At 37.5% G+C, this 62,189-nt stretch overlaps 1 protein-coding gene across 1 annotated transcript; it reads left to right on the forward strand.

Moving 5' to 3' along the window:
* The first annotated feature begins 3,558 nt into the window (after positions 1 to 3,558).
* LOC136883145 (ADP-dependent glucokinase) lies at positions 3,559 to 48,688 on the forward strand. Its single transcript, XM_067155328.2, has 8 exons — positions 3,559 to 3,890; positions 11,455 to 11,645; positions 16,276 to 16,372; positions 27,077 to 27,213; positions 29,796 to 29,959; positions 36,675 to 36,781; positions 39,488 to 39,665; positions 47,044 to 48,688. Exons 1-8 carry the CDS (start codon positions 3,559 to 3,561, stop codon positions 47,278 to 47,280), a joined length of 1,443 nt encoding a protein of 480 aa, XP_067011429.1. The 3' UTR covers positions 47,281 to 48,688.
* Positions 48,689 to 62,189: the final 13,501 nt, after the last annotated feature.

The following is a 62,189-nucleotide window of genomic DNA, read 5'->3' on the forward strand; positions in this document are numbered from 1 at the left end:
CAGAGGCTCTCGCCCCATCAAGCTACGGAATTAAAACATTCTAGATTGGCCGATGCGGCAAAGGCGTGCTCGGTTCACACGGAAGGACGTGGGATCGATACGCCGCCAGGAAGTCGAAAAATGTAAGAAATAGATTTCCACTTGCAGAGGTACACATGTCCCTGGGGTTCACTGAGCCTATACCAAAACTGGGTACCAGATTAATTCCTGGGGCAAAAGTGGTCGGGCATAGTACTAACCACTCTCAGGGCCCTCATGGCCTGCACGGAAATCACTTTGCGTTTGTTTGTTTGTTAGTAGTTCGAAATACAGTATACACATACTCTCTTACTCCCTCTCAAATATCAACCAAAAATCAACTCTTTTTTGTGAACCAATCAGAAGCTTCTCTAGTTACATAGTAGATAAAATTCCTTACTCAAATATCTGCTGGATAGTCCACCTCTGTAGTGTAGTGGTTAGTGTGATTAGCTGCCACCCCCTGCCCCGGAGGCCCGGGTTCGATTCCAGACTCGCAACGTAAAGTCAATAACATTATTGATTCCCGACTCTGCCACGAAATTTGAAAAGTGGTACGAGGACTGGAACGGGGTCCACTCAGCTTCTGGAGGTCAACTGAGTAGAGGGGTGTTCGATTCCCACCTCAGCCATTCACGAACTAGTTTTCCGTGGTTTTCCACTTATCCTCCAGGCAAATGCCGGGATGGTATCTAACTTAACGCCACGTCCGCTTCCTTCCCTCTTCCTCGTCTATACCTTCCAATACCCCACTGCCCTGACAAAACCCCTGTTCAGCATAGCAGGTGAGGCCACCTGGGCGAGGTACCGGTACTTCTTCCCAGTTCAATTATCAAAGATCTGCATTTAGGGCTGTCGCCCAGATGGCAGATTCACTATCAATTGTTGGCCTCATATTTACATTTTATTTACAATTGTTTACCTAGCTTTTTCTTAACTATTTTCTACAAACTTGGAAATGTATCGATTATTTCCCTTTAATTTATTCCAATACTTTACTCCTCGTCCTATAAATGAATATTTGCCCCGACACAAAGTCTCACGATCCAGGATACTACCCGTGAGGCGGTAGAGGTGCGATTCCTCGCTGAGTCCGAGGGAAAAAAACAACCGTGAACGGTAAAGGGATTAAGAAAGAAAGAAAGAAAGAAAGCTTATGTGGCATTGGCTTAATCTGATAAATCTGGAAATGCAGTAGGTATGGCATTGAACTTGTGAATGAAATCTTATCAGTAAAGAAATGTTACTACTGTATGTGTTTACGTTCCCACGGTACTCAAGGTCTTCGAGAGGCTGTGGTGGTGGAATTTTGCTCTGAACCCGAGGTCATTAACTTGCAAGTAACTCTATAGGTACGTCTCTCGAAACGCTCTTTGAAACGTGATAGTCTTTGAAACCTTTAGCGGATGACGAAAATGCCTCATTAATCACGCTATCCAGTCGATTTGCAAAATAATTTCAAAATATGGCGGTGAATTCCTATGAAATGTCAAAATATTGGCCTTGTACGCTTTAATATGGCACTGCCGTTCGTTTTGGTGGTTTTCAATCACATAACCTTTTAGACTTCACTCCTCTGTACAAGTATGGCTATACTATTTAGATATCAGCCTTGGTTGAGACGGGTAGTCACTGGTCTGGATGCCAGTGGTACCCACCGTTCGAGAGTTATACCTAACTACTCTAACTTTTAAATATATTTTCAGAGGTGTATAAGATACAAAGTGCTCAAGAAAAGTTCTGCATATCGTCGTTGCCGGGACAAAACCTCCTATGTGATAATATTTTTGGAGATATAGTGACCCGCAGCACATACAGTATGAAGAGCGAGAATGCCTTGACAATGTTCACACAATATTGCACCTTAGATGACAGAACCTTACCGGCCAATGTTCTAAGCAAGAATATTTCACATAGGAGGTTTTGTCCCGGCAACGACGATATTATGAAATCACACAGCCTAAGTCACGGTACCGTACCTCAAACGTGCTTACAGCATGCACTGTAGGCTAATGTCTAAACCCAGATCATGTTAGATATTTCTCCGAACCGAGCAAGTATCTTTGCGGTTTGGGTCACGTATTTATCAGCTTGCATTCGGGAGATAGTGGGTTCGAACCCCACTGTCGGCAGCCCTAAATATGTTTTTCCATGGTTTCCTATTTTCATACCTGACAAATGCCGGTGCTGAACTTTAAATAAGGCCATGGCCGCCTTCTTCCCACTCCTAATCCTTTCCCATCCCAACGTCGCAATAAGACCTATCTGCGTCAGTGCAACGTAAAGCTAATTATGCGTTAATTTCCATTGTTGAAAGGATGGTTGCTTGATTGAACCTTCATCTAAAAACAATAATCACCAATAAGCAATGCATTGTTGAAGTTTGTTGGTTATGAAATGATTTTCATTATCTTTGTGAAATGAAAGTTGAGAAAAGCAGGTCATTATGTTGTATCAAATGACTTCTAAATCGAAGACGATGAAAAGTTACTATTGTACACTCAACCGCACAAAACTTGACCGGCAAAGAAATACGGTATTCAATTTCATACATTCTCGAAACGCGAGCCTATTCGTAAACTGTGAATAGCCAGTGGCCGAAGGGTTGGTAGTTGGAATCGTATCACCTGCACGATATGTTCTTCTATTTCAAACAAGAGGATTTTGAAAGGTCATCTACGGCGTCGAATGTTTGTGCTGTTGAGTGTACATCCAAAGGCAAGTGATTAAAAGTTCAGACTTTGTCGCACTGGGTACCGATAAAATGCATTGGCGAAAAGTTCAATGACACCTTGATAACCTTCATACTAAACATTAAACGAGTTTTATTGCTAAATTGTAACAAACTCACAAACTGCCATTTAGAATGTTCCGAAAAATGCTGGAAGTTATCGGAGCTTGGATAGTACTGTAGCTTACACCCCCAAAACAACAGGAAACGTCCCTATTAAGGTACACTACGGTACCGTATGTCCTTCGATCGTTTAAAGTTATGCCTGTTTATGTTATTATTGAGGTGTACCAGATTACGCATAGTTTCAGAACAATTTTAGAATGTAGGGTACCGGTACCTACCGGTAACTCATAAATGATCGACCCTAGGGCATCCATTCATGGTGACATTTTGTGTTGTACACGCCCCGATTTTTTCCCACATTTTTGGGAAAATTCTCTATACATAAAATTAGTCTACATAATTCATCCCACCTCTATTCTTTCCTTACTTCAAACTCTGTCGGAACTCATGTGACTTATTTATGCAGACTCATATTCCAAGATGTAGGCCAAAGATTGAGGTTAGGTTGTGCCGCACGGTGGATTTTCTGGAAGCCAACTGAATAAAGCTACGCCATATGATACTGCAGAAGTTCAGGCAATTCAAACGGTAACCACAGACGTATTCTACGAATTATGCCGCAGACGGTACTCGTACGGGCATGCGGAAGTTGTAGAGTTTCCGTGGTTTATTTTTAGAAGGCCATCAGCTGAGTGTCATTTGCGGCCTTGAGCGTTTCATTTGTCTCCAGTTCATTTTTAAACATGGCCTCCGGTGCATTTCGAGTAGGCACTGCCGTATCTTTTATTGCTGTTTTTGTCGCTATTTATTACAGGAATTTTTCAAATGATGTGTTAAAAGTCAGACTGAATTCGGTTCTACAAGGTTTGGTTGAGGTAGAAAGACAACATTCCGTCAGAACGAAAGCGAAAGTAGCTATTGGTTATGGTGCATGTCAAGACCTCTTCGTTGACGGCAAGGACTTGTTGATGTATGATGTGGCAGCTATGTATCCAGAACATTTTAGTGATATAAGTACAACTGAAGAATTGTTAAAAACTTATGCATATTTCTTTAGACACGGGGCAGCAGCAGAGTAAGTACCGGTGATTTGGACACTAGTCCATTGTGTTTCATACTATTAATGTTCAGGTGAAATTGACCTTCAGCGCTAATTATTGCGCTCTAATTCTTACATTAAATAATATTTTGACAACAGTACCTTCTAAAAACAATATTTCGTTTGGACGAGACTCATCGTGGACAGTTATACGAATCTGCTATAGCAGTATAACTTAAGGGTCATGCTGGAACAGCAGTATAACCGAATCTGATACTTGTGAAGCAAGAACAGAATAGGGCCTATCCTAGACAGGCAACCGTATAACACTGCAGATCAAAAGAAATAATTTTAATTTTTATAAGCTGTAAATTCTCATGGTGATTATTTCTGAATTAATAACATTTCTTTAATATTTACCCTTTTTATATAGGGTAGTCTATATCTGAATAAATTATGGAATATTATTAGGGTTAAATTTAATCCAGTGAAGTAATTTAGAAAGAAAGAAGAAACTGGCATTGTGACATAGGTATTTTAATTTAAATGCACCCTGTTCGATAGTTCCACAAGTAAGGAATTATACTTGCAGATAGCTATGGTATTAACCCATTATTATTCATGTGATGATTTTGCATTCTGCAATAAATGTGTACTGTATACTTTATTTCAACAAGTGCATCAGTATACTAAGCAGTTTATGACCACAAGGATCCTGAATTCCAAATAATAATGTTATAGATGATTTACAGTGGTGATAAAAATACAGCAAATGGTAATCAGCAAAAAAGGAAACCTAGAAAGACTGACAGACATGCAGCATGCCACCTTAACATTCTAAAATGTTAATTCAGTAGGAAAACAGACCTATAAAGTAGGCTATATGAGAAATTAACTAAACATCATAACAGAATCATAAAAAGTACAGGTGATAATGCAGGATGCTTAAAGAGCCCTTGATTATACTGATTAGGATGTCTTCCATAATGCAATGCCTATTTCTCTATTCTTTAAAAATTTTCCAAATAGTCTATATGAGGTGTTACTGCCTCTGATCTCATCACAGGTTTTGTTGACATTGAATTTCATTTTCATTAGCCTATTTGTTTCTTTGTTGACACCAAATTTTGTCACCAACAAATTCCTGGCATTAATCCCTTGGTAATTATTTTAACTATTATGGTTAAAGAAATGAATGTATGATTAACCACTTGCAGCTGTTAATGTATATGATTCTTTTAAGAGAATTAAAAAAAGAATATAGGTTATTTTAATCCAATAAGGGGTACAGCACCCCAGCCTCTCACCGATGGGTCCTGTCACTCCCAGTCACTCCATGTGAGATTTGTGCTGGACAGAGCAGAGGCGGGACAGGTTTTCCTTTGGATACTCCAGTTTTCCCTGTCGTCTCCAATGACACATTCCAGTTTCATTTCATCTATCAGTTATTAATCACTGCCCCAGAGGAGTGCAATAGGCTTCAGCAGCCGGCACAATTCATATCCTTGCCACTAGATGGGGGCTTCATTCATTCCATTCCTGACCCATTCGAATGACTGAAAACATACTGAGGATTTTTCGAAGGGTACAGTATGCTTGATCAGTCTAGATAACCAAGGATAGGTCTATAACTTATTAGTCATCTTGCAATAAGTCTTTGTATTTAAATTAGATCTCCCTTCCTATGATATCATAGGCATTGTAATAGGGAACAGTACTGAAGGCTTTCAGTGAGTTTTTATTTAGTACAACAGTGGACTGACCAATACACAAATTTATTGATACGAGTATGTGTATGCTGTATAATATCCAATCCTAAGCTTTAAACCAGAAAAAGTTGGCAAGGCCTATTGTAATAGAAACATCAAACCTTAGACCTAACCATAAATATCAAGAAAACCAAAATTATGGTAATCAGCAGGTGAAAGAATCGTGTAAAATCCAATATCAAACATCAGAACCGAACATCAGAACATTTCAGCAGGCTAATGGTATTCGTTAAGGTCTTTCCATCAACTTGGATGGAGCCGTTGCTTGTGATGGTTGCCATGTATTCGGTTTTCTTTTCGTTCAGTATAAGACCGTATTGAGAGAGACACCTGTTCCAGTCTTCATCTTGACGCTGCAATCATCTTCTGTTGGTATCAGCAAGGGTGACATCATCTGCATATAAGAGAGTCCAAGGGACACTCCTTTGCAGGTGCCATGTGATTGTGTCCGTGACGAGGACAAAGAGCAATGGCGACAGTATGGAGCTTTGGTATATACAGACTTTCACTGGGAAGCTCTCCGAGGTGCCGACAGCACTATCATTTGCTCCACAATACACTTCTGAAAACCATATGATGTTAAAATTCTGAGAAATAAAGAAGAGATAGGTCGAGAGAGGAATTCATAAAAAAAAAATAAAGGAATATAATACCTACTACCAAATGGAGACATTTGCACTGAATAGATCAGGATGTATCAGCATGTGTTTTCAATTGATTGATTTGATAAAAGATTAGTAAAATTTACTCTTAAAGTTTGTTAATGGACACCCATTTGTGTTAAATAGGGTTTCTGTTTTTTTTTTTTTTTTTTTTTTTTCTTCATAAACTATAAGCAGAAAACTTTACGTAAAGTTTTTTTAAATATCAAAAGTAATCCTCCATTTATTTTCCTTTGTAACATCCATAACTTTCTGCTTGAGTTTAATGGAGAAATAATTGAGATTGTGCACAATACGAAGATGCATTTTGATATGAATACAATAATATAATAATAGGGCTGCCTCTATGGATCAGTGGTAGAATGTCAGCCTCCAGATCCCAAGAGAGCAGGTTCAAACCCAACAGAGGTATTTTTTTTTAAAGGGCAGGAAATGTCCATTCAATACACCGTGTCTTACGATGTTGGCATGTAAAAGATCTCTGGCGACACATTTGCCCAATAATAATTAAAAACTCATCCATGGATGCCCAAGAGAGATACAGTGTACTCAACCCTCTAGTAGGCCTAGAGTGAAACGGAACTTCGGAATTGACGAGCAGAGAGCCAGATAATGTCAAATTAGAATGTCTGCACATGGTAGCTGAGGCCATACAATTATTATTATTATTATTATTATTATTATTATTATTATAGAATAATCAAAAATTAAACTGCACTAATTTGTATGGGATTGTAGAGTAAATATTCCACTAATTGACCATGAAAGAGATATAGGTTACAGTAGAAATTTTATCTTCACTAGAATTTCCATATTAATTTTTTTTTTTTTAGATCAGATTAAGCCATGTTTATTGTAAGCACTTAAGGCATACCACCATCACCACCCTTATAAGGAGGAATACAAGATCATTTTAATGGACTAATAGTTGGGAAGTGGTGGGATATCATAAGCAATGCTCGAGTCAGCTGTAATCGTTATTAACAGTATTCTCAGAATGTGGTGTGAGTGTATTTTCATGAAACAAAATGCCTCAATGTTGTTGTTGAAAGTTTTGAAGATATATAAACAGTACTCAAAACTTGAACAAAAAAGTAGTAACCTAGTTTCAATGTCTTCATTTCCTGTTATTTTGATACTTGTCCATTCAAACAGCTTTATCTCAGAAATGACTGTAACAGAACAGACATATACGGACGTTTTTGGCTGAATGTTATCGTTTTCCAGAGTCTCTGTATGAAAATCTGCTGAGAGAGTTTTTTCAGATACGGAATGTGCACATAAATCGTTTGATACTGAAAGGGGACTTCTAACAGTTTCTAAATTTTACAGGAGAAGGTAAAAAATTGTCTATATTATGAAAAATATCAATCTAGTCTGTTTTACACTTCTGCCAGTGCATGATGCTTGTACTAATGCACACTTCAGTGCACAAAAATACGAAAATCAATTCATAGATTATGAAAAAAATACTTTTGTTATTATTGCAGAAGTCCCCTTGATACATCAAATGGAGTGAACTTTTGGAACTTTCAATGCCAACTTTCACATAAAACCCAGAAATAATTACAAAATGTATTGTTATTGCTTTTGAAAGGTATAAATCTAATTCTCAATGTGAACACAGAAGCAATAATGACAAACATAGGCTAATAGTAATATGAAAATACAGTACAATATTAATACAAGAATCACTCAACACAGAAAGCAATTCCAATAACAACAGTTCATTGTAATGAAATAATGCGAAAACAATACCGTACAATTATGCACATCTATATAGAGCAGATGTCTCCATTTAACATTACATGGAGATTTCACAAGACGCGAAACCACCTATGCCTATAAAAGGCCAGGTGGAAGGCAGCTCGGGGTCAGTTGGTCGGGAGAGAAGTAAGCAACTAAACCTCCGGTAACAGCTTCTTGGGTACGTCACCCCTGTTACCCCAGTCGGTCATCGGAGTATGCCGCAGACCCATTTGGACGCGACATATCGACAGCAACGACTCACTCCTCGTCGGAAAGTCAACAAAGCAACCAGCATCACACTAGTCCAGCACCAGTCCAGATCAACACAGAGTACCACGTCAACTGACACTGTCACAGCTATTCTTCAAGAAATAGATCCCCACCAGGAAATGTCTCAGGAGAACATTGCAACTCTGACTGCCGCTATCCAAGCAATGTCAGAGCGTTTCAAAGGCATGGAGGCACGTGTCCATGACTTTTTAGACGAGGAGCACCAGGACGACGACGGCGGCACGGACGACCAGGACCCTCAACACCAGCCCGACGTCATCCCCTGGAGGCAGCTAGCACCGGCGACCTACGACAAAGGTCTCCCAACACCGCCCGACGCCAAAGTCTACCAGATCGCGGCCGCGTTAAAGGATCAACTTCATCTAATCCCGACCGGTCGCGATCACCACGACGCAGCAACCCCCCTGTGGGCCATCTCCGCGTGGCCACGCCTGGACCCTTCTCAGAAGAAATACTTCTTCAACCAACCTCTTATACTTGGCTCTCGCCCAGGGGTGGGACGTGGCCGTTCAGGTAGACCGGGCCACCGGTGATCAGGTCGCCGTGCTTCCAGAAGGCTTCACGTATACACCAGCTCTCCGCCAGCCCGCGGTCACCCGCGGGGCCACCACTTCTCGACCAGGACGCGGACGTCGCGGGGCGGCAAGCAAATCAGCAACCAAGGCGTAACGCTGCAGCTGGCTGCAGGGCAACGACGATCCTGTGCTATTCCTGTGCTTCAACGGTCCCTGACGGGCCTTCCTGAGACCATGTGACTTGTCTTCAAATCATTTCTATGTATCTTCGTTTGTAAAGAAGGGTCATCATTTCTTTGTCAATATGTTTCTTGTATCTTGTGAATTAACACACTTTGTAACAGGCAGTTTGCCTGATGGTTACGCAATGTATTTATATTTATATAATTTTTAAATAAACAGCAATGAGGGGTTTACTGTTTGGTGACCTCTCGCTGCCTCTCTCGCGGCTAACGCCTGTGCTGTCTTCTCGTACACGCGAAACCACCTATGCCTATAAAAGGCCAGGTGGAAGGCAGCTCGGGGTCAGTTGGTCGGGAGAGAGGTAAGCAACTATCCTTGGCGTGGACTGCAGAAGTCTCCTTTCAACACCAAACAGTGGCCCTACCTATCATCTGTAGTGTCGCATCAAAACCAAACATTTACCGGGCGAGTTGGCCGTGCGGTTAGAGGCGCACAGCTATGGGCTTGCATCCGGGATATAGTGGGTTCGAACCCCACTGTCGGCAGCCCTGAAGACGGTTTTCCGTGGTTTCCCATTTTCACACCAGGCAAATGCTGGGGCTGTACCTTAAGGCCACGGCCGCTTCTTTCCCATTCCTAGGCCTTTCCTGTCCCATCATCGCCATAAGACCTATCTGTGTCAGTGCAACGTAAAGCAAATAGAAAACAAATTTGTAAAATCTGCCAAAGTCCCCTTTCAATATCAAGCTGTTCACATATGTAAGCTGACATTTGAAGGATACTGCACGAAACCACACTCTTCACAGCCCTGGAGGATGGTTTTCTGTGCTGTCCCATTGTTATACCAGGCAAGTAGCAAAGTTGTACCTTCACAGTCCTAGTCCATTCCTACTGCAGCATTGCTTAAATCTCATCTCTAGAGGCACCTGTTATGGTGAAACATTTCTGCCAAATTTTACATTTTTTTTTTTTTTTTAAAGAAATTATATCAGTACATTTTTATTTTATTTTGTCTATAATTTCATTTTCAGTAATAAAAGCTAAGTGAACAGATAGTTGATATCATAGTTGCCATAAACATAATATTTTACATATGTACAGGAGACATGAGAGATATGCCTCTGCTGAAAACACATGTTACATAGCAGGAATGTTTGGAAATATTTTATCTTGCCACTTTAACAAGCAGCGCCTGGCCTGCATACATAATTTACACATCAGTCTGAAAAAAGACAGAGATACCATGAGTTTCATATTATTGGAAGTCAGAGCTCTTTTCCTGTCAGACATTATATCACAGTACATTGAAAATGATCTCACACTATCAAAATTACTGACTAGGATCCATAAAGCCTTTATTTTCCACAAAATGCCCATATTCTGATTTCAGGAAAAGAAGAATGGAAATCACATCAATATCCTTACCTGCTCTGCATGAACTACAAACAAGATCTCTAAACACTGTGTATAGTTCAGGCTAGTCTGTTATTGAAAGTTCTCATGGAATGAGAATTTGCTTTATTAGATGAGAGACAAAATTAAAACAAAACAAAACAGTCGCTCAACCAGAAATAACATACGCAAGCGAAACCGTCTTCAAAACAACTAACACTGCACAAATAGACAAAATACTCAAGATAAAGAGAAGAATCATTAAAACATCAAAAAGATGGACACTGGAGAGTAGCTTCTAATGAAACAGTCTACAAGGAAATAGAACCAGTAATGAGCACAATCAGGAAGAAATGCATTTCATTTTTTGGACATCTAATTAGGACAGCAGAGAACAGGATCATCAGGAGAATAATAGAAAAATTATGGAATAGTAAGTGCAACATTAAGTGGATTACAGAAATCAAGGAAGATATGGATGAACTACAAATTACAATGGAAGACCTAAGAAACAAAACTGACAAAATCAAGAAACTCACAGACTGCAAATCAGAATCAACAAACAGACAATAGGAAGGGTGATTTCAGATGAAGAAAGAAGGATAAGATCAGAGAGAATGAAGAAGTACTGGGCTGACAGGAAACTGAAAAATTCTTTGTATAAAGTTGGCTAGAGTGGTCCAATGAAGGCCATAAAATGTAAATAAGAATAAAAATAAGATGAGAGACTTCAACATTTTGTAAATCTTGTTTCATTATGCTTCTTGGACCAGAGAGTGATTCAATATAATTTTGTCGATTATTTTGCAATTTTGGTTAGAGTTCTGTGTTTTGAGCCAAATTTGTACAAAACTTTTGCGCTTTTAAAACAGGTGCCTCTACTGATCACTTACAGTAATATGGTATTAAGTACTAATACGAGAGCCATACGTAAATCTGGGTAGATAATCCACTTGTTTAAGATGCTAGTTTCTATAGATATGCTGTATTTCTGGAAGCACACTATGTGCTTTGTTAAAGAAATGTGTTCTTATTTTAGGAGATATGTATCAAACGGTTCTCTATTCGATACCCTTGTGGCAAATGCCGAGAAGATGAACAGTGCCCACTATGGTCTGGGAGGCAATGCCCCTGTAATGGCAAGTCGTTTTCATCTTGAAGGATGTGAAGTTTTGTTAGCAGCCAAAATGACTGATGAACTGCAGAAAACTCTACCTAAAGGAGTCAGAGGTTAGTATTTGACTGTTAATTTCTTACTTCTGTTTGTGAGAGAAATGTTCAGTTTCCTCATTTTTTTAGAAATATAAATAATGTTGCATGACTTAATCCTCAAATTTTTGTAGTTCCCTGTGTGACAGCTTTAACTCTACTTGAGAATTCTTAGTGGAGAAATTAGGTATATGAGGACAAAGTCAATACAAAGATGCATTTTGAATTGAACTCAATAATAGAAAATTAAACTGCACTAATTTTAAGGGGATTGTAGCAACATCAACTTATTATTCATTTGCTTCCTTTATAAGTTATACGCGACTTAATTTGTCATAGGCCTATGTTTGTTCTTTTACATGACTTACTCTCAAATATTGTTAGTTGATTAGGTTTTGTTTTAGAATGGAATATGTTTTTCTTTTGTGTTGTTGTGTTTTGAAGAGACAAGTTTTTAAAAATAATACTGTACAGTTATTCTGCTGAATTTCTTTTTACTCATTCAAATGTTGTTCAAGATTATACCTTTAATTACTTCACTTAACAAAATAAAATGTAACTAACTATGTATGTTTGTCCAACCTTTGTACCGTTTCTCTGTGGGGTCGGGTATGAAGTGAGATGAATTTTCGTAGCAAGTTTTTATGAACGAATGCCCTTCCTGATGTCACCGTCATCAGAGAGCTTAATGAGATAACAACAATAACAATCGTATGGCCTCAGCAACCGTGTGCAGACATTTCAATTTGACGCCATCTGGCTGTCTGCTCGTCAATTTCGACCTTCCGTTTTACTCTCGGCCCCCACTAGATGGCAGACCGAGTAAACCGAAACTCTCTTAGGTGTCTATGGCTGAGATTTAATGAATTTTGTCGGGTAAACACCAAATGTGTCACCAGAGATCTTTTACATGCCGACGTCGTACGGCATGGAGTGTCGAATGGACTTTTTTCCGTCCTTCAAAAATCCGACTACCTCTGCCGGGTTTGAACCTGCTATCTTGGGATCCGGAGGCCGACACTCTACCGCTGATCCACAGAGGCAGCTAGAGAGCTTAATGAGATGAAATGAATGATCTGATGATAGGATAGCAGGAGGAGAGAAGGTGAAACCCAGTGCTGGCATATAGCCTACTCCTGTCGAATAACACCAAAGGTCTGCGGCTTTATGTCCCCATCTGACTGACAAATCACAATCAACAGCCATATGTCCTAACTCCGTATGAAAACTGTGGAGAAGTTTGGCTTTTGGCACGTAATCTAGTGATTAGAAATTGTATACCACCTCCTCCCCTACCCTTCCAGTCAACATTCTGATTGGAAAAATGTTTCAGCCAACGGCACTTACCGGATAACAATGGGCTACACCGTATAGACTTCACACCATAAAGATCATGGCCATCAGACGGGCTAAACTAACAATGCAAATAAGAAATTTCTCACTAGTAACTAGTTTGTGTTTATAATTTTATGCAGCTAATTTTAAATTTCACATTGCCGTATATTTTAAAACTAGACTCAACCCTCCACAATGATATGAACCACTTGTTTCATTGTTTGTCTCTGATTCTTAGCTACGTACCCTCTTTTGTATGGAAAATATATAACTAGATTTGTTATTGTGAGGATTGAAGATGAAAATTGTTTGTATCAAGATTGGGATTTCAGGCACTGGAATAAATTATACTGTTAACATTAACTTGATACTAGTGTAGGTTACCCAGAAAAGAAAATCATGTGTAGAATTGCTGCCAAAATGCAATGCTTGATATTGAATACCTGAAATTTGGGTGCTTGTTCCTATTGTATTAGGCTTGTAGGAATTATGTAATTTATTTTTATGCTTTCCTGATCATTACCCCGTTCCAAGTAAATGTCTGTGAAAACGCATTGCAACCTCATTTGGTGTAGCAAACTGTAATAAAGGAAAGAAGAATGAATATTTTTTCTGTTTCATGTACTGTATAGCAGAACCATGACTGTGTAAACTGCCCAGTTCTTTTCACAAACATTTCTTTCAGTTTATTTGGCTGGCTGCATAATGTAGTTGGTTTGAGAGTTGCTTCAGTGTTCTAGCTTGCAGGTCCAGATCCCAGCTCATTTGGTTGATGTTTAAGTGCTTAAATGCTGAAGACTCCAGGCCTTAAAGACTTCCTTCTTAAGACACTACGACTTTTCATTTAGGGCCAATATTAGTTGATTGATAGTGATGAATCAGTTTAAAGGACATTATCATGAAAGTAGCTTCCCTGATATTGTCAAAAGGATGTTAAAATTGTACATACTGAGCAAGATGGCTACATGGTTCAGGTCGCGTAGCTGCAGACTTCTTTACGGGAGATAGTAGGTTCGAATCCCATCATCTGCAGCCCTGAAGATGGTTTCCTGTGACGTCTCATTTTGACACCTGGCAGATGCTGGCACTGTACTCAGCATTTAAAGCCATGGCTGCTACCCTCCCAATCCTAGCCCTTTTCTATCCTTGGATTGCCAAAAACCTTTGATGTGTTGTGCTACATTAAACCACTAGAAGCAAATAATTATACATCCACCTAGAAATGCACTCATCACGAGTTATGTAAACCCTTATAGAATTTTTTTCTTTTGCTTAACTTTATTACCAAGCTTGATAGCTGCAGTCGCTTAAGTGCGGCTAGTATCCAATAATCGGGAGATAGTGGGTTCGAACCCCACTGTCGGCAGCCCTGAAGATGGTTTTCAGTGGTTTTCCATTTTCACACCAGGCTGTACCTTAATTAAGGCCACAGCCGTTTCCTTCCCATTCCCAGGCCTTTCCTATCCTATCATCACCATAAGACCTATCTGTGTCAGTGCGATGTAAAGCGAATAGCTTAACTTTATTCATTAATAAACAAAAGTGGTGGTGAATTACTCTCATCATAGTCATTTTTATAGATGACAGAAGTCTTTTCCTCCAGTGAATAATAACAATAATAATAATAATAATTAGTAATAACCCAACTACAGTAATGGAGGATGTGAATACCACAATGGTTTAGCTGCAGGATTTCCCCATGGACAGTTGATGTTCAAATCCTGGTCGTTTCCAGGTTGGAATTTTCAGCTGAAAAATCACTTGACGTCTAGAATTATACCTTTGATTAAAAGCCAAAATGAGGCAGGATGGATCTAGCAACCCCTGAAGTTCATGGAATATGCTGAAGAAAGTAGTAGTAGTACAGGGCTTCAACACTTGACCAATGCATTTGCCTCTCAGCCACCAAGTGTTCATGCAGTGTGCACTCTTGGACTCCCTGCTTCAAATATAGTACTGTGTATACAATACAAGACAATACAATGCAGTACAATCTTACCTTATAACAGATGCTGGAAGTATCATCGTTCCTGGGTTATACAGGCATTGTACCTGGAAAGCACATTCTGACTGATGCAACTGAGTTCTTCCACTGTAATGTTTCTGATCTCATTCATAATGGGTTTTTTAGTTCCTCCAATGTATGAGGATTTGTCTGATAAACCCTCTCGTTCAGTCTACTCCACAAGTAAAAATCACACACTGTTGGATCGGGGGAGCGATGGGGGGAGAAAGTGAACATTGATCATTCTGTTTGCAGACACTTCTGAGATTGTAAAAAGGGATTCTTCTGCAGTATGTGCAGTGGTTGAATCTTGTTGAAACCATTCAAGTGACTTTTCTTCTTCCATCACCTGATTAAAGAATGGCATCAAAATGGAATAATTATTGATACGAGAATTAAAAATAAAATATTCCTTCCGAGGAAGGAGCGTAAATGGACATCCCCATGACACTTGCAGCATTCCCTCTCTGGATAGCGATGCCCATACACTACCAGAGATATTCAGTAGCACGGGAATCATCTGTGATGTCCTGTAGCAGTTTTCCAAATTCAGAAACAAGATTCTTTGCTTTAGAACACCATGGTTCAAACATTTTAGTAGCAAACGCGACGAAAATATAGTTGTCGACAATGAATTAAATTTATACAACAGATAGAGATCGTATTCATTTTCTTTTTAATAAACGTCCATACTTTTGTGAGATTTGTGCTGGACGAAGCGGAGGCGGGACAGTTTTTTCTCTGGGTACTCTGTTCTTCCCTGTCATATTTTATTCCAGCAACACTTTCCAATACCATTTCATTTCATCTGTCATTCATTGAGGAGTGCGACAGGCTTTGGCAGCCGGCACAGTTCCTATCCTCACGGCTAGATGGGGCTTCATTCATTCCATTCCTGACCCGGTCGAATGATTGGAAACAGGCTGTGGATTTTTTTCATACTTTTGATGAATACTCTGTCAAATCTTTATTAGTCACCACAAGATCTAAGGTCTCATTATAAAGTATTTAATGATTTCGAACAAGGCTGTCACTATAAAATTCTCGATATGTGCACTGATTCCTGAATGCCACCCATTACTCGTGTAAAATATAAGCAAAGAAATATATTGTGTCCTTTGTTAATGCCTTTGAAGCCTTTATGAATAACACTTTGTTGTTTTACTTATAGTGTGCCCCATTTGTGCCTCAGTGTAATTTCTAGTGGATTTACATGTTATAAGGAATGTTTCGCCCTTTCCTACTTGTGCTTATTAACTGCTGTGTGGCATGACTCACCTTTATGTTTGTCCATATGTGTGTGTTTGGCAGTGGTGGGAGGAGATGTGCAGAAGGATGATATCCACCTGATCCTGGAGTACAAAGCTGATGAGGAGTGGGGCAGCTATACTTCACCACGTGCAAACAGGTACTTACTTACTTACTTACTTACTTACTTCATGGCTCTACGGTCCTTTAAGGACCTTGGCCTCCTTGACCACAGCTCTCCAGTCGTCCCAGTCTTCAGCACGCCTACGCCACCTCCTGACTCCAACGGTCCTCAGATCAGTCTCCACATCCTCCAGCCATCTCATCCGGGGCCGACCTCTCCTTCTCCTGCCCCTAGGGTGTCCTGTCAGTGCTTTCCTTGGAAGTCTTCCCTCCTCCATCCGTTGTACATGCCCCAGCCATCCAATTCGTCTCATTTTGATTGATGTCACCAAGTCCAGCTCCTTATACAATAATCTTATTTCTTCATTTGTTCTGATTCTCCATAAATCTCCCTCCTTCACCGGTCCAAATATCTTCCTCAGTACTTTCCTTTCCCATACATTTAATCTCCTCTCTGTGGCCTCAGTCAATACCCATGCCTCACTCCCATACATAAGCACTGGTTTAATTATTGTTTTGTAGAGAGTCAGTTTTAATTTCCTGCTTAAGTTTTTACTTCTCAGAAGGGGATTAAGTGCCCTGTAAGATCTGTTGGCAGCCTTAATTCGATTTACAATATCTGTCTCAACTTTATTTTCTGATGTTATTACTGAGCCAAGATATGTGAAACTATCTACTGCTTCAAAGGTGTAACCATCCACTTGGAGTTTTTCAGTGTTCCTTCCATTTCTCTCTGTTACCATATATTTAGATTTAGCCTCACTTATCTCCAAGCCCAAGGACCCAGCTGCATCTTTCAGCTCCCTCAAGGCAGTTGTAAGTGCCTCGTTACTTCTAGCAGATATCACCACATCATCTGCATAAGCCAAAATTTGGATCAGTCTATTGTAAATATTACCACCCGGATTAGTAGTTACTGATCTTACAGCTTTCTCCAACACTAGATTAAATAACACTGGTGATAAGGGGTCTCCCTGCCTTAGGCCTTCTTCGGTTCTGAAAGATCTTGACAGACTTCCCTGCACTTTTACCTGACTTCTGCTGTTCTCCAGGGTCATCTTAGTCAATTTTATTAACTTCTGTGGGAATTTAAACTCCTTCATTGTTTCCCACAATGTCGATCTCTTAACTTTGTCATAGGCTTGTTTAAAATCTATAAAAAGATGCCCTAGTCGAACGTTGTATTCATGTCTTTTCCAGAGTCATTCTCATGGTGAAAATATGGTCCATCGTCAATCTTCCAGGTCTGAAACCAGCTTGGTACTCCCCTATAATTCTTTCCGCTCTACTACTAACTCTCTTTGTTATGGCTGTAGAGAGGATTTTGTATACTATACTCAGTAAGGATATACCTCGATAATTCTTGCATTGCATGCGTGACCCCTTCTTATGTATAGGACATATATTTGCTAGTGTCCAGTCCTCCGGCATTGTACCTGTTTCCCATACCTTTTTTATTATCTCGTGTATTTTCTTCACCAACACTTCTCCATGTTTTACTATTTCTGCTGTTATGAGGTCATTCCCTGGGGCTTTATTGCTTTTCAATTGTTTTATAATCTCTCTTATTTCTGCAATCGATTGTGATCCCATATCGTCTTCATCCTCATCTCCATTCTCCTCATCCATCTCTTCCTCCTCACACTCATCTCCATATTCACCCTCCTCATCTCTCTCTGAAGTTTCCATGTGGTCTGATCCTTCTTTTTCTTCATTTATTGGTCTGACAGAAAGTAATGTTTCAAAATGTTTTGCCCATTTTTCCAGAATTCGTTCTTTCCCAACAATGAGTCTATCAGTCTCATCCTTAAGCATATTCACTCTGGGTTGATTTCCCTTCTTTACTTGTCCAACCCCATGGAAGAATTTTCTGCCTTGTTTGTTTTCAAAATTCTTCTGCATTTCATCCACTCTCTCCTTTTCTTCTATTCTTTTCTTGTTCCTTATCAATGTCTTTGCTATTCTCCGTTTCTCTTTAAAAACTGCAATATTATTTCGAGTGGGTCTCTGTAGCATTCTTTGTCGGGCAAGATTTCTCTCTTCCAGAACCTTATCCACTTCTTCGTCATACCATTTATTTCTACTCTGTTTCCATCTCTCTCGAAGTACTTCCTGCGCCGTTGTATTTATTGCTAGCTTGGTTTCCTCCCACATTGTGTTGATGTCCACATCTCCGTTTCTGCCCATCTGTAGCTTTCTTTGCAGCCGGTCTCTATACTCTTCCTCCTTCTTCTCATCCCTTAACAGTTCTACATTATAGATCTTGCTCTGCTCAGCTCTGTCCCTGAGTTTAATTGCCAGTCTTTCTCGGAACTTGATCCTCACCAGTATGTGATCTGAATCACTGTCTGCACCACGCATGCTTCTCACATCCATTATATTGGAGGCATGTCGCGCATCTATCAGCACATGGTCTATCTGGTTCTTTGTCAGACCATCCGGTGATATCCATGTCTCTTTATGGATCTCCTTATGGGGAAAACATGTGCTCTTAATCACCAGCTCCTTGCTAAAGGCAAAGTCAATCAATTTCCACCCGTTTTCATTTGATTCTTGGTGTTTACTATGATATCCTGCCACTGGGTGGTTTTCTTTCTCTTTGCCTACTTTGGCATTATAATCCCCTAGGACAACTTTAACATCATACTTGGGCAACTTGTCATATACTTGGTCCATTTTTTCATAGAAATGTTCTTTCTCTTCCTCATCGGCATCCTCTGTTGGTGCATGGACACTAATTAGTGATATGTTGGCAAATCTCCCTCTCAATCTTAACCGGCATAGTCTGGGGCTTATTGCTTCATATTCAATCACATTATGACTGACCGATTTCTTGACCATAAACCCTGTTCCTATTCTATTTTCTTCCTCCCCACTATTGAACAAAATGTAGTGCTGTAGATCTGTCACCTCGATTGTCTTCCATCTTATCTCCTGTAATGCTGCCACATCTATCTGATATTTAAGTAATTCCTCCTCCAATTTTCTACTAGCCCCGGCCTGAAAGATACTTCTCACATTCCATGTTCCAATATATCCGTATCGTTGCCATTTAGCGCGCTTTAGTCGTCGTAAGTTTGGGACAGTCCGGTTATCTTGATTTGGTTTCTGAACAATGTGTAGTTTTGTGGTAGTGGAGTTGTTAGCCCCACGTACCAACCCCCAACCTGGAGGACCAGGGTATTACTCTTAGTCTGGATCATCACCTTAGACCTGTCCGGCTTGGGTGGCCCTACCAGGAGCATATGCTCCCGCCGGCATAGCTCTAAGGATCATTTGAACATGCAAGCCTCCAAAACACCCGGCAAAATGTATTTTGCCTTCGTCAAGGTGGTGATACCATCGGGAGGGCAAACAGGTACTTCTTTATGTAATTAGAAATGGAAGATTAACACTTTTTTCTGTTGGATAAAAATAGGAAAAATAAGAAGTATGATAGAAACACGCGCAAAGAAGAATACCTAGTCTGGCCGTAAATACTGTTACAACCTACCTGCAAAATTCCATCATTTTTCCCATGATACCATCTAGTGGCATATAGGAGAACTTCTCTTGTAAACAGTTTGCATTAATGTCCAAAGTGGTTCTGTTATATCCATTGTCTCATAATCAAAGAATGGGGCAGTTATTAAATTTTTTTTGTTGTAATAGTGCTGTACAAGGTAGGAAGACAGCCTTCAGACATCTTTGACATCATTAAGAAGTTTGGTATCAGGAGTGTTCATCTCTCAAACAATTGAATGCTGTGAAGAGTACATCTGACTGCCCTCATTCGGGTTGTTTGAGGTGTACTAGGATACCATAGCTCATTAATGCCACAAAACAAAGAAGTCACCAAAATCTTGTGTGAAATCAAAAGGAAATGGCAGTGAATGTTTCAAGAAGAACAGTGCCCTAGATAGGAAGTGATGTTGGTCTGAAAGCACTTTCTTGCAGCACTCTTGGCCCTTCCTAACAACACAATGCCCCAAAAAACATTAAAAGTAATTATTATTATTATTATTGTTATTATTATTGTTATGGAGATATCCGTGGTAGTTAGAGGTGAAAGAAGGTGCGGGCTGGAATAGGTCTCAACTACAAAATTAAAGTTAATTTAAAACTTTAACAAAGGTTATATTTTCTTTTCAAAATCGACAATTAACAGAGTATAATAGGTACCAAGTAGCAGATCAACAAATTAACAAATTACAGTTCGTGACAAGATTTGGGCTTCGAGCCCCAAGTTTAATTCCTGAGCTCTCAGCTCACAACCACAATTGCTAACGGGCAGAAAACCCCTAAGTACGAGGAGCACTTGCTCCTAATTACAATGTTAAGAAAAAGAGCAGACCCGCTCTCAATTTTTACAAGCCTATCAAAGGCTACAACAAACTTCATTTTTATCTGCCCTTAAGGCACACAAGGAAACAGGGGTAATTAATACCCAACCTACGGGGCCTTCGCATGAAGAAAACAAAACATCAGGTTAAGTTACTGGCCCGAAGTACAGAAGAGATTGGAGGCGTGAACTTGTACTCCTAAATACACTTTTAAAACCTAAGTGGCTCTAGGCCGAAACACAGGGGCTAATCCCAAGCTAAGGAGGTGACCCATATGAGAAACTTTAATATTAAGGAAGAGAAGAAACGGTTATGAAAATGTAGTCACCTCAATTTCCAAATGAAGGGGAGTTCAAGAGGGTAAAGCACTCTCTATCCCCGCTTTACAGTAATTTATAGATTTATAATTTATAGATTTTACATAGACAGAAAAGAATTTACATTTTAAAAAGGTAGGTTACATACTAAAGGTTTCGAACCCTCCCCGAGAGTTAAACTGCTGAGCTAGCAAGAAATGAAGATGTTAACAGGCCATTACCTTGTAGAAGAACTGCTGCTTGAAGAAAGAGGCGCTTCCCGCCCCCTGCTACATTTCCACACACACTAAGTTAATGTTACTCAAGTGGCACCGAGACAAGAAAATCAGCAATTTATATACCCTCGTGGAACATTCGAGACCTTTCAGGAATGAGTAGACACACCCTTTCGCTTTTATTGGATAACAGCAAAAACTAATACACAAGACGAGGAAGAAACACCTTATTGGTGGAAAATTAATTACATAAATTCCTGATTGGTTACATTCAAAACGGGCGGAAAGAAAGGATTTATATTGCCAACCCACAAACCACAGAACAAAATTTAGTAAAAATAAAACTTAGGAATACAATATTTCTTCAAGAAAGTTCATTCCATTGCACCAGGGTGTGTTACCATAGTTTTGGGTAGAGACATTTGTTAGAGATTGTCCACACCTCTTAATCATTGAAAAACAAAAGGCAAATAAAAAACACTCAGTGACATCTTCTGAATAACCGTGGAATTAGTTCAGTAGTTAAAGTTCCAAGTTTCTCCAGTAGAGAAGTTTCAGTTGGCGCAATATTTGCATTCGCGGCGTGGAGGTGTACCGCCCGGTACAATTATTATTATTATTATTATTATTATTATTATTATTATTATTATTATTATTATTATTATTATTATTATTAACAGCACAGTTGAAGCAGCAGAGGCTGGTCATGTGCTGAGTACTGCTTAAGCGACACGCGCAAAAGGTCATAGAAAAATTCTCTTTACCGATAAGAAAGATTTTTACAATTGAAGTCTATGTCTTAGGTACAGTCATAGCTCATCAGATGGCTGTGAAAATCTAGTGCGTTCGTCCTCCATGGCATCACTAATTATATGGTGCAGAGTATCTGCCACTGTCATTATGGATATTGACTTTTGCGAGAAAGGTTTCGAAACAGTGATATGTTCTATTGCAAAGCCCTTAAATCAAACTTGTTCAATGTTCTTTCATATCTAAAAATTGTATTTTTCTTTTGTAATACGTACTCCATATAATGTTTGTATAATAATATTATGGTATTTATGGCTGGACTAGGAACAATCACAGGCTAGTGCGGGCAGAGAAAGGAGTAGAAAGGAGAGACTCTGTCTTGTTACGATAAGTCAGGCTTCTAAGTCAGTCATTAGACGATAAATGATCAAATTAATTCAGTGATCAATTTAAATAAAGTGTAAAAGCATATATTTGTTAGAAGTAATGCATAAATTACACCAATATTTTAGAATACTGATATAAAACTGAAGTGGAAGACATAATGGATGTAAGAGATTAAGTAACAAATAAGTAACACTAAAATGATACACCTTTAAGGGAAAGATAATGCACTTGCATTAAGAAAGAAAAAGGCAGAACAGGCTTTATGTGCCTTGATTCTTAAGCAATCATTTTTGTTACCATGGTTTGTGGATCAGCAGAGGTGAAAGAAGGTGCCGGGGTGAATGGGTCTAACTACTTTGTCAAGAAAGAATTTAAACTGAAATGGAAGGTTATATTTTCGAAAAGTAACAAGTTAACAAATTCTCACTTTGTGAGATAACAGTTACATAACAAATTAAAAACAAGATTTAGGGGGGAAAAAAATTCAAGATTTTGAATCTTTAACACACTTCGGCTACAAGCCCTTAGTTTTACAATTTTTGAGTTCCTAGCTCAAAATCCAAATTTGTTTCAAGGGCAGAAATCCCCTAATAACATGGAGCACTTTCTCCCACTTTGCAATGTCAAGCCTCCCAGAGGCATCCAAACAACACTAGAAAAGAGCAGACACGCTCTCAATTTTTCAAGCCTATTCAAGGCAATACCATACTTTACAATAAATTACCATCAAGGCACAACTTACAAAAATGAAACAGGAGTGTCTCGTACCCAGCCTACAGGGCCTTCGTGTAGAAGAAATAACAGGAAATAAATGGCCCAAAAATGAAAGAAGTCGAACACTTGCACTCCTCTATGTAGCTTCTTAAAACCTAAAAGGCACTAGGCCGATGAAACAGGCGCTATTCCCAAACTATGGAGGTGACTCGTATAAGAAAAATTTAAGACATTACAGAAAGGAAGTAAACCAGTTACAAAACGTAGTCACCTCAAACCAATATGAAGGGGAGCTCGAGAGGGTAAATCACTTTCTATCCCCGAATTACAGTTGCAGATTTTACTTAAGTTTTTACATAAGCCAGCAGAAAATTACATATTTAGGAAATTAGGTTACATTGTAAAGGTTTTGGACCTTTCCCGTGGGTTAAACTGCTGAGCTAGCAAGAAATAAAGATATTAAACGGCCATTACCTTACTGAAGACCTGCTGCCTGATGAAAGAGGTGCTTCCTGCCTCCTGCTTTACGTCCACACACTTAGTTAGATGTTGATCGAGTGGCAGAGAAATGAGAAAATCCGCAGTTTATAAACCCTCGGGGAAGGTTCGAGACCTTTCATGAATAATCAAGCCACACCCCCAGGTTTTTATTGGCTACATTAAACAGTTACACACAAAATCGAAGAAGAAATGCGGGATTGGCTGAAAATTAATAACAGAAATTATTGATTACCTAACTTCAAAACTGGCGGAAGGAAAAGCTAAATATTGCCAACCTACAAAAGAATGAACAAAATTTAGTAAAGAAACAAAACTTATGAGTACAAAATTTCTTCAAAAAAGTTCTTTCACTTCGCCCCAGGGTGCATGATCATAGTTTCTTAGTAGAGACATCTATGAGAGAGTGTCCACACTTCTTGAGGAACAGAAAACAAAAAAAGTTGAAATTCACACAGTACTGGTAACTTCATAATCACAAAATTAAGGTAGTGACATCTTCTGAGGAAATTTATAATTTGGTCCAGTTTTAAGTTCACTGTTTCTCCTGTAGATGAGTACTATAAGGCAGAAGATTTAAATGTGCAGCATAGAGGTGTACCACCCGGTACAATTTTCATAGCCCAAAAAAATTAATTGTAGTATTAAGTATGAAATAACTCTTTAAATTAACAGGTACAACAGGTGCATGAGGTATTGGAGGGCATGTTAAAGGCAGTACAAAACAGTATGATGAATAATGAAATGCTGTACATTGATTCAGAATTTGTTTCATATAGGAAGTAATGTTTGGACTACAGGTTTACTCTTTGTATTTGTATCCTTTAGTCTGAATAATGGCTTCGATGCAGAAATGGAGACTTTTATTAATCATGCGGTTCTTATTGCTCAGATACTGATAGTTTTTTGGGAATCAATCATGTTGTGAAAATGTTGATTAGTTTCCCACTCGACAACACCCCACATAGGAGATTTAGGTCTGTCAAGTTAGGTGGCCACATGCTTGATGTGATGTGGTCGTGTAGATTGGCCGCCATCCATTCTTGTGTCGTGCCATGCTTCTGTCACAGACATAATACATTGCATTGGAAATTTACTTGCCTAAAGGGAAAAATATTTAGGAACGTGTTGTCACACAGCATTGCTCATCTCTCCCTGAATTAGATATCCATAAAAATGGACTGAGACTTGTACTCCTGGAGGGATCCACGGATAGGACATGAAGGAAAACTCAGTCAAAACGGGTATGTTCATGTGAAAATAAAGATCCCAGAATAGGAATATGTAGAAAAGGGGGAAGCTTAGGAAATAATTCACAAGAATCAGCTGAAAGCATTTTGTATTGCCAAAAAAAGGAATTCATCATAAAATGCAGGGATTCCTTTCTTAGTAGCATGGAGTTTGCTTTCAAGAAATTAAACAGATACAATGCAACATAGTGCAGAGTCATCCAGAACAGAATCTCAAATCTAATACAGTATTGAGTACAAACACAATTTTCTGGAATAGAATCAGAAGCAGCATCAAATTTTTTCTCAGAACACTCAGACTGTAGAGTAACTAGGATTTGAATCACAGAGCCCAGTGATGAGAGGCTGGCGTGCTGCCACCTGAGCCACAGAGACTCTCCTTTTCTTTCTTATTATTTTTTAAAATAGTGTTTCCAACAATTTGTACCTGTGCATAACATAATATGCTGGTTCCATGGTGTAGGGGTAGCATGCCTGCCTCCTACCCGGAGGCCCCGGGTTCGATTCCCGGCCAAGTGAGGGATTTTTACCTGGACCTGAGGGCTGGTTCGAGGTCCACTCAGCCTACGTGATTAGAATTGAGGAGCTATCTGACGCTGAGATGACAGTCCCGGTTTAGAAAGCCAAGAATAATGGCCGAGAGGATCCGTCGTGCTGACCACACGACACCTCATAATCTTGTGTTACAAATTCTTATAATTTTGTTAAATACCACCTATTCAGTGCAATCTACTGCAGCTATCAATGCACCGCCTATCTTCACTTCCCCTTCCCACTCCCCGCCAAAACTTAAACTCATCCACACTCACTCATATAATACAAGGAGTGCAAACAGAACAAGAAGTAGTTCGCAAGAGGCTAGGAGTAACACTAGACAATTACGCAGCAGGAAGAAAAGTAAGTGACAATTCTTTTGATAAGAAGTTTATACGAAATTATAATCAAAACCATAAACATATATTTTTTATCTTTCATTACAGATATACCAACAAGCCCAATTTGGAATATACGAGAATCATTCAAATTCTACCTCACATTAGAAAGTATTTATTCACCAACAAGTTTGTTCATAAACAATATTCTCGTATTGAAAACATAAGATTAATGCCAATACATTTTGTACAAATGTTACTCCAACAACATCGAGAAGAAGTTAAATGTTCATATCATAGGCAATTATCAACTGTAGAAAATTGTTAATGTAGTTAACGAAGTTTCAACGACAATCATACAAGTCAAGCAACATTAAATCAATACAATTAGCCAGATCTCGAAAGGTTTTTAAAAATAATTTTAAAGGATGTTCACCAGATGAGTTTAATCAATAAAATATTAGACTTAGATAGATTTTAGACAAATATGTTTTAGCTTAGACATAATTTTATTGTTATATGACTTGTAAAATATAATAAGATTTGCCAATCAGGTTTACAAGCCTAATTTAATCCAATAGAATAGATTCATGATCTTATTTAACCTTACGTAAATGATAATTGGCTGATGATGCTCACGAAAAAGGAGCGAAACATGTACCATATCAACAACTGAATAAATATGCAAGTTATTATTGTATTGAATAGGTGGTATTTAACAAAATTATAATAATTTGTATCACAAGTAGATCTTCAATGTTGTGGCTGTGTTTTTTATAATTTGCTTTACGTTGCACCAGCACAGTTAGGTATTATGTCAACGATGGGATAGGAAAGGGCTAGGAGTGGGAAGGAAGCGGCTGTTACCTTAATTAAGGTACAGCCCCAGCATTTGCTTGGTGTGAAGATGGGAAACCACGGAAAACCACCTTCAAGGTTGCTGACAGTGATGTTCGAACCCACTATCTCCCTAATGCAAGCTCACAGCTGTGCGACCTTATCCGCACGATCAACTCACTCGATGTGTTGTGGGTATCCACAGGGTTTGTATCTACATGGAAGGTGAATTATTATATCTTGATAATAATTAGGCAAGTTTAACAAAATATTAAACGTGAGGAACATACAATACCATGTGCTCATTCTTTTTCTTTTTTTTTTTTCCGTGATAGAAATTGAACTGATCGTCTCAAGATCTTTTTATGGCAAGGAAAGGTTTTTTTATAGTCAGACAAAATTATAATTTTCAAAATGTACAGACAGAATGTTGTTTGTATACATTTCTAAATATCTTTCTCTGTTCCTGTCCGAGCTGTAACTGGAAACTTCACCATATTAAATTTTATCTATGATATGTAAATAATGCATATCACATAAAATTTCATTTGTGTGGGGTTTTTTTTCCTCTTCTTTCAGATTCATCATACATAATGACCAAAACAATCCGTTTGTTAGCTCTCTGGAAGCTTTTGGTGAGGAACTGAAGAAATTTAATCCAAGCCTTCTTGTGGTTAGTGGGTTGCAGATGATGGACATGTATCCTTTTGCACCAGGTGAGGTCAGCTTGAATTTTTCAAGTAGGAAAAAGAAAGAGATGAGCAAATATTTCTTTGCGTTCCGTGATGTCACAGATTTTTTTTTTAGGTATTCGCTAACTGAAATATCTTGAGTGGGATGCAGTTGGGTTTATGAATTTTAAGATGTCTGATTGTGATTATACATGCTAGCTTAAGAATATTTCCAGAATTTGTTCATTCATTTAGCTAACATATCCTTCAAAATACAGTGAAACCTCGTTAAGACGTTCCTGCAGGGAAGAAGGTAAAAGAGCGAGTTAAGCGAAAAAACATAGTAATGAATATACAAATAAAAACTATCCAACAGGGATATGGAAACCCTAGATAGGATTTTTTCCAACATGAGGGCATTTTAAGTCATGTATCTGCGGATACAGTGAAAAACGTAGGCCTGTTTACCATTTCTAAAGATGGGAGGAAAGTATTAAAAGGTGTGAAAAACACAAGAACAAATATGAAAACTTTCTCTGCTGGGGATTATAAAATAACAAGTACTGGTACACTGAAAGGTGTGAAAAAAAAACCAGAATGGAAACATGTGCACAGGCGCCAACAAAAATATCTTAAGTATTATTGAGCATCACACACTTTCTAAAACAAATGTTAGTAGAAGCCTTTTATTTTGGAGCAGTGGGTTATTAAACATTATTTTCTAGTCACACTCTTAGACAATGAATTAGAGGTGGGTTACATTCGACCATGTGCAACTGCGAGGAATGACTTTGGTCGCCATTTTGAATAGAATAAAACTTCGACCAACTTGAGTGATTGAGTTTCAACATTTGTGACCTCTGCGCGCTTATGCCAGTTCACTTTTTGACAGATTTTTAATTTTGTCTTCATTTAGTTATTAAGGAATTTCACGTTTTCTGTGTCCATAACTAGGTTATCACGACAAATATGCACCACACTAGTCAATTTCACATGATTATGTTTCTTATCCAGATAATAGGCTACCATATCACGCAACAAATATTAGCTACACTTCACTGTACCACTCAACACCAAATATATTTCTAGCTTCTGAATGGAATGCAAAATACAAGTACAAACAGACTCGCTCTGCTATTCAGCAATCTTGCTGTTAACCGGCAAGTAAAACTGAACATTCCTGTGACTAACAGCTTGCTCCCCGAAAGTGCAACTTATCCTTTGAAGTTCAGGAAGGCCTTTTCTTGTAATCACGCAGTTGTGGTGACGGATCTCACCCGAGTTGAAAATTACTTTTCTTTGAGAAGGAATGACAAATACAGCAATATTTTCAGGTCTACGAAAAATGTGATCGTACTAAGTGGTAATAGCAAAAATTTGTGACATGACATACGAGGTATTTTTATATAGATTTAATACGATGAGGATCGGGACTTCAAATTCACAATATGCTAAGTGGGAAAACATGTTAATGAGGAATGCACGAACGAGGTTTTCACTGTAGTACCTTTCTGCAGTGACACACTTCTGCAATGTGCATAAAGTGTTTGGAAGCATTGCATTATATGAAACCAGTCTCACTGCTGTTGTCTCATATGCAGTGATTTATTCAGCACTCCTCAATCATTACCCCTTCAAGCGACTTCTTTGCTGCGGGAAGAGATAGAAATCGGGTGGTAACATTAATCGCAGAAGACGGAAGAAGTCAGGTGGTGACAGATCAGGAGAGTGTGAAACACACGTCCAATGTCGTTCAAAAGAAATAGTCACCCATCACAACATCACATGTACACCGAATGTTTGCTTCATTTGTTGCAGTGGAAGGTTGACTGCTGCGCTGGTCATCTTTGAAACTTCTGTGACCTTCATAAAAATGTTTATGCAAGGTGTAAACCTGGATTAGTTTCATTGCTGCTTCACCATAAACTTCTTCGAGCATTTTTAATGTCTCTGAAGGAGATCTGTGTAACACAAAATTTGAAATTTTCACATTGCTATTTAACGGATATTCTCAAATGTGACGAACGAATAACACAGAAACAATAATAGAGAATTTTTTTTAATATGTTATGCATATCGCATAGTAAACATGCACACACAAACATGACATTTGTATGCAGGTGACATCATGAGTGCTGCCAACAACTAATGCAAAAATATTACACATGCTATTGTTCATTTCTGTGAAAATATTTAAACTTGGGGTATAACTGTAGGTCTTGATGGGATTATCTGTAAATAGGATTATTTGTATGATGAGTGCACCACATCATGTGTGTTATTTATCTGCTAAACTCCACAAAAATGAGTGCTAAAAAATACAATTTGTAAATAAACAGAATTAAAACCAAATATATATTCTGAGAGACAGGAAACAGAAGCCTTGAAGGGGAAATATCAACACATCTGACTGTGATTTAAACGTTCCTGAATGCCAGTCAGTTGGGCTGAAATTCAGTCTCATATAACCTTGCACTATTTATACTGTCCTGAGATGTAAGGAGCCTAAGATGCAGTGTTATGAGTGTGCTGTTGAGTTTTTCTAAATTGTTAATGCTTAAGATAATTATTTAAATTAGGATGTTAATGGTAGAATGAAAGAGAAAAGATTTATTGTGCTTTTGCAGGAGAGAGAGAAAAGCGTCTTGCAAAAATCCGTGATCAGATGATTGATCAGTCGCAAAAGACAAGAATACATTTCGAGATGGCTTCTTTCGTTGAAGAGGAGTTGCTTAAACAGTTGGCTGATGGTATTATTCCTTATGCAGATTCTCTGGGTATGAATGAGCAGGTGAGTGAAATAATTTAATTCTGTATATTATTTACTTAAACAAAAATAAGTAGGATAGGATTGACTGCAGTAATATAATTGATAATTGATAGATTCTGTCCTCCACTGGCAAAGGCTGCAGCTGAAAAGTTTGGTCCCATGTCTTTCTTTTATGTGTATTTTGTCTGTATGTGCTTACATGGTGAGTCGCTGCTTTCCATCTGTTTCTATATTTTGCTCCTGTTAGCCTTCTTACATCAATATTTACAATTCCATATAATATTATCACTCTACCTTAAAATCATTCAGGAAAGTATCATTATTATCTTCAAATATTTAAGCAGCTGTGTCTTGTTTGGCAACACCATCAAACAAGATATAAGCAATCTTAATTCTACTGCTCTGTATGTCACCTTCTCTAGGATGGATCCTTTCCCCACTCATCTAAAGTCTCACAGGATAAAACATAGTGCCAGTCATTAGCCATGGATTTCAAACAGCTTCCTTGACAGAACCAGAAAATAGTAGAAATGAAGTTTCTCTGCTCCTATCTCCAGAATAAAGGAAAGGCAAAATAGGAAAATTAGGAAATGTGCCCACTGCTTAGGTTGGAAAGCAATTTGCTAGTAATGTTAGAACTGAATAGACTAAATTGATATTGCCTTACAAAAGAAAGGTCTCATGATAGGAGTCCTAGAACATACTTTGATCAGACTGCCCCAGAACCAAATCCCCCTAAAGGTGGGAGTGGTAGAATAACATCCACGGTATTTCCTGCCTGTCATAAGAGGTGACTAAAAGGGGCCTCGGGGGCTCTTGACGTGGCAGCATGGGCTTACGACCACAGGGCCCATAGCTGAGTTCTGGCCCTTTCCTTTCTTTTGCTGATATCTTCGTTCTTCGAAGTTTTGATCATCTTCCTTTTTTTTTTTCATTGAAATATGGTAGTTAGGTATAAAATATGTTTTGGTGTGGCAAGCCCATCATAATAATAACTTGTCTGAAGCGTCAGAGTGGATTAGAACAAAGATCTAAGGAGTATCCCAGAAATATGTCTTCAGGGAGGTGCGAGAAGTGGGTGGACCCAGGAGCTCCCTGGATAAAGAAGAGTTTGAATTGAATGCCTGGGTTCACTCCAGTTTGAAGGGAAGGCTTACTTGGGTATGTATTCAGCTAATGTTGTTAATATTGTATTGTGGGAATAAGGTATTTAGTTGAGTCAAGGTTATTCATTTCTGATATATTAACCCCATGTTATAATTTGACAGAAGGTTCCGTCCAAGGATTGAAATCGTAAGAGATACAAACTTCATCATGATCCTTATTGATGAACAATCACATTAATAAAAATTTAAAACGAAGGTCCTCCTATTCAATACCATTTAATATGATGTCAAATTACTTAAAAATCACGTTAAATGGCATTGAATAGGTTGACCTTCGTTTTAATTTCTTTGTTAAAATGCACGGTCTATTTATAGACTCATTTCTATGGTTACCGAGCCAGCAAAGTTTCTTCTGTTAGTTTTGAAATGTGGCCAAATGATGGCAGAATCTACTCAAATCCAGTTTCGTATTGCAAAGAGTAACTCCCTCCAGAATTGCAAAAAAAAAAAAAAAAATGCACCTTACTATCTTCACTTGAGTTAGAATGTTGTTTTGTAAACTAACCTTGCAGTGTTCTGATAGTGGTATGTTTTTGTGTTATCCGTGATTGTCTTGAGAATAGTGATGTTGATGGTAATAATGAGAATGCACAATGTGAAAATAATTTATCTCCAAATGATGGTGATGCAGGTGAAGGTGTCAACGGATAGTACGAGATGTGCACTTAGTATATTAGGTGGTGTGTTTCCAACCCTTGCTCCGTTTCTCTACGGGGTCAGGTATGTAACAAGTTTTTACAATCGGATTGTCTTCCTGACATCAGCCTCATCAGAGGAGTTAATGAGACGAGATGAATGACATGATGTATGATAGTACAAAGGCAGAGTGTGAAACCCAGTGCCAGCACATAGCCTACTCACGTCGAATAACACCAAGGGTCTGTTCAAGGCGTAACATTGTCATTTGACAGATGAATTGCCATCAACAGTGTCACATGCTTCCACTCCATCTGAACGTGCAGAAAGGCTTTTGGCACACAATCTAGTGATTAGAAATTGTGAACCACAACCTCTTGTGCCCTGCCTATCAACATTCTGATGGAGAACAATTTTTTTTTTTACCTACGAGACTCGAACCACATTCAGACCATATAGACATGACACTTTAATGAGCATGGTGTTTTGGCTAATTGAAGCAGGAAATTTGACTTTTCTTTAAAAATTAGTCAATGTATGCAATTAGCTTTATAAAGTTCCCATTATATGATCATTTAGTTGAAATTAGCAGATCTGTGTGAAATATGTTGATGCCAGAATTTTCTAGTATCCATGACATCACTTTGATACGAGTTATATTTTAAGGAACATTTTTATCATTGAGATAGTACTAATATTGTTATTGTGCACATTTTTCTTTTTTGCTATTTTGCTTTACGTCGCACCGACACAGATATGTCTTATGACGACGATGGGATAGGAATGGCCTAGGAATTGGAAGAAAGCGGCCGTGGCCTTAATTAAGGTACAGTCCCGGCATTTGCCTGGTGTGAAAATGGGAAACCACGGAAAACCATCTTCAAGGCTGCCGACAGTGGGGCTCGAACCCACTATCTCCAGATTATTGGATACTGGCCGCACTTAAGAGACTGCAGCTATCGAGCTCGGTGTGTGCACATTTAGTCTGTTGGCTCATCACATTGTGCAACACGTGTACACTGTGTGATTGTTGTGGCAATTGTGGCTCAGATCCTTTCCAACAGAACAAATATGATCTAGGCCATCATAGCTCAGTGGTAGAGCATCTGATGCAAAATCAGAAGCTTTTGAGTTTGGATCACACTGGTATACGATTGGCCATTTTTATTCTTTACTTTAAATCTCTTCGATATGTACTGAACATGTGGGGTATCTGTAGAACGCAGAGAGGTGAAAGAAGGTGTGGGCTTGAATGGGTCTAACTACAATATCAAAATTGAATTAAAAGTTTAACTAAAGATCATGTTTCTTTTAGAATTTCCAACTTAACAATTTTCTTCACTGAGTGAACAATAACAAATTTGTGGATTAAAATAGAGAATCCCAGAATAGGACATTTAACAATTTTGGGCTTCAAGCCCTCGATTTACAATTTCTGCGCTACAAGTTCAAGTTTACAAAATGAGGAATAATGTAGTCGAGGGTAGAAATCCCCTAATTCAAGAGCACTTGCTCCCACAATTACAATATCTAGCCTTCCAGAGGCACCCTTCACTATTACAAAACTTTGAAAAGAGCTTACATGCTCTCGCTTTCTTACAGCCTACTCAAGGCAACATCACATCACAATCTTACACACTCCGGCCTCATAAGGCACGAATTACAAATGGAAATAGTTTTACACAGGGGTATCTAGTACCCAGCCTACTGGGCCTTTGCAGAAAAAGAACAGGTTAAATAAATGGCCCGAACACAAACTGAATGGAGGCGTACACTGCGCTCCCAGATAATGAAATATTAAAAACCTACAGGGCTCTCGGCTGATGGAACTGGGGCTAGTCCCAAACCACTGAGGTGGCTTGCATGGAAATAACTTTAATATATTACAGGAAAGAAAAGTTGCAAAAAGCTCGAGAGGTTAAATCACTCTCTATCCACGACTTAAAGACTTTACGAAATTTTACATGAAAAGGAAGAACTTTACATTAAAACGGTTACATAGTTAGAAATTTGGACCTTTCCCTCGGATAAGTATACAGAAACAGCAAGAAAGATTGAATTTACATGGCCATTACCTTGTAGATGTTCTGCCGGTCGAAGAAAGAGGCACCCTCCTCCTGCCTTAACACACACATACAGAAAGACAACGATCAATAGGCAAGGAAACTCGAAAAGCCGCAACTTATATACCCTCAGGGAAGGTTCGAGAGGATTCTGGGCCAGTCCATACACACCCTCTCATTTTTATTGGTTGAACCCAAAAGTTCCACTCAAAACTGAATTAGAAGCCTGTGATAGGCTGAAAATTAATTACAGAAAATTTTCATTGGCCAGATTCAGAACTGGCGGAATGAGACAGAAGTGTTGCAAACCTAGAATTACATTTTTTTTTAAACAAATGAAAGTTGAGGAAACCTATAAATACAAAATTTCTTTCAATAACACTTCCTTTACCTTGCACCACAGTACATGACTATAGTTTTTTGGTAGTGACATTTGTGGAAAAACGTCCAAACTTCTTGATGTAAACAACCACACAGCAAATAAAACCAGTCAGTTTAGGCAACTTCGGAATAACACAATTACTTAATACTTCAGTAGTGACATCTTCTGATTAAAGTCTCAACTTTATGTAGTAGCAATTTCACATTTTGGTCGGTGGAAGAGTTCATTAAGGCGCTTATTTTGAATGTGCGGAGTTGAGGTGTATCTCCCTGTACAGAGTACATTGTGAAATGTTGCTTAACAACAACATATATAAATCAAATTATATTTTTTTCCAAAGAGATTTCTTTCATATATTAAATATACTGGAAGGTACAGTAGAAATTGAGTATAAAGCTATAAAAGAAACCTAATAAATCGCACTGTTATAAATGAAGTATCGAGATTTGTGCTCTTCGAGTGACAGTTTGGAAAGCAGAAAACCATAGGAAATGGCAACTTCTGATGGATATGGTGAAATAATAAAAGTAAGCATGAGATCACGATATTCACACGTGAGTTATGCAACTGAGAAGAGAGAGGAGGAGTGAAGTGGAAAAATGTTGTAGAACAAAACTTGTAGATAATATACTTTTAAGCCTGACATTAAAGGGTGGAAAGAAATTTAGAAAAAGAGCAGTATGATTTTCGACAGGGCAGGTCAACAATAGACCCTCTATTTACCATGAGATTACTGAGGGAAAAAACAGTGGGAATATGATAAAGATCAGGTGATGGTATCCTTGATCTAGAGAAAGCATACGATAGTGTCAATAGAGAAAAGGTGTGGGGAAACCCTGGAAAGAACAGGATGTGGAAGGCAATGAAGGAAACTAGTGAAAGCAATGTATAAGAATTGTTTCAGTTGTGTCCAGACTCCAGTGGGAAGAACAGACTGGTTTAGAAACCAAACTGGACTAAGACAGGGAAGTGTATTGTCTCAACTTATGTTTATAATGGTTATGGATAAAATTCTAATGGAAACAAAGGCAAGTTATGGATGGAATATGAAAATACTATTGTTTGCATATGACATTGATCTGGGGAGTCAATAATACAGAGAAGTGCAAATCCAACTAGAGGCTTTAAATGACAATATTGAGAAATATGGTATGAAAATCAGTGTGGAGAAGAGCAAAACAGTGGTGATGGCAAGAGGAGAAAGAGAAGGAGTCATTAGTATCCAGGGACAAAACCTTGAGGTTATTGAAGTGAACTTAATTTTTTTTTTTTTTTTACAATAAAATACTGGGGTCAATGCCAACCCATGACCGGCGAGTTGGTATTTGTTGTGTTGTTGGGACCCTGATCTGGCTGTGGTCAATCAGTTGCATCACTTTCACCTTTATCTCATGATGTGCAGCCGTTATCTCCGATACCGTTATGCAGAGCATTGTTATGCTTGTGCTTTTGATAGATTCTACTCTTCGGAGTGATCTGTTAGTTTTCCCCCAGGATAATTTTGGACTACTGAACAAGTGGCTGTATGGTTAGGATCACACAGCTGTGAGCTTGCATTTGGGATATTGTGGGTTTGAACCCCACTGTCGGCGGCAGTCGTGAATATGGTTTTCTATGGTTTCCCATTTTCATATCTTAAGGCCACAGCCGCTTCCTTCCCACTCCTAGCTCTTTCCTATTCCATCGTTGTTTCGGTGCAACATAAAGTAAAATTGTAAAAAAAAAAAATAAAAAAAAAAATTGTGGACTAGTTTGTGGAGATAGTTTCATGAATCATACAGTATCACTCCCAGTTATGTTTTCTAATGTGGAGTCTCTCTGAATACTGCTGCTGCCTGTTATGTTTTGAGTGGGCGTATTGTACGGATACACAATTGTGAATGATGTGTCGTGTCAGCAGCGTGTGGCCTGCTTTCATTATTACCTTTGTTTCAGTTTTTCCATGGCTATTTACTTTGGTTTAATTTTGAAGTGTATGTAGTGGCTCAATTATTTTTCATTTGTTTTTGGTTTTAAGTAAACCTCCATTATTTCAACGGAGTTTGGTCATTTAGTAGATCGGTCTTACCCCAAGTAGACTCTCCCATTTTATGAAATAATGGGTTCAATTCCAGCTGTTTTTCAGGCTGGCCTTCATTGAACTCCATGCCCCAAAATTTGGCACTCGTTACTTTCTCTGCTGTCTCATGTCTCTGTTGTCAATTATTTAACCTTTTTTTTTTTTTTTTTATAGGTGGGGGGCATCATTAACCTGTGGCACCTGGGGATTCCTCTGGTTGTTCCTTGTTCTTACTAACCAAAGGGGTTAAGGGCTCAATGCAGGTCTTTTCTAAGTTAATATATTGTTTTAAAACTTTCAACAAATTATTCAGAATTGCTGTTGTTGCTACCAGTTGTGTATAGTTTACAGCAGTCTTATTCAAAATTTGTCATGACTATGTACCTTTCTCTGTATTCTTGTGATGTTAAGAATATCAACTTTTGTGCAGGAACTTGCGAACCTATACAATACAGTACTGTACGGCAACATCAGCCTGGTTGCTGATTCCAATCCTCGCGTTGCTATAGTGCTCGACCAGATGAGACAGATCTTCAGGTAAGTTTTTTTTTAAATCTTAGTGTTGTTAACTTCAATATACTGGTTGTGCACCAGAAAACCCCACCTTGGCTTCTATTTACAACTTTGTATTTTAATAACCTCTTACCACTCCAACTTCAGATCTCTACCTATCCCTTCTAGAACACTGGCAGGCTTAATAATAATAATCATAACAGAACAAGTTTGTTGTACAGTATTGGTCACACAGCTGTAAGCTTGTATTTGAAAGATGATGAGTTTAAACCTGACCATTGGCACCCTTGAAAATGGTTTTCTGTTGTATTCTACTTTCATGGCAGGCATATATGCTGCAAATGTACATTTCTGGGCACAAAAAGAAAACTTCTAAGACTCCTAGTGTAAGGATGACCTAAAGGAAGGGGCACACTGTCATACAGACTTTTCATCTTGCTAATACAGAGATTTATCTACAGTTTGCCAATAAAAGAATGCACTACTGTGTTTCTAGAATGAGTTCATGTGGTAGCATATCTTATAAATTGCTCTAAATGTTTGTCACCTTCCTAACATAAAATTCAAAATTGGATCCTCAAGTTGACAGCGTTCGTGTTGTAGTGGAACACTTGCTTTTAGCCCCCAACATCCTTAAAAGCCATTAATGGCACATGCCTGGTCTTCTAGTGACACATTGTTGTCAAGGTGGCCCCTGATTGTTCACTGTCCACGTATTTGTTTTCAAAGTACTTCATGATAGCTCTCTATACAGTGTTATGTAAAAATACTGAAGAAAACTAAGACATGTACTGCTGTAGATACAGTAAAGCCTCGGTAATTCAAACTCATTGGGACGCAAAAATCTGACTTCGAATGACATGATTTCGAATTAACTGCCAATTAGTAATTCAGAAATGCCAAACCCTTGCCGCGACACAAAATATTCTATGACTCGTTACTGCATGCAATTAACCTTGATACACTGTTTAAACCTTTCAAATGCCATGGAAAAAATCTATTTCCGAAATGTATCCAACAAGATGCGTTTACAGTATTCAAATAATTCACTTGGATAATTCGCTGACAAACATAACCTCACACAACTAAAGAAAAAAAAACATGATTCAAAGACGAGGAGAAATCTATGTGGCTCCCCGTGCAAGCCCTGTATTCATTGGGTTCTATGGATTGGATTTTGTACATTTTAGACGTCCTGTACTTGCATGGAAAGCACCCGATGCCCTTAAAACATCGTGGCTTATCGAACTTTCTTATGACGAGGGGAGAAAGTTTCTCGCTTCCATCTGCATTACAACACAGTACAGTGACTATCCTTGTATGATTTCCCGCCATGACACTTCTCTCATTATTCAGAAATGCCAACCTTTGCCGCGTCACAAACATTAATGCATGCAATCACCTTAATTCACAGTTTAAACCTTTCAGATGCCATGGAAAAATTATTTCCGAAATATATCCAACAAGGTGCATTTACATTATTCAAATAATGCACTTGAATGAATCACTGACAAACATAACCTCACGCAACGAAAGAAAAAACATGCAATTTAAAGACTAGGACAAATTATCCTGGCTCCCCTGCGTAAATGCTTTGTTTTTTTGATTGCAGTATTGTTTGCATTTTTTAGATGCCTTGTACTTGCACAGAAAGTACCTAACACCCTTAAAAATCGTGGCTTATCGAACTTTCCTATGACAAGGGGAGGAAGTCTCTTGCTTCCGTGTGTGCATTGCAACACAGTACGATTTCCCAGCTGGTACTTCTCTCCTTTAAAACCGTAAGTCCATTTGGGCTGGACATTAAAAATGCAACTATTCAGTTTCATTAGCATTGACAATATTATTCGCCAACTGTTGGCATCGCTAGTGTTCACGGATTCTGCTTCTCCGCACACTGCCTATTACGTGATATTGTGGCATTCCTGAAAAACGCTGAATACAAAAGAATTATGATTTTACTCAAACTTAGCAAATATGAAGCACACTGTAGACACACCGGAGTGAAAGTACGGAAAGCTAGCCCAGCGCGTTCCGGAAGATGCGTTGTCATGACATGGATAAATTTTGAATCTGAATTACTGTGTAAAATACATTTTTTTAAATGTAAATGAATTAAAAGTCTGAATTTCGGTAATGGGACCAACATTGTTCTTCGAATAACGAATTATCCGTATTTTCTATTAAACAATTTAAATAATATATAAAACTGTACCTCTTATTTACGGGAACAAGAGCTTCTTCGAATTAGTCGAGATTTTGAATTAACCGATTTCGAATCGAGGTTCTACTGTACTAGGAAACCCTAAAATCACTGTGGAGAATTATGATATTTGGCAAAATGCTTGTTTTGAAGAAGCCCACCTACGTCACCTTCGGCGTAAGTCTGCAAGTTTGTAGGTTGGATATGATCTGGTATCAATCCAAGAAGCTGACCTTAAAAATGACCTGACCAAAAAAAATCCAACACTTTTGTCATCAGCAGTAGTCTTTGCCCCACCCAGTCTGTAGAGCTAGATTTTCTTCAAAAGATGTCTTTTATATTCTGCATTTACGGACCCTTTTATTATTATTATTATTATTATTATTATTATTATTATTATTATTATTATTATTATTATTATTATTATTATTCCATGACTATAATCGATGTCTAGAAGTGAACGTGGTTTCATGTGAACTAACATTGAAGATATTTATTGATTACTGAACATGATTAATTTTTTGTAGGTTACTAACAGATCGTAACAAGCATATAGATAACAGCCGCCAGTTGACAAGGCTTCATGTTCATACCCTGGCGTATCAGGCAATCTTGACTGTGAGGCAGTCTCCATGGCGTAATTCAAAGGCTGCCGCTGCCAAAGCATCTCTCACTGCCAATAGGCACGTGTGTGGCTCCACAGAAGTAAGTATTGTTATATTCTTTGTGTTGTAAAGTGGTTTCATTTTTTGACTTAAAACAGATTTGTAATATACGGTAGTTATAAACTACAAGGTGCTAGAAACATGTGTCATGTTTTGAAACGTTAGCAAACTTACTACCAAGCGAATTGCCAATTGGGTTAGGAGTACGCAGCTGTGAGCTTGCATTCGGGGGATAGTGGGTTCAGACCACACTGTTGGCAGCCCTGAAGATAGTTTTCCTTGGTTTCCCATTTTCACAACATGCAAATGCTGGGGCTCTGCCTTAATTAAGGCCACAGCCGCCTTCTTCGCACTCCTAGCCCTGTCTTATCCCATCATCGTCATAAGACCTACCTGTGTCGGTGCGACATAAAACCAATTTTATTGTAAAAATATATTACAAACTTACTACTTGCATTTGGTGCATTCTTGTAATATAATCATAATATACAGGGTGTCCCAGCTAAAATGTTCACTACAAATAATTTACACTGTTAGATATAGGGAATATAGTCCCACTTTCAGTAATGTTACCAACAGGCTAATAACTGAACTTGGGGTACTTCTCCAGGGAGTCTATCTGCTGAGATAATGGTACTACCTTGGTACTTCTAAGTGGAACTACTCTATTTTCTACACCTGGCATTAGAGATAAGGATTTGGCAAATTTAGGGGGGTGATTAATGTCAAAATCTGACGAGTATTTCTTGAGAGAACTGAAGGTCTTCAGGTATGATTCATTCACCAGCCATGTCTGCACAAACATTAGGCTAAATGGATAGACCTAATGCCCCTTACTTACATATTGAGGAAGTAACATCACAACAGTTTGATGAAGCAAAACTGAAGTTGTCAGTAGCCAGTTATGAACACCAGCAGCAGCCAGTGATGTTTAGTAGAAGTAACATCATATATAGAGAGCAGAAATATTTTCGTAACGGATTGTCATATTGTAGAGACACATGGAACAGGTATTACCAGCTAGATTTCAATGGGTTATCGTCAATATTATGATGCCAGTTGTAAGTTAATGGTTATTAAACATGCGGAAATCATAAATGATTGTGCAGCCACGAGAAAATATGGCATAACCGATGCCAGTGTTCGGCGTTGGTATAAAGGGAAAGATTGCAAAAAAATGTGTACTCTTATTCTGCAAGAAAGGCATTCAGTGGCCCTCAACAAGGTTGCTTTAAAGTTGAAGATAAAATTGTGAGATATATGCAAAAAAAAACCTCAATGACCATAACACGAGGTGCAATACGAATGTGGGCTTGCGAAGTTGTGCAACAGAAGTATATTCCCAGAACTTTCACAGGCAACAATGAATGGTGCACAATAATTGTCAGAATGGCCTAGTGTTGCTGTGTTGCACAGCCCTCGCACAGAGTCTATCAGACATGTACAAAGAAAATTTTGTTGAGTTCCTGTGATACGTAATAAATTTGCAAAAGCCACTGGACAGATTGGGAATGCTGACAAGACTCCAGTTTATTTTGATATTGCCTTCTAACACAATGGTGGAAGATAAAAGGGCAAAAAGTGTGTCTGTACATGGAAATGTATCATAATGATACGTTGTGCTTACCGATGGAAGGAAGATGCCACTGTATGTCATTCTTGCCTGCAAAAATATGCCAAAAGAGCAGTTACAGCCAGAGATAATTTTCAGTGTGTGTTTACTTATTTATTTTCTCAAGTTAAATTTGTTATTCATTATACCAATAAATTAATAGAATTATGATTTTATAAAGATGACATTCTGCAAAAGGATGTTCAGATCAATGGCAGTGATTCAGGTGCCTCTAATGAAAATAATTAGGGAAGTTGGTAGAATTTTGATATTTATTTGTGCTTATTTTTTCTCAAATTAAATTTGTAATTATGATTTCACAAAGCACTTTTTTAAGCCTGATTTAATTTTTTACGGAAAACGTGGGGATTGCCTTACATTCAGGGTTATCTTGAAGTTGGAGAAATACAGTCATTTTAAGGTGTTGAAACTAGCCCTTAAACTTTCCATGGCTGGAGAGAAACTTATTAGACATTTACTGTTGGTTGCATTCCTCTTTCCATCTGACTTTGTAACTGATTAGGTCTCACCAGCATATATCATTACAGGTCATACAATTGGCTACAGTGCTCTCATTTTACAAGGAAATTTTGCATCATTCTGCTGTTGGCCAACACTTTCTGTGTGTTGTGCTTGTGGCAGGAACCATGTTCCATTACTTACCAACAAATCAAGACATTTAGTAACTATAGTATAAAATAGGCCTTTGAATTTAAATATTATTTAAAATACTGTTGAAAATGGCCTCCTTCCTTAGTAAGACATGCGTCACATCGTTGAAACAAATTATTTACCACTTTCAGTAATTCTGCTTCTGTAATAGACAGTATTGAATGTATTATTTTTGCCTTCAATTCTTCTCTACTATGGGGATTATTCTGGTAAATTTTGCCCTTTAAGGTTCTCCAAAGATGATAATCACAGTAAGTTAGTGGCTGATCTAGGGGTCATAAACCTGGACTAATTATCCAGTCATCAAAAACTGGACATAGAGTGTCGAAGACCATCAAGTCAAAAATATCCATAATCTTTTTCTTCCTTTGTCAGTTCATTAAAATCTGGACACAAAATTATTCCCACATACACATCTGTATTGACATGGTCATAAAAAAATATAGGCCCAATTATCTACTGCATGCTGACTGCTCACCATACCCCTATTTAAATGGGATGCAGTGGCACTTTCTATACAATATGTGGGTTCTCAGTACTCCACAGTTGCACATTTTGAGAATTTATATGTCTAGAAAGATAAAACCATGCCTCATCAGACATAAATTATTAGCTGTGGATCTAAATTTCCATTTCGTAAAACAAATTACAGAACGTTGTTCTTATGGCAAACTCTATCTGAAGTTCTTGCACAAACCTTATTTTATACGGTTGAAATTTCAGCAGTCTGGTTGCTTTGTGCGCCAATCCCATGGATATGTTTGTTTCCTGCACTAGAAGGTTACATGATTTTCTGAGGGGTATTTCTAATCTCACCCAAATATCCCCAATCTTCAACTAAAACATGCCTTTTCTGCTTCCTCTGTACATCATAAACTAAATTTATTGTACGGCACTTTTTCATCATCTTTGAAACACAAGATTTTGTGGAGTCAGGATATTTATGAGCAAATCTTCTAAAGCATCTTCTATAGTTATCTTTCATCAAGTATCATTCTACAAAATTGCTGTTCAGTGGAATACTTTATTTTCCAATAGATTACTTAATACACAATAAATAGTGAAACTCTGTTAAGAAGTTTTTCAAGGGACCAAAAAAAAAGAAAAAACTTCTTAAGCAGGAATCTTAAAAGGGGTAATGCCCGAAAACTTATTCTGTACTTTGAAATACATGTGAAACACACAGCCAACATATTTCCTTGTTTGTGAACAATACTGAAATGGGCTGATATATAAGAGCTGCTAAAAGAAAGCCACAATATAAATATTAGATTATCATGACATGTATTTTTAGAGATATAGTAAAATAATTGAACATACTGTATTATAAAAACACTTGATAAGAGAAGGGAACATATTCTATAAAACCTTGCACAAGAAATAAGTAGTACTAAGAACGTTAAAATGGTAGATGGTAACCGTACATTATGTAAATTCCATACTGCATTAGACGTTAAATACATTTCCAAACACAAAAGTCTAGGCTCCTACTTGGAAAAGAAATTGTCCAGGGTTGACTGTTTTATGTTTTTACTGCTTTCTTGAAGTATAAACCTCTCCATTTCCTACATTGCCGTCCATGTGTTCTGAGGCACACTGACTGAACCTTCCATACCACCTCAGTTTTTTAAGGCAGATGCTTGTCTCACTGCAAGATGGTCTTGGGGGTCTCTCTTCCTCAACGTCCTTCTCTTCTTATTCTTCAGTCTTCTCATCTCCTGCCGGAATTTCCTTGCAGATCTCATAGATGGTCTGCTCCTCGCAAGTGATTACCATATCATCAATGGCATTGAAGTCATCGAAACTACTGGTAATCTCCTGTATAGTTTTCCAGCACCCTGGCTCATCACCAGCTTCCGCAACAATGCTGTTGGTACTACCACTGAAGCCTGCTTTCTTGAAGCAGTTTGCTATTATTACAGGCTTCACTGAATCCCATGATGAGGCAATGAAATGCATTGTGTCCAAAAGAGATGATTTGTAGATGGGTTTGCTGGCTTCCATGCATAGCAGCATACAGCACACAACTGATTTTCGGTACCTCTGTTTCAATACCTTAATGATTCCTTGGTCCATGGGCTGTAGTACCAATGTAGTATTCGGTGGGAAAAATTCTACCTTGATGTTTCTTAAATGGGGCCACTCCTTCGAATGAGCAGGGCAGTGGTCAGTATACACCACAATCTTCCTGTTCTGGCTCCCCATTTTGGCATCTAATGCTTGCATGTACTCTTCAAACAGGGAACTTGTCATCCAAGCTGACTTGTTGCTGGTGTACTTGCACGGTAAAGTCCTGACATTTTTGAAACAACGTGGCTGCCTAGACTTCCCTATCATCAGTAGAGGTAGTTTTTCAGTTCCTTCCATACTATCATCAACCAATACCGTAACTTGCAATTTACTTAATTTTTCCCCATGGCAAGTTTCTCCCTTCAAAACCAGAGATTTATCCAGGATAAGCTGGTAAAAAAAAAAATGCGAATTCATCAAGATTAAAATCGTTGCAAGGTTTGTAACTGCTTATATTAGCAGGCAGAACTGTTTCCTTCCACGCTCCCCTTTCTTCCGCACTTACACTCTGCTTTGCCATAAATAGTTTTGTAAATGATACTGGCTTGATTTTTAAAGTGGTCCAGCCACCCGTTCAACGTGGTAGAAGGTACCTTTAATTTGCGCGCAATTTCTTCGGCTTTCTTCTTCACAATAGTCCTGCTCAAAGGTATGTTTAAACTTCGCTGCTGTTTAAACCACGTTAGCAGAGCTTCTTCTACTTCATTGTACTTTCCAGATTTAACTTTCTTGCAATTTACTGAAGTATTCCCTGCAGAAGCCAAGATCTCTTCTTTCTTCCCTATAATGCCATTCAAAGTAGATGGCGGCATCCCCAGCTCCTTCGCCAAAGCAACACGGGAAAGCGTAGATGACTCCTCTTTCCTTATAATCTCCACTTTGTCTTTAATTGTTAGTGCCTTTTGCTTGATCACTTCCCTCTGAGTTCCGTTCATTTTCACTTAAACGTTTGTACGTTTGATATTACAAGTAGAACCAACCTCACTGACTCCTATTCACACTAATTATGATGCTACACTACACTTGGCAATCCGTAATTTAGGCTTACAAGACGAAAAGACAAGACGTGTACTATAGTTCATTAGCATGCGCTTTCTATCTTCCTCACACCCCTGACACCTGCTTCAAGTTAATGGCAGCGAATGGGAAATCTGGCAGCTTATTCTTAGAGATTCTTAGAACCTATTCATAGGCGTATATCGCCCCTGCATTCCTACTGGTTGTCACGGCAACGGGTGTAGTTTCTGGATGTTTCACAGTACTGCATGGACAAGCTGGTATTGAGTTTATTTTCCTGTTTTAATCCTCTTCCTTCTAGAGTATAGGTAATGAAGAAAAGAAATGCAGGTTCGAAGTTGCAGAAATGAGTGCATGGGAAAGTATTGGGGCATTACGTGCGAATGATAAACGTGCAGTAGCAACACTAGCACATCTAAATGTAAACAGTTTCTTTCTCCACGAGAATTTTATTTCTTGTTTCCTCATCCTTGTGCTACGTTCTAATAATGCGATGTAATAATTACGAGCAACACGATAATACAATGTTTAGCTCGTATAAAGGTAAAAATAACTTTCAATTTTATGCCAACACATGGTATCGCAATGTGTGTTAGGCCCCCTCTCACAAACACCCAGCTGGTTATCAACATTCGTTCAACTTCGTAGACGATCGGGATCTTTCGGCCGGCTGTTTGGCAGCATAATATATATCAGCTGGCAAGATGGCTGTTTCCTGCATAGAGTCGGGAAGTTTCTTTGTTTCGTAATAGTTTATTCACCTAACTAATAATGGACATGGAAAATCTTATCAGTTTAGTTCCAAAATATAATTTCCTCTACAACAGTACCCATAAGTATTATTGCAAGAACAAGAGAGAATGCCTGGAAGGAAATAAACAAGTGAATGAAAAATCAAACAGGTTAGAATATTCAATTTTGTGGTAGATTAGGCCTATATGGTACTTAGTTTATTTTGCAATTATTGTTGACCTTATTTCAGAATCATATTATCATCTTGGAGTCCATATACAGTACAGTATGTGAGCACAATAATTGACAAGGCTTGGACTGTACAGTATTTACCGTGAACAATTTTATAAGTGGCATTCCCTACAGTTGTCGTACATGTATTCCTAACAAACAGTACGGTAATGCATTAGAAGCTGCTGTATTGTGGACAAATACATTTTTCAATTTTTAATTAATGTTGAGGCCACCTCAATTAATGACTTCACCCTGTTGCAGCATGCAATATACTGCATTAAAGTTTTATTAAACCATTCATTGCGTGCTTTGTGTTTCCCGTGTAGAGTCCCATTCGATTCTATTCCGCTTGATGTGAACAGTGGAGTTGAAATTTTGACTGATGGGTTCAAATAATACCAATATAAATGGTCCGTTATTGGACATTATATACATTATATTATATAAATATATTGGTGTTATAAATTTACTCATTTGGGACAAATATTTCAGATTCCCTATGGGAATCAACATCTATATCATCTGATGGGTTTGATTCGATTCCACAAGGTAAGAGTGAGCATCCGGTGTTCGTGCTGTCATAGTGAGACGTCATATGGCCTTGGCAAGCCTGGAGAGGCTCCATGACAGGTGCAAACGGTCTAACACAGGGTTGAACTTGCGCGGAGACTGGAGGGTTCTAATCATGAGCTGCTTTGAGTGGACATTTTCTATCTGAGGGGGCTCCAAAATTTGAACTGTTTAACTGGTAAATATATTTACAACAGGACACTTTAAACAGGAAAAATATACATATATCTTAATGCAACCAAACAAGGGACCAAGAATATCACACTTCTTAGACAGGAAAACTTCTTGTGCGGGAATTTCTTAACTGAGTTTCACTGTATACTGAATAGTATTCAAGCAACAGTCAAATGCGCATTCTCGTACAGTTCTTAGAAGCAACTAACTGCTTCCCACACTGCGGTCAGGAGAGCAGAAGTCATCTGGTGGCAGAGCGATGTGAAGTTTCCTCGTAAAATGATAACACTGTATCTTGTCATACATGAATGTGTTAATGCTTTTGACATTTTTACAGGTTGATATTGACAATGCTATGTTGATCATGGATGAAAGCTTTTCAACATCCATAACAGCTGGAAGTCCCAGAGTTCCACTGGATATAAATGAACCCATTTCCTGTTGGGAGGAAAGCTTAGAGAATGGTCCTGAGGTAGAAATCTGTGTAGCTCCTGTGTTAGTCTGTCTTCGTGCTCATCAGACTGCTGGGGGAGGTGACAACATTTCTTCAGCGGGGCTTTCTCTGCAAATCTAACGCAATGCCTACTCTGAATATCCAAATCAGGAAAATAATTCTGTGATCAATTGGTTGTAAACACTTCCTATTGTATGTTGCAATATTTTGGCTTTACATGTTTTTGTTTTTTTTACATTGAGAATGTACACATGTTTATAGGATGTCCAGTAAATTTTGTTAGTAATGGTATGCCAGAAAATACATGCGTAATCTTTAGTTACAGAGTATATTTAAAATCTCACAAGTATGCTACACTTTAATCTAAAATATACATGCATGATATATTCAGAAAGAACATCTTAAATTCAGAAGTTTGTAGATCATATCTGAGGCATCAAATGTAAGTAGATCTGTTAGTTCAAAGAAAGGATAATTTTTATGTGTATTATAAGTAAAAATTAAGTAAATCACAATATGAAATAAGATTTAAGAAACTAAAAATCATCAAAGTTATTTGGTTTAATGATGTTGGACCGATATCAGTCAGAATTTTGCATACTACCATATTTTTAGTTACCAATATCAGATAATGTTGAATTTTTATTCTGAGGTATGCCTTTCCAAGATATAAACATTAACAACATAGTTCATGTGTATTTTTGAACTCTAAAACTTTGGCTGATTTTTCTCCCTAACCATAAATAGGTACTGTAAATCAAAACAAGAAAAATTACAATTGATATTGAACGAAAGTGTGGAAGGCTTTTTAAGAATATACTGTACATGATCACATCCCCGGTTATTATTTCCTTATGGAAATATGGATTATTTTGGTTTACTTATATATCTTTTGATTATTCATATATTGATTACGTTCCTTTTCATTCCTGTTACCACAAAAGAAAGAACAATTGGACCAATTGAAACTACTGTAAACTGGAGGAAAATATTTCTGAAGGAATGTAGAAAAGGAATGGTAAGAAGTAGACCTTTTCCTGTATACTACACTTACAGCACAGAAATAGCAATCGGATATTTTTTATTAAAGTCGATGTGTAGCATATTTGTTACATGCAAGAAGGTAATACAATATTTGAAGAATCAGCTTTTAGGATAAAAACAGGCTTAATAATATTTTCAACCATTGTTGTATTTCGTTGCTCAGCTGGTCTGAACTGTTGATAGCACTGATGTAGAAGCTGGTGTGCTAAGCAGCATGTGGTCAAACAAGACATATTGCTGGAAGTTAAGCTGACACCACTGACTGAAATTTTTCGTTGAATAGAAATTGAATTTCAAATCTGCTTTGCCATTTAGTACTTTCTGATGATGTAAACCAGATGATCAAATTATCCTAAAAATGGATACTTGTGAGTTCATTTGATGTTATCTCTTTACTCTCTTTTCATGTGCCTGACTTTTTCCTTGCACCTGTGTTTGTTGGTTGTTAAAATAGGAAAAGCTAGTTATTAAAACCTGCACTATACTTTTTGTGTCGTTATTTAAATCCATAAATATTCTCAATACAAAATATCTTTTTATATCAATACGTAACTGAAACCATGTTGTGTACTTAATGTGTAAAAAGGAAATTGTGTTGACATTGTTTAGAAACAAGTGCAAAGTGACTAAATTCATTACTGGATACCCTACGAAGATGATATGATTTAGAATATGTGAAGTTTAAAACATTTAAAGCATACACATACTTTTTATTGGTATCTTATAAGTACATTGAAAGGTAATTTTATCTTGCCTATGAATGAGGATCAGTCTGAGTAATCTTAATTTTTCTTTTTAGTGGAAGAATTGAATGCCATCTTGGTTATTAACACGTTCCCTGTGGCAGTGAATTTTGACGACTTAATTTTTCGTTGATCGGCCCACGGGTGACCCAGTGTGCTGCCTTTAATTATTATCGGTTTGGGTCACCGGTGACCTGATGAATTTGACTTTGGTTAGTCCGTACTGTGAAATCCAAAACAATGCTGGAGCACTTGTTGTCTGTGTTATTGTTGAGGAGACATTCCGATGTACTTACCTCTGCGACAGTTTTCTGATTCAACTAGTGCATGACCCAGAAATGACCCCAGAATAAATGTTAGTTTCTCGTTCATTGATCTGTTTTTATGGGAATATGTTAAACTTTTGTTAATTATATTCATATTATGCTTAGTAACAAAATAACATCACAAAAGACGAGGCTGTACATAGGGTCACCATCACATACTGAAGAGAAATCACCGTCACTGTCATCACTTTCTTCCAAATAATGAGTAATTCGTCCGGGATCCATTGCCATCCTAAACCTCTTTCTTTTCCGTGCCACCGGTGTATCAGAATGTGAAGGCTCCGTGCCTAAAAATAAGGACGTGAACTTGCTTGTACCCGACGCCTGTGAGGGCATAAAGGGAAAAGGGAAAGAAGAACTTGCTTGTAAATCTTTTTCTATGGAAGTTAATAAACATATCAATAACTACTCCAATAAATAAAAATCTGAAAACTTATATTCGCTTACCTGAGAGCAAAGTAGAAAGGAATAGGTTATACTCGTCGTAATAAACAACAATCTGCCATCTGAAGGCAGCAACATTGTAAGCTTCATTCAACGTAACCGTGCAAGCGATTCCCACGTAAAAATCAAGGTTAGACAACAATCTGAACACAAGGTGACCCGAAGCGGTATGAATGAAATATGAAAAAAAAAAATCCTTCAGGTCACCGGTGGGCCGATCAAAACTAGCAGTATGCCTCGATCCTTTACTTCAATAGGAACATCATGTTGCCATTATTTATTGGAAATTTGTAACTAGGACATAGTTACTTACTCCGCAATTTCGGGAAGTTCGCACCGACGGATAAGAGTAGCGTGCTTCAGGACAAATGGTGACCCAACCGCAAGGAACATGTTAATATTCGGTTGAGAATTTTTCTGAATATGCTAGTTCCACATTGATGGTAATCTAAAATTCATAATTACAGTATATATATTATTCATTAATGTTTGATATCTTCCCCTTGTTTTTGTCTGCCCTTTCAGTAAATATCTAGGTGCATGACTTACAATCTTGTAAACACAGGATCATTCATTATCTCTGCTTATTGGAAAATTTCAGTTCCTCTAAAACAGATAGAAATTGTACTGAATGTATTGTCACTACATTGTAGGAACAGGTCTGTTAGTTAATTATAACTGGAAGCAATGATAGTAAACATAATACACTAAAGGACAATGTTCTTGGCTTCAAGTAAGCAGGGAACGTCAGTGTTTTCATCCACAGGATTAAGTGAAAACAGGTCTGTTCCTGGACTTCCACCTATCTCTAAGGATGTGAATGAGTTATGATTACCAGAACATTTACTGCCGGGGAGGTAATTCAGTTTATTCTAATGCTCTAATGGTTAGACAGCTTATCCACTATGCAAAGAGAAAAGTTTTTTTTTTTTCCAGTCTTCATTTATGTCTATGTATGAGAAGACAAAAATACTACTTTATTTGATAATGTTAAGTTCCTAGCCTCATGTTTAATCTAGTTTCAACTTGTTGAGATGAGCCATAGAAAAATTACTGGGCTATCGATTCATAGTTAATAATGAAATTATATTAGTAATACTGTAATAATAGAAATTTTAATGAACACATGACTGAAGAGTGGAATTCATAGGCATGCAAAACATTCCTAATATGCCCTAAGGCTGAAATTTTGAATAGTCATTTTTAATTCACAAATAAAGTGTATATGTTTATTTCTTATGTGTCATTCAAAATGTTAATTGTTTGTGTGAAAATAACTGTATAAATGGCATTTTAGCAAAAGTTTGTGAAGAACTACTTTTACATATTCTTATTTAGAGAAGAATAAATTAAGAAATTACAAGCAGAAAGGAATGTGCATTTTTGATGTTTATAATAATTTTTAGCACTAGAACGAACTGTTAAATTGTGGGTGTTGACTGCATTTAATAAAAATGTTGCCTTTTACAGTTACTTTCACATGTGCATTTGTTACAAGTTCTTCTATCATATGATAGTATAGTCAAAAGTATACATAAGGAAGCAAGTTTATTGCAGCTGTTATCCATCTTAATCTAAATGGTATCTAATTTTGTTGTATGAATATGTTGTCTTTGTTTGAGGGAGAAATAATTGTTGGTAACATTTCTAGCAAGGATTTTTTTTTTTTTTTTTTTTTTTTTTTTTACTCTGCACAGGAGTGCAACAGAGTAGGTAATATAGTGAAAATGATTTAATGATATTTTGGTAGCCTTCAGCTTCTTCTGATACTCGTTACATTCATAAAATATCAATATTTGTATATAGTTGTCATCTTTCTCTTGCATTCATTTTCTCTGTGGCATCTTGTTGGTGCTATTCATTTCATTTTACTCTTATCTCATGGTTATTTCATCAAGGACTTCATTTAGAAATTACAGTATCATGGCAGCTAGTAACATATATTATTCCTCTCTAAGTGAATGTTTTGGATCTCTCGGTGAAAATATAAGCTTTCATTTGTCTACTGACAAGTTATGATCTTATTCTGGGTTATTAGGCCACATTGACTTTGTAAAATATGTAAACGTTTCAACTTGTTCAGTAGGCCTCATCAAGATAAAATGATGTTGGGTGGGCATGCATAATTTTATAAAGGAGAGAAGGCTAGATATCACATCAGGCAAATGCTGGGGCTCTACCGTAATTAAGGCCAAGGCCACTACCTTCCCAATCCCAGCCCTTTCCCATTCTTCTGTCATTGAAAACCTCTGATGTGTTAGTGCGATGGTGAAGATAAAAAAAAAAAAAAAAGCTAGATGCTGAAGTAATGGGCTGCCACCCTGCCAATTATTTAGTGAAAATTCCTTGTGGGAGTTGAAACCCAGTGTTCAATTCCTTCATTCCACCACACACTACCTCTTTCACTTACTATGCGATAGTTTTTTTTAAAAAAAATCTTAGTATGTGTTATTCTGCCTTACTGGCATGTCACCTCGTAATCTGCAGTCCTTTGTGCTGAGCAGCGGTCACTTGGTGGGCCAAGGCTATCGGGGCTGTAGTACCATGAAGTTAATTATTTTGCATCAGTGGGACATTAATAAATAAGGCAAGAGATGTATTCTATCGGTTTTGTTACAATTTAGTGTTATTGCCACATTCTGTGCTTTAAACTAAGTAAATGGTGAGCTTTCATAGAGAGCCTTGTTTTCACCACATGAGTAGCATCTAGGCCATTTATACTCTCTATAAACCTTAAAAGCTTTGTCCCATATTGCAGGTAATTCCATGTACCGTATAAGCAGTTAATCCAAATCTGAAACATTTAAATTTTAAGCATTTGTATTAAACTGGTCAAAATAGTTTTACTTTCTAGCCTTGCCATGAGCAGTGCTATCTTGTTTTCATTCCTTCAGTTGCCTGTTCAGTTCGGGGTGACCACATTTCTGGTTAGGGTTGCCAGTTATTGCGGACTTTACTGGACAATATTGTATTTGTGCTAAATGTCTACCTGAGATAGTCAAAGTTCACTTTATTCTTTGTACGTTTAATCGATTCCCATTTCAGAGTAAAGTTGATTTTTCAGTTAGCGTAACCTGGACTTGTCACTGTTAATTATGCTTACAACCATACTTTGGAAATATTGGAGGTAGACATTGAATTTTTTTTATTTTTTCAAAGTGTATTCCTATTTTACAAACTCAGGAGTTTGTAGAGATCTACTGAAAAGTGTGACTGAATTTGGTAAACAATACTCGCATGAACTTCTGTGGATTGATTAATAGAGCGTTGAGAAACTTTAATGTCAAATTTTATATGTTCAGATTTGGCTGTACCCAAAGCTTTGAGAAAGGTATTGAATATTAACCCTTTGCGTGGCATGGGTGCGTTAACATGCCAGCCACTAGTCCAGCCATTCCCTGGCATTGGCATGTTTCAGCATTCTGGCACCCTCTCTCCTTCCTTGCAGCTTAGAAAGGCATCAACAAGACTCACATTCAGGAATATATGTATATATACATTTATTTTTTGAGGCTCCGAAGGTCTGAACATGACCACGCATCTCTTAGAAACCTGAAATAACAATCCAATACTTCACTTAGAGTTCTGTGCCACCATGCCTTCATGAAACAAATGTTGACACATTCTGGCTGATTAGCTCCAAAAGTATTGTAAATGAAATCTGTGCAAACAAAAATGAAGATGAAATGATGATTTCAGAATTAGATAAACCTGATTGTAATGTAGCGAACTGTGGTGATCCCCATGATGGCAGTAACGAGCGTAAAAATATCACAACTATGGTCACAGTGAGATGTTTTGTATGACTTGCAAAACTGATCCATTCTCTGTCTTCAAAATGATCATAAGTGAGGATTTAGTGAATTCAGTCGTGATTGAAACAAATCGCTATGTACGCCATTTCTCGGAATGCATGAGATATCTCCTCACTCGCGAGATTGTAACTGTTGTTACATCAAATGAAATTTAGACATGCCTGAGAATTTTATTTATGACTAGCTGATGTACCCGTGCTTCGTTACGGGATTCTCAGAAAGACTGACTTTGTGGTTTTCCTAACTGAAATCAACATAGGTCATTACAAAAACGTAAGTATGAATGTAACGATTAAAAGCAGTGCTATCATATAAAATACTCGATCAAATGGAAAGCCACACGTTTTTATCACTTTTAACGAACAGTGCTGCGGTTAGATTGCGGTGCCAATCTAATAGTCCAAAGTTCCAGAGCTGGGATGACCAGGCTGCAGTTTGCCATGAACACTCATCTGTCATTATTCCGCTAAATGTGCACACTGTTCATTCCAATCAATGCCTTAGAGTAGGGATTGAATAGCCCGAATGCTATGATGATCCAGTGTGTTACGTACCAGTAGTATCAGAAAATTTATAAATCAGGGGAATGGAATGCTAAAGAAGAAAGTTATCTAACTCCCCAGCTACTTTCCATCAATATTCAGGCAGGCTGTTACACTCGGTACGACTGGGCGAGTTGAGCGTGTGGTTAGCAGTGCGCAGCTGTGAGCTTGCATTCGAGAGATAGTGGATTCGAACCCCATTGTCGGCAGCGCTGAAGATGGTATTCCGTGGTTTCCCACTTTCACACCAGTCAAATGCTGGGCCTGTACCTTAATTAAGGCCTAAGGCACTCCTAGCCCTTTCCTATCCCATCGTCACCATAAAACCTATCTATGTCGGTGCGACGGAAATCAAATAAAAATACTCTGTACGCAGCAGTAATCCTATCTACCGGAGATGAGGGGCAACAGAAGACACAAAGCACATCACGACAAACAATGGTCAATGTAATGTTATTGTTGATCAATGTTAAGAGCTTTCTATATTGTAGGCCTACGCATTTAGTTTTCTTTCGACTCTGTGATTTGTAAAATATACCGTAAAGTGTAGTTTCTTATTCTCCGACTTTACATACCGATTTTTATTGCATACTGTTTACCCATTTTCTCGTTACTCGGCGCTGATATGGACTTAGTAACAAAAATCCAAATTCATGAATATCTTTGTGATCATAGCCAGTACGGTAACAATGTATAAGACATGAATAATAGGAAATGTAATACTATATAACCTTAGTTATGTAGCATTCATCGATTACACTTCTAATAAGAAATATTTGGGAATTACATTTTAGGCCTTCCCCTAAACTACCATTTCACTCAGCGTGAATAAAATAATTTACAACCTAGACTGTAGCGACTTATTTCCTGACTTTGCATACCGATTTTCATCAAGATAGGACTACTAATAACAACAATATTTGAGAATTAAATTTTAGGCCTTCACCTAAACTACCATTTTTCTCAGCGTGATTACAATTATTGATAGCCTAAATTGTAGCAATTTATTCCCCAACCTTGCATACCCATTTTTTTAAATACGACCACTAATAACATAAATAGTTGAGAATTCAATTTTAGGCCTTCCCCTAAACTACCATTTCACTCAGCGTGAGTAAAATTATTTATAGCCTAGATTGTAGCGGCTCATCCCACGACTTCACATACCGATTTTCATTACACCACTAATAACATAAATAGTTGAGAATTCATTTTAGGCCTTCCCCTAAACTACCATTTCACTCAGCGTGAGTAAAATGATTTATAGCCTAGATTGTAGAGGCTCATCCCCCGAATTCACATACCGATTTTCATTAAATTCTCTTCAACCGTTTTCTCGTGATGCGTGTACATACAGACAGACAGACATTACGGAAAAGTAAAAAGTGCATTTTCTTGTTACTATGGACATGACCGATACAGAAATACCATTATTTTCAAATTCTGAGCAATGTACAGACAAAACTCTTATTATATATATATATATAGATAGGAGTGGACAAATGATCTGATGTTACAGAACTATTGGTATACAAGCTCTTCAAAACTTCGTACTACAGACATAATTGTATTTTTCGTGATTCAACAGATATCTTAATTTTCCTGATAATCGAGCATGACCAATAGAAAAATACTGATCAGATATGAAAATATGTTTGATGTGTACTGACAATTTAAAACTTTTTACAAGACTTTTAGTATGCAGTTATTTAAATAGTGTATTGCAACCAAATGGTCATAATATATACACTCAAATAAGCAATAATAATAATAATAATAATAATATACAACCAATGGGTGCAATACATCTGTCATGCTTCCTTTTCTAAGAACACATTTGATGGCATTGTATATCTCACATCGTTGGTCGCAGAAGACACATACACAGCCTGGTCCTGCCTCGTGAAATCCTGAGGTTCTGCATACTTTGCGGTGGAACCCATGTACGGCAAGCCTGGTCACTGTATGCCTCAGATCATATCCTCCATGCATCCATTCCCTGTTTATGATCGCATCAGTTGTCCGCCTCCATAGCGTAACGGTTAGAGTTATTAGCTGCCGTCCTCGGGAGGCCGGGTTAGATTCACGGTACTGCCAGAAATTTAAGAATGGCAGGAGGGCTGGTATGTGGTTGAAATGGTACATGCAGCTCACCTCCATTAGGGGTGTGCCTGAAAAGAGCTGCACCACCTCGGTATGAGGACACTAGTTTGCATCGCATCAGTTGAGTAGAACACATCACATATCATAGCCCTCTTTGCAATTATTTAAAGAATAGTGTTCAGCTTGAGGATGGAAGCTTTAAACGGCCTTCCAAAATGCAAGGCATTTAAATACCCTTTGTGCTAGGCATAGGGTTAATGAGAAATTGTAACGATGCAAGCGAACATACGTTATGTGAAAGTTACCTTACACTTTGTGTAAGTCGTAGCTGGACATGTTTTGCATAACTCAGCAAGAAACTGCTTGACTGCACATCTGACCCATATTGTGAATTCAGGTATCTGGTAACACAGTTTCTAGCAGTAGTAACATGGTAACTTATCACTTCCTAGATATACCAAAATAAGGAGAGAATAGTTTATTATCAAAAGCTATGACATTATTAAACAGAGAAAATCTTATGAAATAACCATGCTTTTAAATCCTGTTTTTTTCTTTTATAAAATGTTATTTGTTCGGAGCGTCGACCTATAGAGATCTTTTGCCCTTTTGTAAATCCTTACTCTGGAGTGACACATAGCCTAGCTTAATGGCTGGCTTGTTGTCTGCTGTCTATATGTATCTTAGCAGGAGAATGTTGGAGAATATACAGCAGCTAAGTGTTTGTTGAATTGGAGTTGCAGTTGTTATATTGAAAAATACAGTATTCTGTTATAAATACTGTATATTTATATGGGGATATTGTGAAGCCGAAACAAATTAAATACTGTATTGTTTATATAAACAAAGATTTTTTACCGAGAAGTGTTTTGAACAGTTAATAGTTGTATATTATTACTCTATTGTACATGCCCTTAATGTTTTATAATAGCCCCATTATGTGTCACATGTATTATTGTTTAGTGTTTGTGGTTTATTGCTACTTGAACATCCAGAATTGAGCATTTTAAATTACACATTTTACATTTGACTTAGAATTCTGTACCAATTTGCAGTTAAACCTCGTTAATTCGAAGTCGTTGGGATGCAAAAACCAGTATTTTTTTTATTTTTTTAAATGTGAAGGCAGTTTTGAATTAAAAGTCTGAATTTCGGTAATGGAACCGACATTGTTCTTCGAATTATGAATTATCGTATTTCAAATTAAACAATTTAAATAACATGCAAAACCATACTCATGTTTCCAGGAACGAGGGCTTCTTCGAATTAGGCGAGATTTCGAATTATCGAGATTCCTACTTGGTCCATGATAGTGATTTTGTATAATACATTGTTACATACATGGTGTTAATAAGGTACAGCCAAACTTTGTGGACACATCCCTTAAACATAGAGGAAGAAAATATGTTATATAGATATGTGTCTGAAAACTATTTCCATGTAAGAACTCATTTTCTACAACTGTACATAGTAAATTAATCATGGGAAACACACAGGAACAGAATGTACCATATAAAACTCATGATTACATGTGAAATGTTCAATGTGCACTCCGTTAGCACTCATCAACCTGCCATTGTATTGAATCCCAGATGCGCTGATGTATCCCTGGAGATCCCTACGATTGATGTACTATGTAGAGTTGTAGAAAATGAGTTCTAACATGGAAATAAAACATTTCTGGATCCATGTCCATTTTCTTCTTTTATGTGTGAGGAATTTGTCCTGAAACTTAGGTCATACCTTATTATTACACCGTGTACAACTTAACAATATTAGAATGAAATACAATGTACTAAATCATATAAATTGACAAATTGCTTTATTGTTGGTTTTAACCATTCTTTATAAGCTTTAAAGGAAATTGACAGTTGACTCCACTAAAAGCATGAGAAAAAGGAAGAACAAAAATAAAGAAATCAGCCTGCTAGTATGGAATCTTGATATATTCAAATATTATTTGATTAGTTTTAAAGAGGTATGTCAACACACGATCTTCAAAATGAGTAATTGAATGGCTGGTAATATTTTTACCTTTGGTCATAAAAAGAGATTGCTTGTATTGATAATTTTTCCAGCTGTCATCTTAATTTATTTTATTATTCTTTATTGGAGATGGAAATATTTTTACTAGTTTTCTTGTTTTTAAGATGGAGTGTGTTACTTTAGTAAACATTTTAGGTTTGTTTCGTAGCAAAGCAGGAATTCAAATTCACAGAAAGAATAATTTGCTGTGAGCTTGCATCCGGGAGATAGTGGGTTCGAACCCCACTGTTGGCAGCCCTGAAGATGGTTGTCTGTGGTTTCCCATTTTCACACCAGGCAAATGCTGGGGCTGTACCTTAATTAAGGCCACGGCCGCTTCCTTCCCATTCCTAGGCCTTCCCTATCCCATCGTCGCCATAAGACCTATCTGTGTCGGTACAACGTAAAACAAATAACAAAAAAAAAAAAAAAATTGAACCAATTTTGCATTTCTTGCCAGTTCTAAAAAAAAAAACTGCAAAGGACATAGAATACAAAAACATATTTAATCTGAAATGCTAAAAAACCACAAACTCTGATAATTATTTACCCTCCTGTTTGATTTTACATGTATAATGTAGGAGGTTTCGTTATTCACACATTCCAGAGAGAATCAGCCTATACATTCTCAAAATAAGATGGCTTTCCACCAATTCCCTTACATAGATTTTTCTTCGTAAGAAATGTAATTCACTAAAAGTAAGAAAAATAATGTTAAGTTTGAAATATGAGATATTATTAACAAATCACTTGTTGAAAGAATGGTTATAAAGTAAATTACCATATTTATTTTGAGAAAGAGCCATTACTAATGCACTATGAAAAGACATTTTATGTTAATCTAAGCTGAATTGATTCAGAATAGTGGAACATTTAACTGTTAAATGAAGTCTGCCTTTATTTTCAATGAAATGCAACTCAAAACAACTTTGAGGGCAAGTACTTAGCCCCTTCAATGCTATTTTCCTTCTGAACTTACGCTGTATGAAAACATTCCACACATGTCATAATTTAATGGAGAACAAAAAAACAGTCTTGAATTATTATTGTATACGTAACTTTCTTGCCAATATTGAGTAATGTACAAAATTAAAACTGTTGTAAATGTGCTTCAAAAGACTCTCAGATTACCAAAATAGATACTGTTAAAATTTTGTCTGTAATTTGACAGTTTTCAATAAAGAATCCTGCTAGTCTTAATATTCTATCTCAGTTATTGGTCCATTACCAATTCCTGATCTTTCCGTCAAAGAGAATTTAGTGTTCATTCTGTGAGTAGTTTAATAAATATTGAAATTATAGAACGGAATTCTCGTTCCAGAGTCTCGAGGCTGACGGCCACAATCTCACGACACCTTTTCAGTGAAAGCGAATAGTGCTGCCTTCTCTGCATGCATGCTCAAAGCATGTGTTGTACAAATTTTTCTCGCGAAGCGTGGCACTCTTTAATTGTTTTAAAGAATCATGTTTTCGACTAATCTGTCGTAACACATACGCAACATCGTTTAACAGTTTTTTGCCTTGCATGAACTGTATATTGTATTGTCCTTTTTAAATATATAACAAACTGCTAACTAGCAAAAAAGAAATTAAATGGAACAAAACTCTGTTTAGGAACTCTTCAGCTGTTACGTAAAATTAAATATTATTTTCTATTAAATAAAAACCAAGTGTTATTATACCTGTGAATTATACTTCTTATTGCTCCTTTTAATCAACAAATGTATTGTTAAAAAAAATGGCTTGTTGAAAGAATGGTTATCAAGTATTGTATTTAGTTTTAAAGAAGGGCCATACGAATACAATACAAAAACCTACCCTTGTCTTAGGGGCAAAGTTGACTAAATGTTGAAGTTAGGAGATATGTCTAGTCAGAAAGACATTGAGAAGCTCAGAGGCATGCACTCTTGCCTATTCCTAATTGCATAAATAATACCTACATACTGTACTTATCCGTAACAACAACAAAAAGTAAGGAATGAAGATCAGAATGTTGTTTAAGCTACGAACACAGCCTAAGCAGAGCTACTAATGATGATGCTTGTTGTTTACAGTGGCCTAACATCTAGGTCTATCAATACTAATTTTTTGTAAAGTAGACTTACATCAGTACCGGTTTCGACTGTATACAGTCCTCATCAGCCGACAGATCACAATATTACATCCATTAGGCAGTGGTACATGTTACAAAGATGTCGTCATCCATTAGCGCATCCGGATGTCTAATGGGGTTGTGGGTTAGATGTTAGTCATGTCATTTGCTATTATGTGAGGTTAAAATTGTTTCTGAGATTAAAATATGGTGGTAAAAAGCTTACCTAGACTTAGAATAAATTGTACATGCACATTAAACACATTAAAAACATTGAAAACATGTATGTAAAAAACACTTGTTGAATTTAAAAGTTCATGTCTTGCATGTTCTTTCTTCAGGCTTCCTCATTGGGGTCTTGTGCGCCTATGTTTATGTTGATTGATTTTGAGCTCGTAAACAGTTCTTGAGGATGTTCTATTTGACTAAGTAATGTATTCATATGTGCTTGTAACAAAAACCCAAGTCATTGAATGGTTAAATATTATGGGTAGAGATGATATGTCGCTCAGCTGTTGACGTGTTTTAATAAATTTTGAAGCGGATTATAAAGTCTTGATTTTTAGATTTAGTTGAATATAGGTTTTTAGTGGTAACCTCTTTCCTGTCTACATCCATCTATCGGAGCTGTAGTTATCTGTGAAAGATAAACTAGTATGAGTAAAGTGTAAGTTTGAAGGAATGCCTGAAGTAGTGTGCGAAAGTAAATAGGTACATACTGCTGTTGTTGTTGTGGTTGGGTGGCGTTGTTTAGGAGCTCGTTGCGCACTGCTGCGTGTACGTTTAGGACTTATGTTAGCTGTAGTGAGGGGTAGGGGGAGTGGCTATTGTGGAGGTAGGGGTGGAGCTGGGTTTGTCATTCGTCGGTCCTCTGGGGCGTGCTGTGTTCTGTTAATTTACTATTTTGAGGTAAAAATTTTTTAGGGCGGGAATAGCTTTATTGAAGATGATGCTGGTATTCTCCGTGATGTCATTAATATTGTAATTAGGATTAACGTATTGGTATAGGGAAATGTAGAAATCTTCAGTTATATTAAGCAGAGGGCCCTTAGAATTTATGTTTAATATTTTCATATCATTCTCGATGTCCGTAAACCTGTATTTGAATTCTTCGATATGCTGACCTATTGATGAAAAGTGGTTGTGTTTTATTCCATTTAAATGTTCGTTGTAGCAGATTATGAAGTTTCTGCCTGTATGTCCAATATAACTTGTTTCACAATTGTTGCATTTAATACGGTAAACTCCTGATTGGTTGTATTTATTGTTGTTGTTAACCGTCCTAGTGTTATGTATAATGTTGGTGCTGTTGTGCTTGGTTTTAAATGCTATTTTCAGGTTGTACAAAAACATTAGTTTTGGTGTATAAGTGTGTATTATTAAAGGTGAATAAGGCATGACCTTTCTTGGGTTTGCCTATTTTTGTTAATTTGGTTTTGGGTTGGAATTTAATCTTATGAATGATTTTGTTGAACATTTCTTTAGTGTACCCATTGTATTTGGCTATATCATAGATTAATTGAATGGATGAAAACCATAACGGTATAAGTGACATTAAAAAAAAAATTAGTTAAGTGCAGGTTGTAACTCTGGGAGGATGTATCCTTTCACTAGCAAAGAGATACAAGTGATAGCGGTAATATTCTGCGCTCTAGTGATAGGTGGTATAACTACAAATAGCATGCTTTATATGAGTGTTAAGATGTTTAAATGCCTTTTTCTCTGAATGATGAAAATGCTACTTATACTGTTATGGTTTTCATCCATTCAGTTGTAGTTCACTATTTAGATCTTTTGTTGTCATTGGTATGTTGAAGGCTCTGTATACCATGCTATAGTAAGCTGCTCTTGTATGTGTGTTGGGGTGGATGGAATCGATTTTTATGGTATTTGGG

This window comes from Anabrus simplex, chromosome 11 (assembly GCF_040414725.1).
Source record: "Anabrus simplex isolate iqAnaSimp1 chromosome 11, ASM4041472v1, whole genome shotgun sequence".
Lineage (NCBI taxonomy): Eukaryota > Metazoa > Arthropoda > Insecta > Orthoptera > Tettigoniidae > Anabrus > Anabrus simplex.

Bases quoted from the DNA above. Each gene is read 5' to 3' on its own strand.
- LOC136883145 (XM_067155328.2), top strand. From the start codon at position 3,559: ATGGCCTCCGGTGCATTTCGAGTAGGCACTGCCGTATCTTTTATTGCT. The intron at 3,891-11,454 runs GTAAGTACCGGT...TTCTTATTTTAG, and splicing joins AGACACGGGGCAGCAGCAGA to GAGATATGTATCAAACGGTT. The intron at 27,214-29,795 runs GTGAGGTCAGCT...GTGCTTTTGCAG, and splicing joins CATGTATCCTTTTGCACCAG to GAGAGAGAGAAAAGCGTCTT.